This window comes from Brienomyrus brachyistius, chromosome 3 (assembly GCF_023856365.1).
Source record: "Brienomyrus brachyistius isolate T26 chromosome 3, BBRACH_0.4, whole genome shotgun sequence".
NCBI lineage: Eukaryota > Metazoa > Chordata > Actinopteri > Osteoglossiformes > Mormyridae > Brienomyrus > Brienomyrus brachyistius.
The window spans coordinates 15,877,956-15,950,044 of record NC_064535.1 but is presented as its reverse complement, the minus strand read 5'-3'; the positions used below and the strand labels follow the sequence as shown (position 1 = coordinate 15,950,044).

Here is a 72,089-nt window from a genome sequence, read left to right as displayed (position 1 = left end):
GATTCATTGAAAAGAGAGAAGAAAAATAACCTGAATTACTGCACTATATTGTGTAGTAGATGGGTAAAAACCATAAGCTGCTTTGCACGAAAGCAGTTCAAAGAATCCCTCTGTGCTGCGTCATCAAAAACACAAATAAATCCTCCGATTCGAAAATGCAGTATTTTCTATATCCTATTTATGTAAAATGTGATGAGGTTGAATGCATAACCCCAAAGCTGTGATTGAATAACAGCAGAAATTGCAGACGTACGGCATGGGAATATAATTATACACTTTTAGGTAATTTTCCTTTGCTCAGTTTTTATGCACAAAACGCCAAGTCCTCAGCTCTATGTCTTTTTTCAGTTCTACTGATCTGCCCATCCTATGGGGATCCAGCCCATATATTTGACATCCCAAACGAAATGCCCAACACAGGAATATGAACCACTCTTTTCTTTTCTTTTTTAAGTACAATCAGCTCTAACAGCAAGATCCAGACAGTATGACAAACAGCTAGTCAGAAAGTATAAGTGAACGATTCGAGATGCTCTGCAGACAATCATGGATAATCTTTGTTTAATGCCAAGCCTAGGGCACCGGGCTTAGAACAGAATAACACGCCTCAATGATTAATCATTAGCACAATATTCTTGGCACACCTCAGGATAAAAGTATGCAGTGGATCATCGTGGCAGTAAACAGGATTCTCTGCTCTGCAACCGAAACAAAATTCCTGGTAAGCAGTACAGGAGGGCGCTATTGCAGCTCAAATAAGACAGATTATGGTGCACGTGTAATTAAACTGAGCTGCGAGTGTGATATCCAAACAAGGGGAAAAGTGAGCTACAATATAATATATGGAATATACAATAATGATAATGATTAGAAACAAACTGTCTTAAGAATGCGTTACTAAAAAAAATATGCAGACCAGATAAGTTGTAGACTGTCTTAGGGGCAGCGTTTGATCTAGCAATCAACTGTAGCTGTTATTGATTTTTAGGTTTTAACTGCTATTGACGTGCTTAAATGCTCGAATCAGTACAGTTAATTACCATACACTCTCAGCTCCATGTCCATCACAGCTGATATTCTTGTGCAAAAGATTCTCACTTCTGGTCTTGCCGTCTAGACCGCCTCTGGATTCAAATGCATCTCTCACTTTTCTCAGTTTTTGAGGCAGCTGAGAGGGCAGGAACTGGGCACAAGGCAGACTGGCCCACATCGGGGTGGGGGACTTATAAATGTAGAGCTCTCCAGTGAAGCTTTTCCTACACTATAGATGCATGGTGTTTTGGGGTGAGGGTCTAGATGGACCACATGACCAAAGGATGGGAACTCCTAAGCCTGATCTCTACTGTATATGGACTAGTGGAGCCTCCTTGCGTGAGCTGGTTTTATGTCAGAAGAAGCCATGTGCTGAATGGTGGGTTAAGTCACAAGGTCTTGCCTCCCTGTTTGTCATTTTTTCTCATTCAGTGTTAAATCAGAATCAACATGCGCTGAATTTGGATGTACAGACGCTCCCCTACGTTCCGAACGGCCATTCGTAACTTGAAATGTTCGTAAGTCGGTATTCAACATCATTTAAGGGTATACGCAAGTACTAAGAACTAGGATGCTGGGAGCCCGCACACTACGCTGCTGCGCGGTGGGAGTAGCGGGCAGATGTTAAATTAGGTGGAATTGGTGCGCAGAAAAAAAAAATTATGTTGCGGACAGGAAACTGGAGCCCAAGGAACACAATTTGAACTTACAGTCCTCTTCGTTCGTATGTGAAAGTTTGTAAGTTGAAAGTTCATAAGTAGAGGAGCATCTGTATTTAAATGTATTTTAAATGTAAGTCTTAGGCAGTCGAAGGAAATGTTTGGAGTAATTTATCTAAGGAGTAAGGGTACATGTGCTTGGAACAAAAACCACAGTTTAACATTACAACATATGAAAATTAAAAGTAACAACAAAAACTACCATGAATTTCCTCCGTTCTTTAAAAATATACTGATCACTTGTTGGGTGGTTAGATGAACACCACTTCAGTTCCCAAACCTCTCCTCAGGGGCACCCCAGCCATTCCATATATTTGTTGCATTTCACAGTCAGCTCAGTTAATTAATTAATTAAATTAGTTCAGGCAAGTCAACGAGGTGTTGATTCACACAAGGTGGGGTACTGGTCAAGTCAAAAAACACATGGATGTATTGTATGGTTGTTGCAAATACTGGGGTAACTTTAGTAGAAGTGGCTAAGCTGACACACTTCGACAGACATAATATCATTGTTTTACACTGACATGAAGATCAGTTAAGCATTTAAGCATCATTTTCTTAGACTCCCTAAGACATTTTCTCAGTACTGTACATGATGAGTATATACAGTACAGTGTAGCAGTGCTGTGGAATGTCAATCGGATGTTTATGACCCATTCCGCCGAATCTGCACCATTTCCTTCCCCAGGAAATTACATGTGTAAATGTGCACAAAAAATAACTGTAAAATACATTTTTATTATTAAGCATTTTAACAATGACTGAGGAGGTCAATCTCAATGTTCTATCCTGATACCTAAATAAATTCTTAGATGTTATCTGTTTATTTTTAAAATCCAAATTTTTGGTAAATCATTAGAATGTGCTCCATATTCTCATACTCATATAAAGAGTAACAGGACTGGGTGCCAGTAACAGGAGTGAGTAGAGTCCTCTGGTTTATTGATTTATTAGTGTGAATATTAGTCAGTGTAATACTATTCACCTTTTTTAAGTTTTACAGTTGAAACTACTGAAGTTGGATTTAAGATCAGTTTCACAATGTGGATACCATACTTACGGGGTGCCAATCCACCACTAAGTGCTGCAGAAAAGCAGCGATGTTATTGTGCTCGATGTGATGCTGACCCAGAGAGAAGAGAAAGATATTTAGAGGAGGAATGAGAAAAATACAGGGAGGACCTAGAATCAGGCAGGAAGAAAAGGATCAATGACCTAAGTGAGAGAGAAAAGCGCAGACGATGCAAAAAGTGGAGGGAAACATACCAAAGAATCAAGGACAGGAAAGAAGGTCTGCACCTCATCACCCCTCCACACAGTCCGCAGCTATGACCAGCAAAAGCTGTAGATCCACAACCAAGCACTTCCAAGTGTAGTTTATGAAACGGGTCAAGTGTCAAAGAAAATGTGCAAGGGAGGCAATAGGGCATGTGTGTCTGTTTGTTGCAATGTAACAAAATGTTGTGCATAGGGTTGCAAACCTTGAAGGCAGAAACCAGATTCAAATAGTCAATTAAATGGTGTTAGCTTGCTTTCATTTAACATCTCTGCTAGGTAGCCATTGTATAAATACATTTTAGTTACAGTTATTTTTTGCTGGTTAAACTTTAATGCCATAGATCAAATATATTGAGCCCACTATTCTGATCCAAACTTGACTGGATGTAGTGAGTGGACTCAGATGCAGTATTGCGGCTGTAGTGAGCAGGATTACAGAATTGATCTGTGCAGGGGAGGAATTAAACTACATATAAGTTTCCTGTTAAAGGCTAACCTGCAACTCTGCAAATTTCTAGTTTATTCCAGTTAATTCCCATGGAAAGTTTCCAACTTTGAATTTTGCAACCTTAGTTGTGCAACAACCAAATTTTAGAATGTACTTAGAAAGTAGCTAATAGAAATACACTTGGTTGCATTACAGTATGAAATTCTGCTTATCAAGTCACAGAGATAATGTAACAGTGCATTTTAGCAACTGCAATGTGTTATTGAATGTGATGCACATGTGTGTTTTAGGTCAGTTAGTCTGGTCCGCAAAGGGACAGACATTCCTAATGCCGCAGAGCTGTATGCTGTGTTGCAAAAGGCAGAAACAACAATCATGTTGTTTTTTGTCAGTGTGGAAGCAGTGGAGAAAACAGTTTTGGAGATGCCCAATGATGTGCCACCAATTCCATCCACCATGCATCAGGCAGTGACCTTTGCCCAAGGACAACTGACATACAGGGACGTCAGCTGCTTGTACACAAGAAAACAAAACCTAACCTGTGACTGCTTTAATGCAAGGCATTTCAGGTTCAGTCATGAACAGACGGCTCCCACAGCCATAGAAGTCCAGTCCTGAAGTTGTTGGCAAATGGTGTATGGTGAAGTACGAGGGTGACCTATACCCTGGCATCATCATGGATACAAGTGAAACACATGTTGAGGTCCGTCGCTTGCACAAAACTGGGGTCAACAGGTTTTTCTGCCCAGCACGTGAAGACAAGCTTTGGTACCTTTTTGAGGATGTTTTGTGAATCATCCCATCCCTGAGGCCAATCACATGTCGCTATATGGAAATCAAAAAAGAGCTCTGGGCCACACTAGAGAAGATCTCTTAGAAAAGGCCAGACAAGTTTGTTTTCACGCACACACACACACACGCACGTACATGTGCGTACCTATCCTTATGGGGCCCGCTCATTCACTTCTATGGGAAAAATGGTAATTCTAACTATGACAACCTTAACCCCCCCCCCCAGCCCTAAACATTAACCACAAGTAACCAAGCAAAATACAAGTTTTTGCATTTTTAATTTCTTCATAGCAGTCACTGATTTTTATAAAATAGAGTTTTCCCTTATGGGAACCAGGAAACCGGTCCCCATAATGGAAAAAAAACAGATATTTATCACGTTATCCATAAGGATAAGTATAGCTGCTTGCATACACACTCACACACACACACACACACAAGCACATGTCTCTGTTACGGAGTGTTCATTCCTGTTACCCAGTGTTCATTCCTGTTACCCAGTGTTCATTCTTGTTACTTGATTATTTTTCTTAAAACAAATAAAGATAAACCACTTTTTTCCAATTATGTTTGATCCATAATTTATCAAATTGTTTAATAAATTACATGATAAAAAATTTATCAATTTCAGTTTTGGGTCTTGAAAATATAAAAATCATCTTTTAGAAAAATACAACATGGATGCATATATAGTGATTTTTTTGTCATAAATATCGATTATTTGAACATGTAGTCAACCATTTCTTTAAAATAAACACGTTCTTCAGGGAAAATCAAAGGAATTAGTTGAAATGCTTTTAAACATGCCTTTTAAATGTCACATGACTTTTGGTAACTGGACTGAGAAAAATGTAACCATCTTCGGCTTAGAAACCTTGTAAAAAATTAAATAAAGCTGATTGACCAATGCATCTATTGAATCGTTAAATATGTGTGTTATTAGATGCAGAGTTGAAAAAAGATACAAAATTAAGTTGAATTTGAAAGAGTTACAACAAGGAAATGGCACGCATTCGGTGGAATGGCCCTTATTCAGGGAGGAATTCCCTGTGCTCTCCCAAAATGCACTGCATATTGTAACAGAGAGCATAGAGTCTCAAACTCACACATTCATACTGGAACTGCCAATCGGATGAAGGGAGTCCATGGAGAGTAGAGACACTGTGTATCCCATAATGACACACTGTGAGAAACCTGTCCTTCTAAGGAGGGGTGGTAATAACTGGGGGGGGAGGGGGATCTCAGCACCTAAGAATACATCCCAGGGCCGGTGGAGCTTTTAAGTGACAGCTTAATAATATGTTGGCAAATGTCACCGTGGAACTTGGAGTCAAACTGATAAAAGCATTATCCACCCCACCCGCGACGCCTTGGCTGAGTCGGGGAACTTTTCATTAGGCACTAATAAAAATGCGATTAGATGTGTCTGCGTGACTCGACTCGCAGCTGCTCACGCATTAGTGGCTCTTCTGTGCCCCAATTAAAAAGCACTTCCCTTCCCCTGAAGTAACTTTCAAAAACTCTCACTCAAAGTCTTTTCTAAAAATTCCGCCGTGGAGGAACTTCCACAACTTTTTAAACTTTTTTTCTAATACTGAAAATTTACCTGGAGACATTTGCAAAGTACTGAGAAGCGAATTTATTGATTCTTTGATCCCATTTTAAAAACTCCCTGGAGGGAATTAATCTATCTTGGGTTTCCTGCATCTCTGCATCCACGTCCCAGGCATCCTCTTGATGCATGCGCAAATGCGAACTGTACAGTCTGCTGCCAATGCGAGAGAGGTTAGCTGCAAGAGAATCCTAAGGGATAAGCAACAATGCATCGGAAAATGTAGATGACCACTGTCTCATTTTTTTTTAAAAAAAAGAAAACAGTACTCAATGTATTTTTACAAAAAGCTAGTTGCATGAAAATGCAATTCGCAATACTCAGACCGCTAAAATGCATCTTCTTGAGAAGCGTGAGATCCTCACCTCATTTTTAGTGAACTACTTGTCTACTTCAATCAGTAAACTGGGGTGGGTATAGGCTACATTAGCATGAATTAATAACGCTCTTCATGACTTCACCTGAAAACAGCAGCCAATACTCCTTTGTATGGCTGTGGGATTCTCCTGTTTGTTGCCTCTCATTGCCCATGTGAAAAAAAAATAAATCTGGCAGGAATGCTGAGAACGTAGTGTAACCTCGTACCTGTCTCCGTGTCAACACTGAGAACACCAGTCTAGGAGTGCTATGGTAAAACCTGTTAAAACTACCACCCACTGTCAAAACAGAGGATGCTCACATGGAAACCTGGAAGGTCTTTTTAAATAACTTTCTTATGCTTAGTCTTCAACACTGGAGGTTTTGCTCCAAATCGGCATTAGTAATTGGAGGGAAAAATAATTTTTACTTAAGTGGTTTGCACTCTGGGTAAGGGGTTTGATTCCTGCCTATCATGTGTAAATAATAACCAATCCTTTATTGATCACCATGGGGAAATTCTTTTGTATGTCTTCCTATATTGGCTCTTTGTAGAGCCAGCTGCCCACAATGGGCACCCAGAAAGTTGGGGACCTTCCTCCAGGATCCACAGAAATGCAGAGGTTGGGTTTGAAAAGGCAACCCTGTGAATGCAAGCACACAGGTTTAGCCCACTGAGCCACACACTGCCTCTTGGTGTGTGTGTGTGTGTGTGTGTGTGTGTGTGTGTGTGTGTGTGTGTGTGTGTGTGTGTGTGTGTGTGTGTGTGTGTGTGTGTGTGTGTGTGTGTGTGTGTGTGTGTGTGTGTGTGTGTGTGTGTGTGTGTGTGTGTGTGTGTGTGTGTGTGTGTGTGTGTGTGTGTGTGTGTGTGTGTGTGTGATTACATGTTCCTTCCATGTTTGTGTGAGTAGGCAGGCTAATCGGTACCTGCATTGCTAATGATGTGACTCTGTGCCCTGAGGTGCACTGCTATCCCATTCAGAGGGTCCCTGGGACAGGCTTCAGGCTCTCTGTGAAGCCCCAGGGAAGTGGGTGGTGTCACATTTTTGCTTTGCTATGGGATTATGAAGAATGGATCGATCTTAATACCAAGCATTGCCACAAATTGGAATCCGTCATCCATTCAACTTCAAGCTGCCTGCCAGACACAGACTTCTGTGCTTTTTATAAGAATTTTCTACATTTCTTTGTCATAATCACAGTTTACTCCTTAACTATATAGAAACTTATTTGTAAATAATAATTCTCCCCCTGACTTCCCGGGCAAGGTGTGCACCAGCGTTGTGCCCTGTGCTACTGGGGATAAGGTCTAGGTCACTCATGACTATGCCCAGGATAAGCAGTCTGATAACAGGTTAAGGTTAGAGTTAGGGTTAGGGTTAAGGTTTGGGTTAGAGTTAGGGTTAGGCTTATTCTCCCACATAATCAGGCTGAACACAGCACTGTGTGACTGACAGCCACATAAGATGAGAACCTGTTTAAGAAGGATTGCTCCCCAAAGGGGATGGGGTGTGTCTGCACATGCTCTGATTGTTCTGCAAGGGTATGGCACGTGTTTGTGCCGGTCTAGAGTTCACATCGAAGCCCGATATTTGTTAGGCTGCCAAGACGTGGGTGGTTTCAGGCTGGGCCCAGATGTGTGGCTGGCAAGGATGGTGGGATTCTGGTGCTATTGACACAATTGTGGTACACAGTACAAGCTGTGTACCTTCTGCACATGGCAATGTACAGGCCTCTCACTCAAAAAGCACTCCCCCACATAAAACCTGAGAAAGCCCCCTCTCTGCACAGGGATACGCTCTCCCCCACATAAAACCTGAGAAACCCCCCCTCTGCACAGGGATGGGCTCTCCCCCACATAAAACCCGAGAAAGCCCCTTCTCTGCACAGGGATGGGCTCTCCCCCACATAAAACCTGAGAAACCCCCCTCTATGCACAGGGATAGGCTCTCCCCCACATAAAACCTGAGAAAGCCCCTTCTCTGCACAGGGATGGGCTCTCCCCCACATAAAACCTGAGAAACCCCCCTCTATGCACAGGGATACGTTCTCCCCCACATAAAACCCGAGAAACCCCCCCCTCTGCACAGGGATGGGCTCTCCCCCACATAAAACCCGAGAAAGCCCCTTCTCTGCACAGGGATGGGCTCTCCCCCACATAAAACCTGAGAAACCCCCCTCTATGCACAGGGATAGGCTCTCCCCCACATAAAACCTGAGAAAGCCCCCTCTCTACACAGGGATAGGCTCTCCCCCACGTAAAACCTGAGAAACCCCCCCCCCCCCCTCTGCACAGGGATGGGCTCTCCTCCACATAAAACCTGAGAAACACACCTCTCTGCACAGGGATAGGCTCTCCCCCACATAAAACCTGAGAAAGCCCCCTCTCTGCACAGGGATACGCTCTCCCCCACATAAAACCCGAGAAACCCCCCTCTCGGCACAGGGAGAGGCTCTCCCCCACATAAAACCTGAGAAACCCCCCCCTCTGCACAAGGATAGGCTCTCCCCCACATAAAACCTGAGAAACCCCCCTCTCTGCACAGGGATATAAAATTGTCCTTTATTTGCACAAGTACTCTGGAACTGCTTACAGTTTTTGCATATTCCGTCTCGCTCTCCTTTCAGACATAAACACACATACAGGTCAAAGCGAAGCATTAGACATTTCATTTACCTGGCGCCATATCCAGGTTAAGGGCCTCGCTCATGTCCCTAATGGAACTATTCTACTGATCACAGAATTCAAACTGATGACTGATGATCATGGCACAGAGTCCAACCCATTGAGCTATATACCACCCCATATCGAAACACATAACAACAAAACACATCCCTTACATGTGCTGTGTGGGTCCTCACTTGGGGGGGGGGGGGGTGGGGCTGTCAGTATGATTGACGTCAGTAAGCAGAGGAAATTGCATAGCCCCTTCCTCGCGGGCAAGAGAGCGCCCTGCCGACATGCGAGGATAAGAAGGTGTCGCGATGGAAATGTCAGTGAGCGACGTGCGGTGACTCTCAGGGAGGCCAGCACTATTATCGATGGAGAGTGAGCGTCTATAATGGCTCAAGGGGATGGAAATGAATGCCCGAATCAGTCCAGGCCTCTACATATGGAAGCACAAAGCCATACGCTCCAGAAAAGTAGGCCATGATTGCAGTTTTGCGATTATACTTTTTCGGAAAAACTTTTCTTTTTCCAGACTAAAGGAAACCTTTTCAACTTTCATGTTCCACTTCCACTTTCTGCTATGAGTCTAAGTCAGATGCAGCTTTGATCACATTGAATCTAGTTAATCTGAAAAAGCCAGGGGGCAAATAAAGCAAAGTAAGGCTGGAAAAATATATATATATTAATTCTTTTCATCCTTTATTTAAATGGGTCATATACTGTGGTTGAGAAATTGGTAGTGAGTTAATGGAAAGGTTTGTCGAGGTAACTAACTACACGTATCAGAATATGACACTTCCAGGCTTGTGGGTGACCTGGACAAAATGAAAGTGTACTGTACCACACTCTGGCTAAGGTGAAGAAGGTATAGAATCATCCCCTTATTTCAGGGAGAGCCAATCTTACCCACAAAGGACCGGTGTGTATGCAAGTTTTTGGGATAACCTTTAGGTCAGCTGTTGAAATCCAGGTGTGAGAACTCTTCAGCCAATCAGCTCTCTATTTAGTAATCTAATTAGGAAGTTGAAGTGAAAACCCACATTCACAACAGGCCTCTCTGGATAAGATTGGCCACCCCTGCCTTATTTAGTCAGGGGCTGGCTCACGATGAACCCACAGCATTTCCTGTGGCAGATGAAAACCTGCATATTCTAGCCTGCTTGACCACTGTCAAACACCCCTGGTCATGCAGGTGTGCAGTGACGTTGGACCTGCCGGGTGCTTTAGGACTATCGACATAAGGCGCCCCTGAGCCCTCCTGAGAATGCAGAATCTCCAGCAAGAAGCCCGACGGTCCACACAAGGCTTTGGCGGATAATACTAAGAAAATTACAGTAGGGTTATCAATCTCAGTCAGTAATAAAATTTGACAGCTTGAGTCTGCATGAATACATTACCTTTATTTAGCAGAGATTTCTGTGGGGGTCAGCAGATACACAGAACACCGAGCGAATCCTCTCATCTTTAAAACTAACAGCTCATGAGACAGAGAAGTTACATTAACGGAAAAAAAAAAAAATCTCCTCAGGCATAAAGAGGATCTGCAGTGGAGCAGCAGTGGAGGAGCAGTGGAGGAACAGCCAGGAGGAAGGCATGTCTCACATGTCCAGATACAGCTCTCATGATAGATTTTTATTTACTTACTCATCTCTAATAATAACCCACCCAGCTGGCAGTTACTCTGGAAAAAAGTCATTAGGTTTAAGACCCATCAGTGTGTATAAATATGCTTCATAATCATTTACAATACACACGAGGTCCATCAAGCAAATTACAAAACATATACTGATAATATTTAACACTGGGTTTATGCAAGCAGTAAGTCCAGGGAAGGAGAGGTTGTACATACACTATATGGACAAAAGTATTGGGACACCTGGCCATTACACCTGCAGGAACTGTTATGGCATCCCATTCTAAATCCATAGGCATCAATATGGAGTTGGTCCTCCCGGATTCAACTGATTCTCTTCTTGGAAAGTTTTCCATAAGATTTTGGAATGTGTCGGAATTCTTGCCCATTCATCGAGAAGAGCATTTATGAGGTCAAGGCTCTGTGCAGGCCAGTCAAGTTCTTCCACATCAAACTCACTCGACCATGTCTTTATGGACCTTGCTTTGTGCACTGGGACACAGTCATGCTTCCCCAACCTGTTCCCACAATGCTGGAAGCATAGAATTGTCCAAAAAAATCTTGATATGCATACCAAGACATGTGCTTCTTATGGGCTAATTAGAAAAGGAACCGCAAACATTAGATTATTATAGTAATGTATGGTGTCCATAAACACATTGAAAGTTACATAAGGGAATGTTTCCACCTTCAGTGACAATGTTCCAGTCCTCAGTGTCATGCCCCGATCGTTCTGATCCTCCTGTGTGCCACGCCCCCTCATTTACCTCATGTGGAATCGCCGTGTTGTCAGCTGTTTCTAATGTATTTAAATGAGTTTCTGTGAGTCATTGAAGTCATTCCATCCTGTTGTTCCGTGTCCCTGAGTGTGTCTTACCTGAATAAACCCCGTGTTCACCTGACTCCCAGGACTCCTGTGCCTGCTTCCCCGCTCCATAAACTGGAGACGTGACACTCAGTAATCTTCGCAAAAACAAAAACAGAAAGGACAGTGAGGAGGTTAGGTCTGTGTCACTTCAGGATTTGAGTATTTTGGTTTGCATTTCACATATTCATGCCAGAACCCGCAGATCGCTGGACGGCTAACACTGTTGCCTCACACATTTAGGCTTTGGATTTGATTCTTACTCCTGGCTTCAATTTCCTCTTCTGTTCCAATAACATGTAGCTGTAAGTGTGTGTCTACAGTGTAATAGGCTGGCATCATACCCAGAATGCATCTCTGCTTCTTGGGATGTGCTCCAGGCCCACTAGACGTAGGCCTTCACTGGATAAATGGCTTTGGAGGATAAATAGATGTAAAAAAAAATTCTCTTCTTTCTGGATTAAATATGGCTATTGATTCCTAATATGGTTTTTAAATAATTAAAAAAAATCATACTAGCTTAGTGGCACCATTACATAGCTAACTATGCTTATTACAGCTGAAAAATTAAAATCAAAATTTGGTTAATGATAGCTAAAGAAACACTTGAATTATAAGAGGCAAACAGGCTTTCTGGTTTCCCAGCATTACTTAGCCGCAGTCCAGTAATAACGGTGTTTGTCTCTTTTCATTCTGTCTGATTAATTACTCTTGATTGAGATGCTGGTTGAAGGGGCTGCTCAGACGGAATCATGGTACGGCAAGTAAAACAGACGAGGCCCCAGTGTGGTCCTCTCAGTCCCCGGGGCAGGGGCAGGGTGGCCTGAAAAGTTGTGCAGGCCGTTAGGACACGCAAAATCCCGTGATGGGCACCTTTGGGTCCAAGTTCCTTGTTTTCCACCTGCAGAGAAGATGAAACAGAAAGGGCTGGGGGTGGAGGGAGCTCACTGAATAGAAATCGAAGGTCGTCATGAAAGAGGGATGGCTGCCAGGGTACGGATACGGAAAGCGCCGGAGGGGAAAACTTTGTATCAAGGTAACTTTTCAAGCTCAGATACACCAGCCCATTTGTAGTCACCCTGGAATGCGCCAAGTAATAGAACAAGCAGGGGGAAATTTCATTTTACTTCACTGTATATTCAAAATGATTTTACCGGTTTTTATCCTGTATGAGATTTACTGGATCAGCATGGCTCAATGGATAGTTTATTATGATGTTTATGAATTCTGCTTCCATGTATATGTGGTTTACATGTTCTCCCCATGATGCATGTTTTTCCCATGTACTCTGGTTTCCTTCCACAGTGCAAAAAAATGTGATTAGGTTGCCTACACCTCAGAAACATTAGGCTGTCCTTGGGGGGGGGGGGGGGTGACCATAATAAAAGCTGGCAACTGGAGGTAGGCGGGCAATTGGGGCAGCAATGGTAAAAGTTGGCGACGGGGGGAAGATCCATCCATCCATTCATTGTCCAAACCGCTTATCCTACTGAGTCATGCGGGGTCCGGAGCCTATCCTGGAATCAATGGGCACGAGGCAGGGAACAACCCAGGATGGGGGGCCAGCTACACTCACACACCATTCACTCACACATGCACACCTATGGGTAATTTAGCAAGTCCAATTAGCCTCAGCATGTGTTTGGACTCTGGAGGGAAACCGGAGCACCCGGAGGAAACCCCACAACAACAAGGGGAGAACATGCAAACTCCACACACGTGACCCAGGCGGAGATTCGAACCCGGGTCCCAGAGGTGTGAGGCAACAGTGCTAAACACTGCACCAGTGGTTGATAGAGAGAATTTCCCCACTGGGATAGATACAGTAAAAGTATCACTTTTCATTCTATGACTAATGCATATATACACTGATATCTTCACGCACCATTAGAGGGGACCCCACGTACCATAATTTGATAACCACTGGCCTGTAGTGTTTAAGTCTGTGGGTGATGAACTGGCTCAATCGGTGTGTTTCACTGCCTTCTGCCCTATGCTGCCTGGGACAGGCTCCAGGCTCGCTGTAGCCCTGTACTTGGTAATTGGTTGGACAATGTATGGATCTACTGGACTAATTAAGTTTCAGTAAGTTTCAATTAAGCTCTGTGATCAATGGTCCAAATACAGGGACCCAGCTGGACCATCGACATGCACCACCGTGCCACCACAGCTTATACACTAGGTTTTAGCAACTGTTTCTTAAAATGTAAAAACAACGACAATTTTAGATGTCTTAGATGCGGCACAATTATTAGGAAGGCCGTACACTGGCAATTAAAATGGCCACATGTATGAAAGGGGATTTTCAACAATAAACCCCAGTCCTACTGTCACCTTAGGTAACCCGGAATCTGTATATAAAAGAAAAAATCAGTACTGTTATCTGAAACTTTCTTCGGCGCACAGTGACTTCAGAAGAAAACCACAAGAAAAAAAGTAAACCAGGTGAGGAAAGAATGTACTAATGAGGACTTTGTGAAATATTCATGAAGGTGATAGACGATAAACACACGTGGTCATGGTAACAACCAACGTTATTAGCTAACAGAAGCACAGACACATAGGGACCGGGCCACTGCTGCATAAGGAATGAGGAGCAGGTGTTTGCAGTGAAGGAGCCCCTCCCCAACACACACACCCCACTGTTCAGGCAATAAAAAAGTAATACCTTCCCCGGCCAGCCATGACATTATTATTATTTTATTGTTTAGCTGACACTTTTATTCAAAGAGTCTTTTCATATTTTTGCTCGGTTACTGTATACAGTGTAATATTTTTTCCTGAAGAAACCCAGGTTAAGTGCAAGCCTCCCCCCCCCCCCCCCCCACCCCCCACACACCCGTGTGATCTTCACTGGGTCCTGCCCTGGTCTTATTCGTGATTCATTTCCAGTGTCTCCCCTTTTTGATTTATGAGTGTCTCCCTGAACTAAGCTGAATAAGTCTAGTGAAAACATTATTTTTGCATCGTAGGGATTTAAGTGACAGGCGACTGACAGCGTTCATTAAAGTGGGTTTACCTGGTAGTCCTGCATGGCGTGCCATTGCCGAACAGGTGCGTGTGTGAGCGTGTGCACACGCTCCTGAGTGTTTATTCTATGGTCGACTTGGAAACACTTCAGGCTTGACGCCTCCAGTTACCTCTCACAGCATCTGCAGTCACGCATATTTTTTGCGGGGGTGCGTGGCTCCATCGCAGGGGATCTTGCCACTGCGCCTCGTCCCCTCACTCATAGTAGCCCCCCCCCCATTAAGCTATGATTTACACACCACTCCATAAATGATTCCTTGCAATTAGACAGCACTGCCAAGACTCCATTCTCAAACAGCTGAACGCCATAAACAGCATTAGGGTGGGCAATCAAATTCAGCGGAGAACATATTTGGACAGTCTGGATTTAATTACAGTCCTGGTGGCTGATTCTGGAAATTCTCTTACTCAAGTTCTGGTCTCAGCCTGCTTACAGAGAAACACCTGTACTTTACACCTCCATAAAAACAGAGATATCACTCTGAAATAATTTGCAAAATAAATTAGTGCATTCGTATATATTCATCCCAGAGGTGAGACGTGTACTAACTCCGTGGTCAGGATCAGCTTCCTGAAGTTTAGTGTATTTTAGTTAACATCCTTATTCTACAGATAAATGTATATAATTTTTTGGTGTTATACCTAAAAATTATCCAAACTCCTCCCTTATATTCCTGCAGTGATTAATGATATTTAGTTATTAATAATATTTAGTTAGTCGGAAATAGATGAATCGGACCTTTCTCCAAGAATTATTGTCATTTTGTATCAGTAAACATTCATTTATAATAAATTGAAGCAGACGACAAACAAACTACAGAAAAATTTGAGTCAGTTGGTCAGGATCCGACCTCAGACACAGCAGTCAGTTTATTTAAAATGCTTTGGCTTTGTTCTTTACATTATACAGTTTTATGCATAATTTGAAATCAGGAAAATATGTTACAATGTCACTCTACACTTCTCTGAGAAACAATGCAAGAAAGCTTCAGATTCTCAAAATACATATTTATTTAGAAGTCAACTAATATTAGCTTAAGAAACAGCTTTGGATTGTGAAAGATGCTGATCTGTATCTCTGGTCTCACTTGTAATGTTTTTTCTTGTGTGCTGTCGTCCAGAACAGCACCAGCCAATGTTCCAATAAGCTGTGCCTAAATCTGGAGCCGGGACCAAACTTTACTGGGGAAAGTGCCTTTCTGCAAAGTTCTCTGCAGGCTTTCAAGCCTCATGTGTAAAATATAAGCATAAATGAAATAATCCCTGCCTTATATAAGGTTGTATACCTCCTACACAAGCACTGAAATACAGGTAGATAACGAAATATCAATTTGACAAATATCAGTTGGCTAACACGCAATGGCACCCCACCCTGAAATGCATGCATGCAGAAACGCACGCACATACGCACGCTACTGCTTTTCAAGTGAGCACGTGTACACATGCGCTCACGCAAACACACACATACACTGGTTTGTAATTATATCTTTGTGGGGACTCTCCTTTCATTTCTATGGGGAAAACTGCTATCACTACAGGATGACCTTTACCCCCACCCAGTCCTAACCTTAAGCATAAGTAACCAAACAAAATACAAGACTTTTGGAATTTTTACTTATTTGATTGCATTCACAGATCTTTGTGGGGACCTGAAAAATGGCCCCCACAATAACAATAACAAGAAAAAAAACGGTTTTTATTACATTGTGACCCCACAATGTAATATAAACTTAATCCACACACACACACACGCACACACAGGGTCTTGGCAGGGAACTGAACTGTGCCAATCACTGTGTCAAACCTGTCCAACAAGACATCCAGTAAACCAACTTAGCACATATTTTCTTCTTCTGACATTAAATGAATATTTAGACAATATGCACATATCATCATTCATCGTTCTACAGATAATAAATAGCTCTGCACGGAATAAAAGATGCGGGCAGGAGGAATGATACCGAGAGAGAGAGACAGAGACATAACATGGGTGGAGTTTGTAGCGCATAAGTGGCAGTGACTGACACTGGAGAGAAGCAGTTCCAGCACGTGTCACACAGCTGAGGGACTGGAAAACAACATGAACACTGTCAAGCAGGTGGGGCTTCTCTTGGTTTTCCTGCTCAATGGGGTTCGCACAACCGAGGAGCCAGAACCAACCTTCCGAACCATGGGTAGGTCCATAGAAATGGGTTTCTGCTTCGGGGCGGACTACATTGTGGTTTACAGATCCAGCTCGGATGGGGACCTGCTGCTGGCCAACTCCTCTGAGCCGCGCAGACATTCGCCCCTGCTGCCCGCTAACATCAGTGACAGAGTCAGCTTCACCACGGACATCGCTGGACTCCTCGGCCTGGAGCTCCACTCCCTCAGACCGCCTGACTCCGGAGTTTACAGACGGGAATGCTGGCAGGATGAGGAGCTCGGCAGACAGGGGAAATATCACCTGATGGTTTGTCTTCGTGAGATAGATCCTCTGGACATCCTACTACTGCCTGGAGGTAATGCCGAGCTGTTTTGCAATCACACCTCGAACAGTCAGAGAAGAACTATCCGCTGGTATCGTGAAACGTACCCCGAATTTACAAGGACTCTATTCTTGGACACGAGTCAATCCATGGAACCTCTTCAAGAGGACCTAAAAGGCCATTTACAGGTGCGTAACAATGGCTCCTCTCTACATATTTCCAGCACTGCGTTGAAATTCAGCAAGAATTTCTATTGTATGCTGCTGGAGGAAGACAACTGCCTCAGCTATCAAAAAATGCAGCTACCACTAATCAATGAACCTGATGTTAGAACAGTGCTCCGCCTGACTGGGGAGGAAGTCATGTTCTCATGTTCCTCTGAATACACCATTCCGGAGCTGCTCTTCTGGGACACTCCATTAGGAATTATTGACTGGGAATCAGGGACTGCGACCAGCAAAATGCCTGAGAGAGACGACCCTGACAGCATACATAAGACATACGAATTTGATAAGGAGAACTATGCTTTTGTTATCCACTTGCTCTCAGAAGAACATTCTGGCCAGTATAAATGCTTCTCCCCCTTGCCTGTCAAGGAATACTCCTTGACTGTTTGCCCTGTGACAGAGCCCATCAGTACCTCCTTCATGCGTGGGGACAAGGCCGTTCTGATCTGCAATCCTGGCCTGAAGGAGCTATACAGAGTTCAGTGGTATCGTAGAAGAGGCCCGGAGATGGATGACCTGCTTCTGGACACAAAGGACCCACAGGTCCCTGAGGAACTGAGAGGCAGGGTGACCATGTCCCCAGTCGATTTTTCGCTTTCACTCTCCAATCTGTCTGCTGAGGACCATGGTGAGTATATGTGCGTAGTCTTGGACGATGGCGACTACCTGTTCAGCTACGATCTAGATGACCTGCCAGACAGCGGTTTCGAAGAGATCTGCATCGCGAGCCAAACACATCACCTGCTGTATGTGGGCGAGGTCACTGCCCGCCATGCTAGCTCCAGCTTGTATGTAGTTTGGGGTGCTTTGGCAGGCTGTGTGCTGCTGGGGGTAGTGGTAGTTGTCCTCCTCGGCTACTGGGTGACTAAGAAGAGGGCCTCTCGACGCCTCAGGGACCCCTCCAAACAGCCAGGGCCCCAGGACTATGACAGGGAGCCAAACGAAGAGATTGCTTGCAATCAAAGGTTGGATCCAACTTTGCACAGCCTTTAACTATGAACCTGCCAGTCAAAAGAACTTTTGAAGACTCTGACATAGCTTTTTGTGGTATATTTTTAGGGGTCCAGTCACCAGAGGTGCTAGATCCCTATTGTTTTTTGCATATGTCTTTGTTCATTTTATGTTGTTTAGTGTGATCATGCTGGTTTGCAGCTTACATTTTCACCTATATGCTGGATGTTGTACTGGAGAAATTTAGTTTAAGTAACTAGCACTAGGTCATATATCAAGGTGAGAGTTTCAGGTGAGAAGTTTGTGCCCTTAACTGCCAAAGCTGCCTGTTATTTTTTGGCTGACTGTGTAAATAAGCAGTATAGATAGTTGATCATTATGCTGGTCAGTGAAGTGGACACATGGCTGCCCTGTGACTGTGCCTGACAGCTCAGGTCTGCGTCTTTACCCTCCCTCCCCCCCATGACCCTCTCCTCATTCCCACACAAGCCCTGGGGAGCCCCAGTCGTCATCGTCGTGATGCCAATCCACTCCTCCATGGTCATCAGATATAGCTGCTGTAGCTGTTTGATCCTGCGGTGCCACTTTAGATTAGTCCCTTGGGCTATATGTGATGCCTTTATTCTAGTGGATAAGTAAACCAGTTAGATTGCTTTACATAGTAAATCACATGAGAAATCATGCATCCTGCGTATTACATTGGAGAAAAGTCAGAGACACCTTGAGTCAGCCGATTTCTCATGCTGACCTGAATGTGACTGGAATGTCGTGTTTGCTTTTCGTTTATAGCAGAGGGGATGTGATTGGTTAGCAGTGGAGGCTGTCCTGCATTAACCTCCTTTCTTTCATGGTCATTTTCCTTTTAATTGTGACCCTGCTCTCTGCATTCATCTGTTATCTTGGTGACTCAGCTGATGATAAACAATAATTAAAACTAACCATATGTAAATCTGAAATGTGTGTCCAGGGAATAACAAAAGAGTATTTTTAATGCATGTGCAACAGTGTATTATGTAATAGTGCCGCCTTATGTAATAACACGACAAAATGTAACAAATTTTCATCGTTGTCACACACCGTGTAACAATGCAACAATGTAAACAATGTATACAATGTAAGTAATGTATACAATGTAAGCAATGTAAATAATGTAAACAATGTAAACGTAACATGCTTTCTCAGCTATGTGCTCACAGGAGCTAAGTTACATCGATTTAATTCTCGTCCAAATCGTTTCATTAAGAACCACAAAGAAAAAGCTGCAGTCAGGTAGTTTTCCAAATGACACACTGAGGACACAAAGCCTTCAGGATCTTGCCACCAGGGTGTGCATCTCAGGAGAAGATTTGACAGGAATTACAGGGGTGGAGAGTAATCTGTAAAAACTCCAATTCAGTATGAAATTAAACCTGACTCACGTTCACGTTCTGGGGTAAAAAAATCATTTCATAATTTCATGAAAATATTTGGGCAAACTGCATACTCAATGAGTCCCTTCATTTTTATGAAATACATGAAAAACGGCAGGATTCATCCTTTTACACGTTTCATCTGCTCAGGTAAAAATGCCTCTTGGCATTCGGCAAAGTCTAGAAAACAATTTCTATGCTCTGGTTCTTGCCTCAAAAAAAAAACCTAAAAAAAACTATAAAATTCAATCTTGTAACTGATTCTCTCATACATATGATCTACAATCTTCGTATTATGATCCATTGGTCAAAGGCCAAAGATTAAAAAATAGAAAATTCATTTAATTTGACGCATCGGCTACATCATTCCAGAAAATGTAGGATCACTCCATTCTGAACGGTGAGAACCCAGAGTATCAGAGATGACAGGGTGAAATAAATAGTTTCATGTCAGTCCTTTTTTTACAGCAAGAACATCACTTAAAAATAGTCTTGCCAAATAGACAGAACTAGTGGATCAAGCACACTGACAGTTGGGGGTTGGGGGGTACTGACTTTTATTTCTGTCAGATAATCCGATAAAACATTTCCGTTCCACTGGGGGTCAGGGGTGTTGGGAAATAACTGCGGTTCATCCTGACTGGTCGCACCTGACAAACAAGCTCAGTTGTCACACTAATGAAATTGGTTAAAACTAACAAACATCTTGTGGTGATCAGCTATGTGTTAATATCAAATAAAAACAAAAATCTTCCCCCTTAACAAAAACATTTAAAGAGCACTTTACGTCAACTACAAAACCGTTACGTAAAAATCCCTGCTGACAAACAGACACAGTTTCCAGAAAAATTTTGGGAGTCTGGATTCCTGCACAATCGTTTCCTAAAAAATGGTCATTAAAATAAATGAAGACAGTCTCATTTAATAAGCAACATTTTGCACGGACTTAGCTTAATTGAACAAACAGTTCAAACAATCAAGATCATTGATGAAAAGAGTGTGTGAACCTCTAGGGTAATGACCTCTGGAGAAGAGGGTAATTGGAGTCAGGTGTTTCAATCATTTCAGATGTAGGTTTGACCTGCCCTTCTGTAGAAAGGAAAACACACAATTCTGCTTACCTGCTATTCACTACAGAATTCGGTTTAAGTGCACTACTGCCCAATCAGATGGGATGTCAGAGGATCTCAGAAGAAAAGTTGTTCATTATGAGTGGAAAAGGTCACAAAAGGATTTCTAAAGGCTCAGACTGCAGGCAGGAAGTTTAGAAAAGGAACAAATTCAGCATTGGTGCTCCCCTCTCTAGGGGTGGGCATCCTACGATCAGGGCTAGGGCATGCTGTATATTCCTCAAACCAGTGACAAAGGACCCTGGGGTGTCTGCTAAGTAAGGCTCCCCAGACCTGTATCACACTTGATATTGCCTGTGTACCTAAGTCTACCTTGACAAGGACACTGAACAACTGTGATGTTCATGGGAAGGTTACCACAGAGAAAACCACTAATCTCCGAAAACCAAACATGTTGTCCATCTTGCTATACTACTGCAACAGTGATCTGTGGACAGGAAAAGATACAAAAAAACCCGACTATTTCATCAATATATGCAGTGTTATAGCTGGAGTGAACAAAAACACTGTATATCAACAGCAAAACATCTCAATTGTGTGGAATGGGTATGATGGTGTGGGGCCGCTTCACTGCCTGAGGGCCTGGACGGCTTGAAATCATAGGAAGAACGATAAATTCCAAGTTGTATGAGGAAATTTTATAGCAGAATGTCAGTGCGTGTATCTGCTGTGGAGGAGTTGGATCGTGCAACATGGCTCATGTAGATGAAATTCCACTTTAGAGTAGCCAGCTTGGAGTGATGCCCTCAATCCCACTCAAATGCTCTAAAGAAGGACATGCAAGTAAAACATCCCTAAAAGATTTATAAACTGAAATAATTTTGTACAGAGGCAGGAAATTGAATATACCTTCTAATCAATGTAGTTCCAATCAGAAACTACAGAAAGCATTTGTGCGAGGTTCTTGCCTATAAATATGCACGTTCTCATACTTTTCCCATGAGAAACCTTGACTGTTTAAATCACTAGTAACACTTTACTTGAGGAGGCACAAGCAATTTAGTAACTCGGTTATTACTTAAGTACAAACCATGAACAAATATAGTGACTGTATGAAATACATCAGTCATTATGATTGATCATGATAAACGAACATGGGATCGGTGTGCAATTAACACTTAGTTTCTGATGAATTCATTAAGAGTGTGCGACCTCACGTAAAGTTTTACCAAATCATTTGTTCAATAAAGGTACAGTAATGTAATCTTTTGTGCGTGATTTCACAAATGAGGCTTTTTATTATTATGCCATAGATGAAGATCAGATGGTATTTGTTTTCATGCAGAAATCCATCCATCCATTTTCCAAACCGCTTATCCTACTGGGTCGCGGGGGGTCCAGAGCCTATCCCAGAAGCAATGGGCATGAGGCAGGGAACAACCCAGGATGGGGGGCCAGCCCATCGCAGGGCACACTCACACACCATTCACGCACACATGCACACCTATGGGCAATTTAGCAACTCCAATTAGCCTCAGCATGTTTTTGGACTGTGGGGGGAAACCGGAGTACCCGGAGGAAACCCCACGATGACATGGGGAGAACATGTAAACTCCACACACATGTGACCCAGGCGGAGACTCGAACCTGGGTCCCAGAGGTGTGAGGCGATAGTGCTAACCAATTAGTAACCAAATTAAAAATAAAAATCACAAACCTTTTCTGACCAGTGCATTTACCATGAATACGTAGCATGGCTTCTAAGTAATGGTGCATGTTCCAGTGTTTCAAGACAGCTCATGCTAAGGAGTTTCGAAATGGCCCCCGCTGAGCTCCGTCCCCCTCCATCTGTCTGTCTGTCAAACTGGAATTTCTTCCCACATCGGCTCCCCACCTACCACTGCTCTGGGACCACACAGATCTCCACAGACCCCACAAATGCAGAAGCTGGGGCCTCTGACTGCTCACCTGCCACTCGGGCCGTGTTCTGCCCGGTAACACGCTGTGACCTGATGCCTTGGGCGCGCCAGCCGTTGCATACATGCTACCTTTATGGTTCAGCTTGAAATCTCAAGCAAGTCATATGAGGCTTGTTCCAAAGAAGAAAAAAAAAGAAACATGATCTACTTTTTAAAATAATCTGATGAAATATGCCTCCTAAATGAGTATATTACACATTATTTACTACTCACCAATGTTACTTCATACTAGGGCTGCAGCTATTAATTATTTTATTAATCGAGTAATCTATCAATTATTCCATTGATTAATTGAGTAATCGGATAGGAAATACTTTTGTGTTATTAAAGAGCAATAGTAACTATTCAAAGGTGGAAAAAGACAGGTCTCTTAAAATGAAAAACTCGTTGATTTACTTTTTAGAGATTTTTAATGGTTAAACTGCACACGTCTGTCAAAAGAACTAAACCCTTCTAGTGCATTTATGTACATAAGTTTCTTCTTTTCTCTCTTAGCTCTTGTGTACCTGGGACTTTCAGGAAACACTAATACATTCCTCGGATCTTTAGTGACCCAGCATATATAGGCTATATTTTAAAGCTAAGCCACAAATAACTGTAACTGTGCAGGCTTCACCGAAGACAAAGACCAGTTTTGAAACACTTTTTACATGTCAAGCACCGGCCCTCCTGCAAGCAGGAAGTTGCTATTTCCGCATGCAGCATGTCAAAACTTAATTCCTTAATTTTTAAGGGCAAAAAAAAAATCATTTAATAAATTAACATAGAAATGTTAAACTTCCAAACAATTTTGAACCTTATGCCATTGAAAATAATGTACAAATATTAATATTGTATAATGTTTCATAAAGGCTGCCATGCAAAATATGCTTTTTGGTTTAATAACATATATAGAAACCACCCAAGTGTCCAGTGCAAGAGTAATAATCCTCCGTGTGAGACAAGGTGATCACTGAGCAGTACGTAGTCGCCTGGATTGAATGAAGTATCAGAGCAAAGAATTTGTGTGGAAGGTTTCTTGTAATAGAGCCATTCGATGTACTTGATGAATCGTATATGTATCTTTTACACAACCAAAAGTGTGGACAAGTCAATATTTGATCTAGGTAAGAGGAACATAATAATCATGTTGTAATAATGATGATAATAATATTAATCAATTTTCCTTACCCTCTTGTCCAGTGCAGGGTCACAGTGAGCCTGGAGCCTATTCCAGCAAACACATGCTGGCGACATTATGGGTGGGACATGTCAGTCCCTCACAGGACACACACACTCACACATGAAACAGTTCAGGTTTTATACGTGATAGATTAGATTAGACTGAATTGGATAGACAAGACTGATTGACAAGATAGACATGACTAGACAGGTAGACAGACAGGTAGATAGATAGATAGATAGATAGATAGATAGATAGATAGATAGATAGATAGATAGATAGATAGATAGATGGATGACTGGATGGATGGATGAACGGATGGAGGGATGAACATATGGACAGATGGATAGATAGCATAGCACAGTCCACCCGCCAGTTACTGCTCACAGTGACCACAAATGATTAACATTAGTACATGACAGCAATGCCCCCACTCACGCGTACCAGTTACACCCCTCCCCCATGACACACAAACTGGACACTGCATCAGTTTCATACGACTGTGGGCCTTGATTACTCGCGCAGTGTGTTACAGAGTGAGCGAGCCAGCGGGAGGTAAAGAAACATCGCAGGGCCAGCTTTGGGTGAGCGCTGGCGTTACCACAGCAACCTGTCTCCAGCACCGCATCTGAAGTCGCCTCAGGTAATGAAACTCAGTTTTACCCTGATTGGACTTTGTTAGAGTTTAGCCAGGAAGATTCAGGAGGTTGATGGGTCCAGGGCATGCGCCCTGTGAGGGGTGAAGTGCAAGGTCAGAGAAGCCAATGGGTGTTAGCATGAGTGCTACCCTGGCAGTGGTTTTATTAGCTGGATGCTACTCTCAGTTTGACTTGTGAGCCCTCACAGTTAAATGCTGTTAGAAGGACTTTGGCCTGCATGTCGCATTCTGTGCTCGTTAATAAAACCCTCTGACTGATTCTCCCTTGCAGCTCTGCCCTCATGTGGCTAACCTTTGGCCCCAGAACCAATTTCAACAATATACTGCGTAATATAATTGCTAAGAAGCTAATCATCAGGAGGGCGTAAGTGTGACTGGAGAGATAAAAAAACGCTAAGATGGACACGCTTCCAGATGCAGGTGTACAAGTTACAACAATCGCCTCTTATGTAACAAAAATATATTTAAATATATGGACATCTCAATTTATTTATATATTTCTTTTTAAAGTGTCTGCGCAACAATACATTACAAAATATTATGCAAAAAGTATTGTAAAAATATATTGCAATATATGGAAAAATACTAAAGGAATTGCCGGTTCAGATACATGTGTCACGATCTGGGGCGAGCAGACAGGCGATCGTGCGGGTCGGCTGGTATGGAGCAGGCAACAAGGCAGATATCGGGGCAAAACTCGGGGTTTATTAGGGACCACGGACTAGGAACAGGGAATACAAGGGATACCATTACCTAACCACAATGACGGACAAGGGAGGCAAACAAGACTAGGACTTAAATAAGACAAGACGGATTAAAGTAATTGGACACAGCTGGAAACGATCAGGGAGGCACTCGTGGGTAATCAGGGGGCGTGGCAAACACGAGGAGCGGACAAGCCGGGTATCACAACATGGAATATTTATTCCATTTTATATTTAACAATACACTTCATAATATATTCATAATTTCCATGTACTATATACTGTGGGAAAATGTATGTGCAATACATGTACACAATTAAAAGGAATATATTACAGACTAATGAGCAATCAATCAACAAAATTCTTTAATTCGGTTTTGAAACATACAAAATTATTTTCTCTATATGTGTAATGGTTATAAAATACAGTTTTTCAAACTCATGTTGTCAAACTTATTACTTTTTTATCTTCAAACGTTGAGCTTTAAACAGGTTTTAAAAGAGGTTCAAACCAAGAAATACAGGACTATGCAAAAGTCTTAGGCAGGCAAAGAAAATGATGTTTAGATTATCCTGGTAAAACTATGATTTTATGCCTGTCAAAGTGTGTCAGCTCAGCCGTTTCAGAACCTCTGCTAAAATCATCCTGGTATTTGCAGCGACCGTCCAGTGCAGCCATGTATTGTTTGACTTGGCCACTAGCACACCTCATACAGCTAGTCAATCTGTCACTGACTTTTTAAACCAATATATGTAATTATTTAATTGAGCTGTTGGTGAAATTTAACAAAATCGTAGAACGACTGAGGTGCCCCTGAGGAGAAGTTTGGGAACTGAAGCGGTGTTCATCTAGCCATCCAAGTAGATATCAGTAACTTTTTAGAAAACAGAAGAAATTATTACTACTGTAGTTTTTATTGTGTTATTCTTAATTTGCACATGTTATAATGTTAAATTGTGTTTTTTGTTCTAAGCCAAAGTACACTTGCTACCCAGATTTAAACATTTCTTTGGACTGCCTAAGACTCATATTTGTCCATGCTCCTTATTTGCTTCACCTGGTGCCTCAACTCACAAATTCTTATGTTGATTGTTTTTCTTATATCTGATATCTTGGCCCCTGGATGGTGGTGTAAAACAGCATCTGTGAAACAGAGCAATAACAAATAATTAGACATTCGCATAACACAGAAGGAAATATAACAATATCCATAATATCTAAATTAAATCATGAGAAAGCAGTCATGCTGTGACTAAAGTTTATAAACACAATTTAAGAACCAGATAATGCCATATTAATGCTGATAAATGGTGCCTTGAGATTTTAGATTTTTTTAGGAGATTTTTGAAGAAATGCAGCCGATTCTAAATCAAGGATGGTTTGGATTTTATCAAATAGGTTGTTAGGGGGAAGGCTGGGCGATATGGCAAAATATTTTATCCTAATATTTTTTTCCTATAAAGCGATATAGATAATTATCGCGATATATTTCAAGTCAATAATTATTTCAAAGCTGTTTTTTTTAATTCCCTAAAAGCTGCCCTTAAACAGTTTCAAAAGGTGAGAAAAGTGACAAATTGAATAAAGGTCACAAATTGTTCATAGGGCTTCACACTTGAAAACGAAAACAGTAGCTTTGCTGCTACGTTTTTTCGTTCTGACTCATTCGTTCCACAAAATTTTATTTGACTAAGGCTGGACAATCCATCCATCCATCCATTTTCCAAACCGCTTATCCTACTGGGTCGCGGGGGGTCCGGAGCCTATCCCGGAAGCAATGGGCATGAGGCAGGGAACAACCCAGGATGGGGGGCCAGCCCATCACAGGGCACACTCACACAACATTCACTCACGCATGCACTCCTATGGGCAATTGAGCAACTCCAATTAGCCTCAGCATGTTTTTGGACTGTGGGGGGAAACCGGAGTACCCGGAGGAAACCCCACGACGACATGGGGAGAACATGCAAACTCTGCACACATGTGACCCAGGCGGAGACTCGAACCCAGGTCCCACAGGTGTGAGGCAACAGTGCTAACCAATGCACCTACCTAAAAATTTAATCAATAAAATATACAAACAAAAATCAACAATAAATAAATCAATAAATGAATTAAAATCAACATCAGTCTACCGGTACGCTATATCTAGAATCATTTAACCTTTACCTTGCGGAAGGCATATCCCTCGTTATATCCGATCGAACCCAGGAGACTCTACTGAGTCAAAACATGACGAATAAGTTAAATGAATCGGAAGTTGCAAATTAGTAGCTAATTTTGCCATTAGTTTGAGCGACATGGGCGAATACACGCAAGGATTTCCAGGACAACGGAATCAGCAACCGCACTGAAAGTGCAGCAGTGATCCATATTTCCTGCTCCAATTAACATATATTTGAAACTTAAAAATGAAAAAGCAAGGTAGAAAATGAAAAGTCAATTTTGAAAATGAAAAGACAAAAGGCTTTTTAATTTTATTTTTTTAAATTTCACATCTGACTCATACATGAGTGGAAAATTCAAATGCAAACGGTGCTACTTCATTTTCATTCTCATTATGGCAGGATTTTCGCACAGACTTTGAGAGAAAGACCACACACCCCTAGTCCCAAACTAAATGGAAAAGTAGAGACGGTATTTTCATTTTATCATTTTCTTGCAGATTTTTTTTCTTTCCAGAAAATACCTCCCATTTATCTGTTTTGTTTAATTATTAATCAGTATCACTTAATGTAGCCAAGAGGAATATTAATTTTATTAAATCTTTTATACTAACCATTAAATCAGAACACTAAATAATTTAATGTGTATAGATAGTTAATATACAGGGACATATATTTCCTTTGCATAATGGTAAAATACAAAAACAGGCATTAAGTTGACTCATGTAAAACTGTAGTACAGCTTTTGTCTTCATTGCAACTGTTTTTTTATATGTATCAATACATTGCCATACAAATTACATTATATTGGAAAATATAAGCGCTAGTCTCCCATATATGGAAATGTACTATTTAATCTATTGTATTATGTTTGCCAATATATTGCCCTATATTTTTGTTTTGTAAGGGACAGTATGAAAGAGTAGGAGACACCAGGACACCAAAATGTTCTCTGTGTTAAGAATTTTAATATTATATATTATAACTGTTGTCACCAAACATTAGATGAGATGCTGCGTGTTGTTTTTTCTTTGCTAAGAAACAACATTTCATCAATGATGATTAAAAATGGACTGCAATCCCTTAGACAAGAGGAAATAACTATAAAACACAGAGCACAGCATAACAAAAGCATTTTGGTGTGTTATGTGTTATGTAATCATGTACATAATCAAACCCGGAAATGGAATCAATGTGAATTTTTGAAATGTACAATACAATATCAGGAGAGATTAATATCAAAGACACTCACAAGTCAAATTAATACCAAGCAGTTGTTTGGGATTATAGAATATTAAATTTCTCCTTATAATAACGAGGAAAACAGTGTTACACCTCCTGAAGGGGCAGAGGTGCGATTTGTGTATGCGTGCCAAGGCATGTTTGGGCAGGTATATGAAAACACCAAGCTTCAGGAGAGCAGTGCTGGGAATCTGTCACTCCTGACCCCTTTTCTGGGCTGGCTGCTTGCTGACATCATGTCTTGTGATATTTGTGACCCCAACATTAGCTCTTGGCTGTGAGAGCTTCATTGCATATTTCTGTCTTTAATCTAGATAAAAACATTTTCAAAAATGTAAACTGCTTCCAGCATCGATGCCTTTTTCTGGAAATCTGCACTGCACTACTTATTTTCTTCAACAAATTCACATTTTTTTCTTACTTAAGTTAGAGGATTTTTCTGTGTGTAAGTTTGGTAAATATTTATATACATGTTTTTGTTATAGTAAGAAGTGAGACCCAGTTCAAAACAATTACATATGTCCATATACACAGAGGCACAGATAGAGGACAATTACAATTAGAATTACAGCTATTATGTTCTCAGAGAGTACAGGAGTCACACTTCAAGGCAGTTAAATCTGCAAGCTGTAACTGTGAAGAGATAGAAAAAAATATCAATATTATGGGAATACTGAGATTCTGCAATTTGAACATCAAATGTGATATGAACATCATGTCCATCTTTAGCCAAGAGACCATCACAGGAATGAGTGAAGAGAACATCAGGGACTAGGGGTGTGTGCTCTTTCTCACAAAGTCAGTTCCAGACTGGGCAGCATGCTACCGAAGTCCAGTTGTTTGCGTATATTTACGAAAACCCAAAATATTCATCAAGAAGGGGAATCCCCCAGCATGGTTCATAGGTTTGGGTATATTACCAAAGCAGAAATTCTACTTTTCTCACATTGGGGATACTCTTACATACTGGGAGTACAGTCCATCCATCCATCCATCCATCCATCCAATTTATCCAGGATCACGGTTAGCTTGGAGCCTAGCCTAGGCCAAGAAGCACTCAGTAAGAGTCTTGCAGTCTGGTGCAAGGCACAGGGATGAGGGGCATAGCAACCAGGGGGAAATGTACCCTCAAATATTTAATTTGGATGAATTCACCCCCCTCACGATAAATAGACCTTTGTATTTAACTGCTTAATTTGTGTTCCAGCCAATGTAAGATTCACTCTTATCCCATTGGCAGGGCACATTCCTCACAGTCACACAATTACACTTCAATTCAATTCAATTTTATTTATATAGCGCTTTTAACAACAGTCATTGTCACAAAGCACTTTCCATTTAACCGGCCAGAACCCCCACCAAGCAAGACTGAGGCGACACCACGGCTCCCAGGTCACACGCATTGAACGTGAGTCACACGCATTTCCACCAGTTCACACACTCGCATGCCACACGCTGAGAAGTAAGGGGTAACGCCAACCAAGGTGTCCCGTTATATGGAATTATTGGACGATGCTCAGGCATACAGAGTGGAGTTTTCCTCCAAGTGCACAGCTGTCCCGAGTTATACAGAGTTAATGGGCACCTACCAGCCAATCAGAAAACAGCATACGTTGATCCTCCTGCAAGCATGTATTACATGGATGCGTATATACACAGATCGCAGACAAGGTGGAAGTGGAAGAGCAAGATCCGATGAATGCGTCAGGCAGGGCTCTCAAGTCTCATGCACCGACCACAAGACACACACTGCCCCCCCCCTCCCCCCCCAACAGACATAATCTCACTTCAAACTTTTGATGAAACTCAAGAGCCCTGATTATACACTAAGGGCAACTTAGAGGTATTACTGTAGATGTGGGAATCTCACTCAAACATGGTAAGAACATGAAAACCCCACATGCACAGAGCTGGGAGCGGGAAACTAACCCACAACCCCAGAGGTGGGAAGCGAATGAGCCATTACACTACCCTGAAATTGGGAAATTAACTTTGGGAGTCAGCCAGCACAATGCACTACCTGGCATTTGCAACCCTGTAACCAGTAAATGCCAGATGCACCCAGTGTAGAAGATGATCGAACAGATACATCCGAGCAGAGCATCATGTTAAAATATTTATAGCTGTTGTTAACTGCCCTGGTTGCGCCCCCACCCCTCACCCTTCCCATGAGCCTTACTCATACACCCCCAGCCCGTTAAAACCTGCGGTCTCTCACATGTACAGCTGACCCGGCTCATTCCTGTGTTACCAGCATACCAGCTTCATTGTTCGATGCAATTTCCATGCGCATTTCCCAGTGCCAAACGTTCGCTGCTCAATCAATATTCACGGACAACCCACGGTGCAGCAGTCCAATAAAATAAGACAAAAAAAACGATTGCTTGCAAACGTGCAGACGTCCTGGGGATTCCCATCTGGTGGAGTGCACAACTGACCCTCCGGTGTTAGCAGCTAATGTCCCCCCTCCCCGTTTATGTGCGTGTGACATTTCCACTTTGCTAACAACACTGACAAAAATGGTCAGTTTTCCTACTGTTAAAAACACTTCGCTCTCAAACACAGATTTGGACTGAAAGAAAGTCTGATACTGTCAGCACAATGAAAGAGGAATCACAGTTTTGGCTCATATCCCCAGCTAATCTCCCCAGAGTGTATAAACATCTCCCTAGAATTCTTTGTCAGTTCAGATCTCTCTTTAGTATGGCTACATTTTTGCATGCACTGACACTATTCTCACTATGATGACTGAGGACATGGAATGTGTCTGTAATCGCATACTTGTTTCCTACAGTACATACTAGATGTAATATAGTATGTACAAATCCTCTGTATGGTCCGCCATACTATATTCAATATCGGTTGCACATACAAGTGCACAACCGACGGACACCGGAGTTGTAACCAGTAACTTGCTCAGAATTTCCCTCAAGATGGCAGAGGAAGTGCAATCTCTATACAAGTTTAAGTAGAAAACAATGCCCAGTTACATGAGTTGATTGGAACATGTATTTTTGTGTTGATAGTTTTTAACAATTTTTAACCTTCACGAGGGGATCAAGCTACATAAACATCTGGTCAATTATTATGCAAAATGGCATATGCAGTTTGTCTGGGTGCATGCATACACACAGTATGTACTACATTAAGAGTCGAGTAGTAGTCTTCTAATGAAATTCAGTACATAGTGTTTAAGTATGCAATTTATAATATAGTAGTGCTTTATTAATGCCTGTGGGGAAATTTTCTTTTCACCTCCCCCATCTTGCTTTCCGTGAGTCACACATCCAGATGGAAGCAAGCTTGTGGGGGCAGAGCACTGGGTCGCCCAACATGCAGAGCCCCTGGAGCTGGGGGGTAAGGGCCTTGCTCAAGGGCCCACGGACATGTGACTGTTCTGCTGGGTCTGGGGCTCAAAGGGACCATCTTCCAATCACAGGCACAGAGGCTTAGCCCACTGAGCCACATACTCACACTCGTTTGGGAGGACCCATATCTATGGTCACGGAGGCATCTGGATAGCATAGCATAGGGGACAAAGTAGGGAAACATCCTAGATGAGATGCCTGTCCATTGCAGGACACATACTCACACACAATCTGACACTATGGGTACAAGTGCCAATTAGCCTAACCGCTCGTCTTTGGCCTGCAGGAGAGAACAAGATAACCCACAGAAAGCCTGTATGGCATCGGGGAAGCATGCAACATTCACCTATGCACAGGGGCCAGTGGAGGTGACTGTCTGCAGTGCAGGTCACTGTGCCAGCCGCACTATATTATGTCGTATTTTAGATGAATTAGTTCACTTACAGAGGTGCACAGAGGCTCACATCTCCAAGGCTGAGGGTTCAAACCCCAAGCCTGCCTGATAAGTCTTGTCTTTTTTCTCTGTGGGTTTCCTCCAGGTTCTCTCTTTTCCCTCTGCTGGGCAAAAACATGCACTTAAGTGAATTTGTGTCCCTAAATTGCCTGTAGTTTATAAGTACCTTATTCCGTCTTGGATGGACTCCAGGCCTCGTGTACTAGAAAAGCAGTAGGAATATGATACCATTCTTACCTTCTAACCTGCCCCATTTCCTCACTATCTGGTGCAGGCATTTCTGTAGGATTTAGGACTTCCTGTTTCCCTTTTAGAACTCATATTCTTTTGGGAAGCAACTCCCGCGAGGTGCAGCGTAACAGGAAAGACCACTTTGGTCACAGGTGGCACAGGCCGTATCGATTTCCGTGACAGATCGTGGGGCTCGACTGCACTGTTTTGAGAAACATGCCAGACTGAGTGCATTTTGTGTGAAAGCAACCGTGAACGACTTTCTGTTTCCAAAAAAAAAAAAAAAAAAAAAAAAGAACGTAAATAATGGCAAACTGGTGCTGCTCCCGCTGTTGATTTCGGGGAGTGCCAGTAACAGGCATTTAGCGGGACTGAAACACCTTATGAACATAAGCAGTAACGCGGTACTGTGGTGCCAAGTGCGACATGAGGGAGTCCGCTTTGTTTCTGCGGCTAACAACCCAGCGCTAATGTTTCTTGTTATCCGCCGTAGCTTGGCGACCAAATGCTTTTCTCCCACGTTCTCTTAGTCAGGCCAAATAGCTGCTAACCCACATATATTTATATAATACATAAATCATGGGGGGGGGGGGGGGGGGGGGTTACTGGCCTTAATATCCATAGTTCCTTACTGAACTTAACAGTATTGCAGTCTGTACGATGCAAGGGTACCAGGATGCTTCAGAGTAGGACAGAAGATGCATCACAAGCATCAGGTTGGAGGGGGGAAGGGTGGTGGATCTGGATGCTAGTGCGGGAATAAATTACAGCCTGGAAGGGAGAAAAGGACAGAATGTTTTTCGGCTTTTCCGCACTGTCCCCGGGCTGGCCTGCAGAGAGGCTGACAATACTTAAAGGCCTTCCAGATTTCGCGGGGCCTGCTCCTGTCCTGATGACAGAGAAGACACATCCCTCATCTGAGGATCAATAGATTCCTTTCCTCCGGTTTATTAAATTCATATCCAGGGTGATGAAGGAGCTGTCTGGCAAAAGGGAAGTCGGAGCCGCCCTCCCCAAGCCTGTGTGGTTATATGCCTTTATAATTCTCCATACATGCCCCCCCCCCCCCCTTCCCCAGGGAGGCCGAAACATGCAGTACAGCCCTCTGAACAGCGAGGTTAATCCTTAACCAGCTGATGGCTGTTGTTGTCAGGACGACGTCTTGACCACGGATGCAACATGACCATGGATAAGGACGGGATACTTGAGATGTGGCTTAGCTTCATAAACCTTATAAATCTGGCATTATGTTTTGAGTATTTAGGACTGTCTTTGTCTTTATTATTATTATTATTGTTGTTGTTGTTGTTGTTGCATCTCCAATTTTGTGTCATGCACTCAGGGCTCATTAAGACCTTAATGGATAAGTACTTAAGGAAGCTGTATGGATGTATGAATGATGATGATGATGAATATAACTGTTTAGAGTTTGGCACTGTAGCCTTGCTTTGTGGGACAGGCTCCAGGTGCACTTTGACCCCGTATTCGATGAGCAGTAATAGAAGATGGATGATTATTCATTTCAGCAAATTGACAGAATACGCAGTGTGATTCTTTGCCACCAGCCCACTGCATTTACAATTCTGCGGGGCTGTCAAAGTTTTTCCACTCTTTTGTTCTCTCTCATCCCGCTTTAAATGTCAATCAGCACAAGCGAGTTCGCTTAGCAATTTAATGTTTTTTGAACGCACATGCATTCAAAAAAAAAAAACTCTCCACCTCTCAGGAGCTGCACAGGGGAGACAGAGACGTGCAGGATGGCTGGACAAATGCCCCATTCAGCGTTACACAATGGAAACCATCTGTGAGTATTTGGCAGCTGGGGAACTTCCAAGTATAGAAATGCGGCTGGCATTGAACGGGTCAGCATATACAGAACATTGTAAGCTTCTCGAGAGGGCTTTAGTCAGAGAAAAATGCCCAATTAAAGGTGCCAAACCGATATTTACGAGCAGTGCGATAAGATGCCAATAGTTACAAATAAGGAAACTTCTAACTTGGTTCAGAGATGCTGATAGACGTCATAAGGCAAAGACGCTTCACAGAAATTAATGCATAAATTAGAACATAAATTAATGCGACACTGCATAAATACAAGAATACTTGCAATGTTTATAGAGCTGAATACGGCCAGAATTGCACTGTTTACTAAATTAACGGGCAGTCACTCAATTCATCCATCCATCCATCCATACATCCATATCGATATAAAGGACACTCTGTGAATATATGTATGGCATCGAACTGAGAATGTAGGAGTCATTCTTCTGGAGCAGAAGGAATAAAAAATAAAGCATAGCACAAAAGTTTAAATTGAGAAGATGAAAAAAATACATAAAGCAGGAAGAAGTAGGGAATAAACATATAAAATGTTATGAATGTGGAAAAAAATAAGGCTAAAACACTAGTGAGAATATGGGTGAATATGAAGTAGCCACAGACCTTCCTGAACATGCTGTAGAAGTTCCTAAACATGAATGAAGCTTTATGAAGCACTTTCCAGCACCAGATTTTAACAAGATCCCCCATTCCTCAGAACCCCCCCCCCCCCCCCCCCGCCCATGGATACTGGGAAACACTGAAATGGACCTAGTCTCCCAGAAAGTTAGATGATCTGTCTCACCACTGTTTCTGCAAGCAGCACATTGACATGATTTGTGACGGCCATTACTCTTGCAGGCATAACAGCACTGAGCTGTGTGTGCGTGTGTGTGTGTGAATGCGTGTATGAAGGATCTGAGTGTGAACAGGGCCAATTACACACCACACAACCCTGGATTTTGGCTCTGGTGGGTGAGTGCAAATTAATCTGGTGGTATTAGCTATGTAAGCACATAGCTGAAGCAGACTAGATATGTGTGTAAGTCACACACACGAGATCAAACCTAACATGTATACCTGAATAAAACAGGAAACAGGAAGCGATATAAAGAGATAGAAAGCATTACACAGCTGTTAAGATACTTTCATATTTGATATGCCAAGTTTCTGTTGTGAAAAGGCATTGTACATGTATTGAAAGCTAAATTAGCTTTATAAGATGATAAATAAACAGCAGTAAACATATCTGTCTAACTCTCAGAACGATCAATGACCCTATTTAAGAATTATACCACAGGACTGATGCAGTATCAGATAGATACATTAAAAACCTAGATTTATAGGTCCTAGAGCCTGAAATTCCCATCGTGTCAGTGAGAGGGAGAGGAAGAGAAAGTGTGTTTGTTACATGTAATCATCAGGATGTTTCTGCATCCATAAGCAAAATCGTTCTTTTTTCATTTGTGTTTCAATTAAACCCTAAAGTTTATTTGATTTCCCTGCATGTTTAAGCCAGAAATAATTACATACATAAGGATAAAATATAAAATATACCATACTCTGTATTATAAAAGTACATCTCCTAAGGGCCAAAATGAGATACATTTGTAATTTCAAACTTCTATCATTATTCTGCAAGAGATGTCCTGTTTTTTCTCTGGACTTGCAGACACCGTTGCTCCGGCCTTCAATTTAATTACCTTAGAGAACAGAATCTACATATAGATTTTATCTTGACTAAATAAACACTTACCGTGTCCTTCTGGCCCTGAGTTTGAGAACAGAGTTGCATTTTTATGCCTTAAACACGGGTCTAGAAATATATAAGAAAAAAAAGCATCCCCAATACCCCCAGTGGCTGGATAGAGAGAATCTGGGGAAACAGAACAGAGGAGGCATCCAAAGGCAATCAGCCGCAGGATGGAAATGCACTGGAGTTAATCGCACACAGCAGTAGCAGAGGAGGAGGTGTGCTGTGATTGCAGGTGATTAGTCTCTAGCTATGACTCTACTTGCCAGGAACGAAGACCTTGATGATAAGACCAAAAGTGATCTCCAGTTAGAGACTCTGGGCTTGGGAATTAGAATGCCAGCAAAAGACATTTTCATTTGGTCTATAAGGACAAGGCGAAAGCAGGGCACACAGAATGAATTCTGGGACAAGGGTTGTGATTGAGGCCAAGTTGTGCGACGTAATTCCAACCTGGGTTATTTCACCCATACAACCATAATCGAAAATATTGCTGCAAGCAGCATTTTATGGGGATTGAGCGGCATGTGTTTTTGTAGCAAATATTGGCTTTCTTTGAACATATGGTATGAAAATCTGCTGACTCACTTGTACTAAGGCATTGACTATGCAACATACACCATATTTGCAGAGGAATCATAGTTTCAGCTTCACCAGTCAAACGATTCGGAAGTGTTTTCAATGTTTCCAACATTGTGGCAGATGAGAAAATTAATTTCATGGAAACATAGCTAATGATGAAACTGGAAGACCTTAGATTGAATGTAATGGATGGTACAATTCTTCAATCGTTGCTTGAACACTATAGCACCCCCTAGTGTCTGATTGATTCCAAAGTTGGAAATGTAGTATTGTGCTGAAATGTCGGCATACTGTATATTATTCTCACTGGCAACTGGTAATCACGTGTAATGCGTGCTAAAACCATTGACTGATGGCAGCCATTTCCTAAAGCAATTATTTGTACAAGAATGGAATATTTAAAACTAACAATGGCACAGTGTGTAAATCTTCAGCTTGATTCGGAACAGTTTGAGAGTGAATGTTGTCAGGCTTCCTCTTGCGGTGATGTCTTCTTAAGTGAAATCCTTATTATTTACGAAACTTTAAAAGGTCTTGGTCCAATTTATGCTTGAAGCATATTTAATGCTGATTGCCCCAGTAGCATTGAACCAGACCCCCTCTGAAGGATTCAGAAAAATACATTGACAGTGGGATATTCAATATGGTGGGAATAACTGGGACTCTGGGAAATTTATCTCCAGGACACAGACCCCATGAATCATGAGCCAAGAAAGTAATGATTTTATTTGATTTATATATTTTTTTAGCTATAATGCCACCAGGTAGCTGATCTGTGCATGTTGTATTACTGGAACTAATGGGGTAGTTTCAGTTATATATGTCCAATAGCCTAGCACTGCTGCCTCACATCTTCAAAGTTAGCATTTACCCCCCTCCCCCCACCTGTACAGTATGTCTGTTCTTCCCATGTTGCATGAATTTCCTGGTACTCCAATTTCCTCCCCCAGTCAAAAAACTTCCATGTGAGTCAGTAGCTCTAAATAGCCCATAGTGTGCAATTATCTGTGTCAGGGTCCTTCTTCCCTATGACAGACCGGCACAACATCCAGGCTGTACCCCTGCCCTGTGCCCTATGCTGCCTGGGACGGGCACCCAGACCCCATACTACCCTGTCCTGGATAAGCGGCTGAAAGACAGAAGCCCAATGGACATTTTATGCAGGAACAACTCAAGCTATAGGTGGAACAGACAGCTGCCCAAGGCGCCCAGATTACCTGTGTTGTAGAGGAAGTGAAATGATCATCAATTTTCTTTGTGGGTGGGGGGGGGGGGGGGGGACTTCCAAGGAAAGTGTTGCCTGGGGCCCTTGAAAAAGTATGGCCATCCCTGCCTTTATGACAAGCAGTTTTTGCTCCTCAGACATTTCTATTGGCTGAACAACAATAACAACAATCGCAGCAAAGGCAATAGGTTTAGCAGATTTGTTTCTTGGGCTGCTAATTAAATCAGCATTTTAAGCCAAAAATGCTAAAGTACATCTTAAAAGCCCTAAATGTACAGTCCTACAGAGAAACATGCATAGACCCACATACATAACCCTATATACTCCACAAACACTTAATGGTGACTTTGTTAGGTACATCTGCGTGTAAATCCACATAACCCGCTCCTCCAAACAGCCAAGAATGTGGCTGCAACCGAATATATAAAGCAAACAGGCATGGTCAGTGGTGTTTGGCTAAGCATCAGAACTGTTAAGAGGTCTGATATGAGTGATTTTAAACGTGGGGTGATTGTTGGTGCCAGATGTAGCAAATTCCAGGATCTGAGAAACAGCCATCCTGGGATTCTTATATACTACAGTGTCTAGAATTTACAGTGAACCGTGTGATAAATAGTAAAAAAAAAGGAATATCCAGATAGCATGAGTTCTGTGGGTGAAAACACATTGTTAATGAGGTGGGTCAGAGGGGAATAGCTAGATTTGTTAAAGTCACCGGTGCAAAAACAACAGCTCAGTATAATGTGCAGAAAGGACATTATACTGAGTTGTCAAGTTGTCAAGCTTTGAAGTGGTTGTGGAAACTAACAGGTTCCGGCATGGTGTTACTTAGGAGTACCTAATATAGCAGCCACTGAGTTTACATACATAATCCTACATACTGCTGTGCTACATTTCAAACTTATTTATTTAAACTTGGCACTGCCATTAAATCCAATTGTATGTTTTAAATACTCATGGTGAATGTTAATTCCTGTCAGTAATTGTTCATTTGTATTTCTCCTTTTTACAAGTGGCATACTCTAAGTTAAATTGCTTACATCTGCAAGCCAACATAAAGTCATATCTGTTATCTTGGGTCCTTATAAATATAGAAAAAAGTCACGCAGAAGACCAGGGTGGTGAAGGAACAACACAGTTCAAATTTACTGAATGGTAATATTTTATATACAGTATTTACATTGCATTAGGTAAATAAACCAGATCGTATCATTAATAACTATGACGCAGAATGTATAAAGAGGTGTATTAAAATAACATGCCTAATTTAACCACATGCTTCATGAGGAGTATATAGTTAAATCTTGACAATTTATGAGTTTCATCCCACATCTCAAGTAAAGAAATAAAAATCATCAGTGTGGCCTAACCCATAACTTAGAAACCCGCTTAATTCTCAAACCCGTGAGTTAAAATGCTTTCTAATACATTTAACAGCTACGCACATTCATACATACCAGAAAAGCTTTCAGTATTAGACTTAATGTATTTCTGAGCTAGATGTTTTTGAGAAATAATTTTGCTAAAATACTCTTTCGGTAAATGCGGCTTCTTGGGAATCTTTAAAAAGCTAACCTGCCAAATGCCCCTCTCGTGTTTTTGAGTGTTTCGGGAGGGAACGTTTTGATTGAGCCATTGGTTTAAAAGACAGCTGAAGCCCAGTATTTTATTTTCACCAAAACCTCCGTCGTAACAGCCGAGTCAGCAGTAGAAAAGGGGCTTAAGACTTCGAGGTTAGTGGACCCGCCGAATTACCTGGGGATCGTGATTGTGCTGATGAGCGGACCGTACTGCAGTTGCTCGCCCTTAACTTGCCTGAGGGATCGGGATCGCTACACCCTGTTGTTCATATTAGGGAGAAAACTCTGATGCGCCTTAACCCTCCCACCTTGAACAGAGCATGGAATCGCGATGCCCTTTTGACATAATCTGTCTTGTCACTTCATTCCAGTAACTTCGCGATCTCTCGCGTTTGTTATGGTCACATGCAACCAAAGGAACCCAGAATCTGTAAGAGTTGAATTTAATACGCCATTACGTTTTCGGCTCGGGTAGGGATAAATGTAACCTGAACGGAAATAATATAATTTTATAAATAATGTTTTACACTCCTTCAAAACAAGGGAGACATTCCAACTGTTGCGACATTTTCTGGAGATTAAGGGGCTCAAATTGTCTGTGTGTGTGTGTGTTTATATTATTGTTTATATTTCTAATGTGTTTCATGTTTATATTACTTTGTGGGGACGAAATGTTCCCCGCAATGCAACAAAAATCATTTTTACGTTTTGGAGACCATTTTTCAGGTCCCCATAATGGTCTGTGAATGCAATCAAAAAAGTAAAAATGTCAAAAGTCTCGTATTTTGTTTCGTTACTTGTGGTTAAGGTTGGGGTCTGGGTAGGGGTTAAGGTCGTCATGTTGTGATTCGAGTTTTACACATAGAAATGAATGGAGAGTCCCCACAAAGATATACCTACAAACCTTTGTGTGTGTCCGTGTGTTGCAGGATATAACTCTGAAATATTCAACTATTTATAATTGAGAAAATGCAGACAAGATTTTTTGTCCTTGTGTGAGCTGCCTACACCAGCGATCGGAGCTCAAATAAAGTGCCGGGCGCCTGGATCGCTTTTATTGCGGCGGGTGACCGCAGTTAGTCTCCGGCTGTCGGTACTGTAAATCGCGGGCAGATGCGCTCGTCTCTTCTTCCTCCGCTGTCCATCAAATCTGCGCCTTCTGTTCTTCCTTATTGGATTACTCAGCCCCCTCCGCTATTGGCCGCAACTCGGCTTGTGCTACCCGGAGGACTATTTAAACTAGACAGCCTAGGAAGCAGCATCCGGATTTGCATTTGCTTCGCCTGACACGTTTTACCTGTTTGTTGATTTAATCATTCATTTTTTTCTTGCGGGGGACAGCTATACATGGTAAGATGTCCAATGCATGCATATTGCCACGAGGTTCGCAAGCTATTGTTATCTCCACGGACAGAGTGTATGTAATTCACTCTATATGCAATCGCGGTGGATTAACCAGCTAGGGGTCTGGTCTATTTCAAACTCTGTGCTCACTCCAGGTTGTGAGCAGTCGTCTGTTTCTGTCAATCCAAATACGGCATATGTATATTAGAAATAGACTAGTTACCAAAATAACGGTATCATGCCTTTTAAATCAGTTCACTATTTGTAGTGGTCTTCTGTGTATAGTAGCCTATGTCGTGCGTGGTTTTATGTGTATTACGATTTCTTACGTCCAGGTACCTCTACGGCTTATTTCCTGTCCATGTGGTTTTCATGAAAGGATGCGCTGTGAAATTTCTGAGCACTTAGTTATTCTAACGTTCACATTTGCTTAGACATTTTGTATGATTTTCATATACGGTGTTTTTTAAGGCATACAAAAGACTTCATAGGCTGTGTGTCGATGTTGCCTTTCGACGCAGGTGTATCGGTTCTGTTTTTCAAAATGAACTTAGTAGATGTTTTTTGTCCTGCGGATTGGCGTATAAAATAATGAATGTGTGCCGGAATGATGCATGCGTGACAGCTATGGAAAGTTGTCAAGTTAGCGAGCGATTACACTGTACAACAAACACTGAAATACTTATTGTCCGTCTCTGTGTCCGAAAATATCGGCATGAGCAATCAGATCGTACTTTATCTTCTTGCAAACTAGTGCACTTTGAAGCCAGCTGTCCTGAACACACAACTGGCTATTATGTGTATGACAGTGAAATTGTCATAGTGGAAAAATGCCCCAAATCAAGGACCTTTTTCTTTATTTTTCCAATTCCAACACCACACGACACAGACGCGTGGCATTTGGTCTGATTTGATCATTTATTCTGTCTCAATATAAATGGCTGTATATCTACGGAGTTGCCGTTCATTTCCACGACGAACTTGCGCGCACACCCAGGGAACTTGCCTCAAATTTGCAAATATTATGCACACAGTAAATGAATATGCTGTTCGCAAACCTAGTTCAGTAATGGTGTTTCAGGCGTGACCCAAGCATCAAACAGGTGCCAACCCCTTCTCATTCAGTACCGGCAGATTATAAGAGGTGGCGGTATGAGAGAAACGTTCCGTACTCTGAAGAGAACACAAAGAGGTACAGCTTAGCTACTTCGAGCACTGGTTCTAGAACAATCTCGGTGACTGCAGCTGAATACTCGCTTTCGATTACTTTCCGTTTAATAACCTCTTAGTGTGTTACAGTATGCACCGTTACCGAGGGGCGGGGTGCGGTGCGGAAGAGCCGCCTTGAGGGGCGGTTTAATTACTTGGTTAATGTATTTGACCCCCAGCATAATGTTGCCTTTTGAAGTGGTGTCTAATTGATTGTTGTCTAATTATGAGCACTGATATTTAAACATTTAACTAAAAATCTTAAAGTTCATAATATATGCAGACAATGATTGCATCCTTCTGTGTGAAACTTTCACTGTGAGTCAAAATAAGACGGGAACAAAGTGGATACTAGTCCGATATTAAAAGGCAGGGCCAGACTGACAGTTTCAACGCACCTTGAGCTCCCGGTGTCCCAGGGTGGGGGTTTAGCCAAATCCCACGTCACCTTGCACTTTCCTCCTCACATATGCGTGTCCACTAGTAACACTTAGTTAAGCAGTGATAGCTATATAGTATTTTTGCAGTTTTTAGACAGCCAGTTTGTTAAGTGTCTAGCTGTACATAATTAGAATTTTGTAACATTCGTCACATACTGATGTACAACATTTAGGCCTCCGCTGTGATTAAAAAACTATTGATGATACCTTACATCTATATCTGTATAGGCCTACGTGCAATCATAGACAATATTATGTAGCTTATTAGAGAGAATAAAACTAAGGACCAAACGGCAATACATTATCAGTTGGAAAGGACATAATGATTGGATTATGCCTGGTTGTCTTCAATTTATCGATCTCGCAGGGTAAATTTTATTTGACCCCGTTTTAAAACTAACTGTGATTTTGTCGGGCTATTATATAGCAGGAAATATGGAAGTTTTAGAATAACCATCAGCTCAAACTCTAGTTTTCGGAAGAAAAGCGATTGTAAGTGCTTAAAATTGCTATAAGTAGGCCTACCAGCAATAAAAAAATCATTCAGCCACCAGCAATGGAACGTGCAGTAGCTTTCTTTTGCATCTGCATTATTAAATTCCTTTTTTGAAGCAAAAATACTTTCACAACATGTTCTTTATGACGTCTCAGTCCAATCTCTCGAGATGTTCAAGAAACACTGAAAAAATCCCCCCATTTCCCCAACCTCCACTCTGTTCTGGTGTTTCGCTACCTGTTCGAATTATTCCTTATAATCGCGTTTTTTTCCTGAGTCTTTTTCCTGGTACAGGCCTGTTATTTTTTCGCATTCGCGTGTTAATTGAGGCCTGTAAATAGCTATTAAGGGATGTTTACGGATGAAGAGAAGTTCAAAAGCACTAGTTCTGGGGAACGGATTATTAAATTGTAAATGGAAGCTACTGTGCATTGGCTTTCGCTCCTACGCATTAAGTGGTTTCTGGATGGATTTAAACAGTAGGATACTGATGGGAGATACGGGGCTGCGAAGCTTACTGCTGCCAATCACCGCCCTTCGCTTAAAGCGCGAAGCAAAGCCGTAACCGGAGGGACTGCAGTTAATGTGCGCGGTGACGGGAGCGCCAGCGATCCCAGCCGCCGCGGGTCGCCTAAGCCTCACAGTGCCCCTAGACAAGCTCTATGCGCTCGAGTTACAAAAATAGAAAAATCGGCGTACAATGGGAATAACAATCATGTTGATCCGTAATCCGGCGTCTATAGCTTTGATAAGTGATATTGTAGGGGGGCATTTCTAAATAAGCTGCACTCTAACTAGACGTTCAGGGCCCCAGAGAGGAGAGAGGAGTCGCAGCGGTGAAACTCCTGAGCTCTTCGACTGTAGCCGTTTTTTAATCATCAAATTACCCAGGATATGAAAAGAAAAAAAAAAAGGATTAAAAAAGTTGGGTCGGTTTCAGTTGCCAGTATAGTCAGATGAAGTGGCCAAGAACATTTGTATTTAAAACTGTTATACAGTTTTTTATTTTTACTTATTGTTTTATATTTGCATGTTGTCCAGTTTAAAGCCAAAATAACAGGATGACTGTATCATAATGGAAGATATGCTCTGTTTGGTGTCTCTGGTGAACTTCCCTGTGACCGCCTCTCTCTCTCTCGGTCCTCGGTCGCAGAGCTGAGGATGTAGGGCCGGCAGGCAGCCAGGATGGAGTGCTCCTGGAAGACAGTGCTGTTGCTGGTGTGCGCATCACTCGGGGTGCAGTACACGGCCATCCGCTCACTGAGGGGCTCCATCGCCGAGCCCTGCGGTGGGGCGGACCGCTGCCAACTCCGCCGGCCCAAAGGTAGGCTGCAGTCCTGCCCTGGATGTGTGTGCGTGTGTGGGAGGGTGGCTGGCCCCCACGTACTCCATGGAGGGGCGCTTTGCAGACTCACGCCCACGTACCCTGATCTTAAGCTCACACATGCAGACCCTCCCACCTGCTTCTGTTGAAATAATTGTTTTGTGAGGTTGTGTGTGTATAAGTAAACCTGTCTGCATGTCTCTGCTTGGTGTCTGAGTGTGGGTTATTTATATATTACATTGTGTCCCCACAACGTGATGACGACCTGTTATTTTGATGTTTTGGGGACCATTCTATAAAAATCTGTGGATGCAACCAAAAAATGTAAAAAATATTTAAATTGGTTAATTATGGTTAAGATTAGGGCTGGGTTAGGGGTTGTTGTAGTTGGGATTAGGGTCACGCCCATAAAAATTAATGAATGATATGAATACAAACCTGTGGGTGTATATATATATATATATATATATGTGTGTGTGTGTGTGTGTGTGTGAGAGAGAGAGAGAGAGATGTTGTACATATTACGTTGTGGGGACCAAATGTCAGTACAATGTGATAAAAACCTGTTATTTTGACCTTGTGGGGACATTTTTTCGATCCCCAGAAGGAGAAACTTAATTTTATAATAATATGTGAATGCAATAAAAAAATGTCTTATATTTTGTTTGGTTAGGCCTGGATAGAGATTAAGGTTGTCATAGTCAGGAATGAATGGAGAATCCCCACAAAGATATAGATATCTAATAGGTATGTGTGTGCCTGTGTGTGTGAGTGAGGCCGATCTCACCACACGATGAACATGAAGGCTGAAGGGAAAGCTGCCAAGACTTCAGACTGAAAGGCCACCTCCATATTACTCTGAATTAGCACAAATACTCGAAAGAATTGCTTGCTGTACGGCTGTGCGCGGGCCCTCGCTTTTTGTTCATGTCGTGTTCATCTTAATATTAATAAACGGCCACAGACAGAGAAGCTGGACGGCAGCACTTCAGAAGATCAGTTCACACAAAAGCAAAATGCTGTGCAGCTACACTTGCTGATCTGTCTATTTTAATGGATACAGATAATTACTCTGTTTTTGGAAATAGACATGTGGTCCAGAGTGTGAATGGGGCAGTTGATGATCAGGTGAGGGGACACAGAGATACAAAGTGATCATGCTATAAATTTGTAAAAATCCTTTTTTTTTTTTTTTTTCTTGTAAACAGCAGCTTGTTTTCATACTGGGACATTTTCGTTTAATTAGGGCTTTGCGTTTTTTTTATTAATTGAGAATATATATTTTCAATATGACCAGTAGAGGGCAGACACCTGCCAGCCCTTCTTCCTTTGGTGCCAAGGGAAATTAGTTTTGGCATTAGATGGTTTTTCCACAATAAATGGCCTGAATTCCATTATATGAGTAATTGTTAGCTGTAAAATACAAAAGCACATAATACGGTGGCCATTTTAATGTGTTATATTTTATATATTAGTAATGCAAAAGATTTTTAAATGGTGGCTGCCGTTAATCATGCAATTTAACTCCTGTAATGGCAATAATAATTTACGATAGCAATATTTCATCTCTGTACTTTTGCAGGCATGGTCACTTTTTGATTATTAAAGATGACTCCAGCCTTTTCATTTATCATGTATAACGAAGCCCCAGCCTCTAATTAATTTGACTATGGCACTTAGCCTTCTGTGTCCTAAGAAGCAGCATCATGCATCCTTTGTTACTTTAGAGGGATTTCATGTTTCCGCCTTCGTCGTCCTGTAGCACGTTTTTACCGACAGATGAATCTCGTGCGGTTCGACTAAATTTCTTCAGGGTTTAATTAGGGAAGACTGGCAAACTGGTAAACACGAGTGTGAAATTTGCAGTTATATTCGTAGGAGGAGATGAAATATCACACTTTTATTTTATAACAGATCAGCACTTCGTCCGTTTCCATAGACTAGCTGCACGCAGCTTCTTCTGCTAACTGCCCCTTGATGCAATCTATTGATTTCCATTTAGAACACAGCAGGAAAACAGCTTACAGTTACTTATTAAAGAAATTATGCAGTTTTATCGGATGATTAATCCATTTGATTTGAAATAAAAAAAATAGCTGTTTTTGTTACAAATTCATTTAAACGATACATCGTTGTGGAAGAACATGTAGTTGTACATATGCGAGCTATTGTTGATGCTTGTTTACAAAATTTAGTTCATAAAACAATGCTTGTTTTGTTTGTAGTTTACATAATTTACATACTTTATTACAAATAGAAAACAAAATATAAATACAAGAATCATTTATTTTTATATTTTCATTGACAATAGCTCATTATATTATGTGCTATGATGCTGAGATTTACTCAAGCATAGAGCAGGCAGTCTTGTGTTCAGGGGCTGTGTTAATATAACCCTGGTGCAATTCTCAGCTACCAAACATAATTGCTGAATTTAATTTCTTGTACATTCAATTTTCATAATTTTCCAGAAGGCTTGTAATGCAATTCCACATATATCCCAGAATTCATACCTCATAATGAACGCCAGAGATTATAAAAGTGGTGCGTCCAAAAAAATTAAAAAGAAATTAAAAAATGATATCCTTTGGCAGTGTGCATATTTATTGGTGTTTATTAAGGTTTTCTTATACTATGTTTGGCTTTGTTGACAATCTTTGATTAGAAGCTTGTTTTCTTTTCGCAAGGATGAAGCAGGCATGACACCTCACCTCTGTCTTCCATCTCTTTTGCTTGCAGAGTACCGATGGAGGTCCCTTTGTGATGGGAGGCCTCCGTCTGAGGGGAGCTTCTCCTCTCTCTCCTCCTCCCGGAAGCATATCCTCCTCTTTGCTACCACCCGCAGCGGGTCCTCTTTCACAGGACAGCTATTCAACCAGCACCCCAGTATCTTCTACGTGTTTGAGCCCCTCTACCACGTCCAGCAGGTCTTCACCAATTCCAGCAGTAGGCTGCGCCGTGGCTTGGATCCTCGGGCTCTACTAGGCGCCTACCGCGACCTGCTCCTCAACATGTACACCTGCGACCTCCACTTCCTTGAGAACTACATCCGGCCTGAACCTCAGGACCACCTGACGGGCTCCTTCTTCAGGCGGGCCTCCAGCAGTGCCCTGTGCTCGCCCCCCGTGTGCCTCGAGAGCGGCGGGGCCCCAGGAGAGCCCGACGAGGCCTGGTGCCCCCGGCGATGCCGGACACTCAACCTCACACTGGCCTCCCAGGCCTGCCTGGCTCGGGGTCACGTGGCTATCAAGACGGTACGCATCCCCGAGGTGCAGGACTTGCGCACACTGTCCGAAGACCCCCGCCTGCACCTGAGGATCGTGCACCTCGTGCGTGACCCCCGGGGCATCCTGGCTTCCCGCATGGGTGCCTTCGGTGACCAGTTCCGGGCCTGGAAAATCTGGAACGCCACTGGGAGGCAGCCGCGCTACGTGGACCTAACGCAGATCACGCGTACTTGCCAGGATCTAGCAGACTCCGCCCAGACGGGCCTCAGGCAGCCACCCTGGCTTAGGGGGAAGTACCTACTGGTGCGCTACGAGGACTTGGCCCTTCACCCTGAGGAGAAGGCGGAGGAGATCTACCGATTTGTCGGTTTGGAGATGGACCAGAAGGTGCGAGCCTGGATTTTACAGAACACCAGGCGCAGCGCCTCGCCCACAGAGGGGAACTATAAGTACTCCACCACTAGGGACTCCAGAGCCACTGCGGAAAGCTGGAGACTGCGGCTCGCCTATGACATCGTGGGTGTGGTGCAGACTCTCTGCAACCGCACTCTGTCTTTACTGGGCTATAAGCCAGTTCACTCCCTAGCGGACCTGAGGAACCTGTCCTACAGTCTGGTCGAGCCGAGAAGCTTCCTCCCACTATTATGACAGCTGGGAGGAGAACGCAGCATTACGGAGGAAGACAGAGGACTTTGGCACGGCTGTGTTTAATTCAGCAAGGTAGCCTCAAATTAGTTTTGTTTTACTTTTTGTATCTTGTATTTATATATAAATTGTACCATGATTTTAATAAAATACCTCATTTCATCAGTCAACACTGAAATACCTTCGGATTTTACTTACCTTAATATATTTAACATTGCAAAAACCTTCTAATCATCAACCAGTTTAGCTCGCTATGATATTTGATTCATTCTTTCTGAATTAACTCCATTCTTAAGATTTGTTATTATCATTTATAGCTCTGGCATCCCATCCAAGGTGTATCCCAGCCTTGCGACCTGTTCTGCCTGGGATGGGATCCAGGCGCACTGGGACCCTGAATAGGAGAAGCTGTTAACATGGTGATAACATGGTGCCGTACAATGAAATCCTTACTCGAGTGCTTCAGGGAGACCATAGTGACAAATAAATGCAAGACAAGAAGTACTGCGGTTCATTATAGATACCAAAAAGTAACACATAACAGAATCTCACACGCTGTACACAAAGAAACACTTAGAACTTAGAGATGCGCAATGGAGGTTGAACCAAGAGAGTAACGTGCCCGGCCAGTGATTGTTAAAGCATTTGGTGTACAGTTAGGCTGTATTGAGGAACCTAATTTCCTGCAGGGTATAACTGGAAAAAATATAGAATAGATTATACTGAATGTCTTCATGAAATAAACCCAGGATGAAATGCAGGAACGTCTTATGTATTCAGGTTGGATGCCAAACTTCGTGTCCTTCAGGTTTGCACAGAGACAGCTGCCTTATTTCCTTCGCCGAGTCCAGTGCCGGGCTACGGCTTGCGAAAAGTGTATACAAATTACTGCATCAAGAAAAAAGCCGGTGCAATTTGAGAGGCTCGCCGAGGGGAAATTACATTTATTATATCAAATGAAGTCTGGTCGTTGCTGCCCGAGCCCTGAGATTGCGGGAACGTCTGCCAAAATGTCTTTGAAGTCATACGTAGTCCGCAGGGCCCCCTTCATTACCAAGAAAGTCTCATGTAGACATAGAACAATAAAAAATATTTTAAATAGTCCCGTACCTGAGCAGTATTTTAAATTACCCGCAATATTATAAAAAACATGTTATTCAGAAAGCATCTCGCAGTAACTTTTCCATCTGCCTTGCATTCGCGACGTTCGCCTGAACCTTCCTACAAATACAAACTTGTTTCAAAACTGATGGGCTTTAAATTTAAGGAATTCATTTTGGCGCGATGCGTTAAGAAGGCACAGAGGGAAGTGTCTCCATGATCGAGGACCGAAGCTAGGGAGCGACGGCAGGTGCCTCTTCACTTTCATCCTCCAGCCATTCGCGGCTGACAGGCAAGGAGACCAAAGCTGACATTTCTGAATACAGCCGATAGACGGCAGTTGACATTTTCACCTGCTCCCACATAAGCAAGAACATACAGATTCAGCGTAAACAAATAAGACTTGAAATAACAGTAGATAACTCTTCTAAATCCATATCAAGTTATTATTGCTATATTATTTCAGGCTAATTGCGTCATGATCCTAGAATGATCACTATACAATAGTAAATAAATTCTCCTATTCCAAGACGTAGCTTGGAAACCGAATGATCTAAGTTTTTTTTTTGTCCATCAGCAGTTCTCAAATTATTTATGTTTGCTACTTTTCCCCACTGAATTTATCTTTCCTTTTATTTGTGCTCTGTGGAATTTCAAATAAGCACTCTGTGTCAGATTCATCTTTGTAAACAATTTCAAAATTTCTGCAGTACTGGAAAACATCCATTAGCACAGAAATAAAATTATACTTCAAAAATCCTTATCCTCTTCAGTTGTGGTGGCCTTCGTATGAAGGACTGGAATACATCACATTTTATACATTTGTTACCATTACCATGCTGGTTTAGCAAAAATACTCTTCTTTTTTCCACTATTCTACAGTAATACACTGCATTGATTCCATCTAGTTTTGTGCAAAAAATTCATTGATTACTGCCAGTCAGGAATGTAATGTGAAAGATCCATAAAGAGTTTTAATTTATTATTATTAATTATTATTATTGTTGTTGTTGCTGTTATTTCAACACAAACTGAAACAACATTTAAATACATGCAGGTTGTTCATATGATTGTCCATGTGCTACCATCCATGTTTAATACATAAATCAATACAGCAAATATCATAGTTAAAGGGGGACAACACTGACAACTCACAAGAACTTAGCCATCCATAACACGTCTAACATCTATATTTCATTTCAATTAATTTTCACCGAAAGCATACTGTAACTGTAAGAAATGCACTGCTACCACATCACATATAGATAAACTACAGACAAGTGTCCAGTTAAACCGGCAATCCAATGAATCAAAACACTACGATGAACAGAACTGGCAGGATTTCGCTTTTTATGACTTTCAGGTAAACAGCCTTGTGTTGTTTTATCCTGCGTGGTACAGCTGGGCCTGTGCTGGTTGACGAGAGAAGGCAATGTTCAGAATCCTGATTTACGAGTGTGTCCCTGCTTCGCTATGGGGATTTCTCTTAAATATAGCTGTATTTTTTTTGTTTAACTCATTGGTTTTATGGACTCTCACTCTTGATGACCTCTGTCTAGAAACCTGGTAGATTTAATCACTAACTCATTGAAGGTATAGGTCCTCATTAGTTTCAACAGTTTACTAGTGGTTTGGCTATAGCATTGTCAGGACTAGCAATTCAGCAAAGACTTTATAAAAGTGCCACTGAGTGAACTGAGCCAATTAGCAGATTAGACAACTGGCAAAGCCCAAATCTCTACTGTCAATGCAAGCACAGAAACAAGTTCCTCATCTCGGGGTTTCGTGCTGGGAGATTAATTTTCAACCACTTGTTGGCACCTGGTTGCCCTTTGTTTGGCCAGCCTCTCACACCAGCTAGGCTTCAGGCCTAGAAAGTAAGAGGGGGTTACATTATACTTAACCAGAGTGTAATCCAGCCAGCTTTGGTGTATGTGTGTGAGATGCTGTGATGAGCTATTTTTCCATCCACATTGTGTCTCTGCACTGTGCTGCCTGAGGCGAGCTCTAGGCCCCACCCCTTGTGACCCCAGTCTTCACTCTCACTTGTATGTGTGCCTATATATCAAAGGAGAAGCATTCTAATCTACCTGTGCTCATACTTTACCAATGGCAAATAAAGCATCCTTTCAGAACGAATGAGCTCAGATTCACACTTTTGTTCCACTGCAGTGCCCATTGCTAAGTCACGGGAGCGGGGGTCACCAACCTTTTTGAAACTGAGAGCTACTTCACGGGTACTGAGCCATACTACCAATGAACTAGAATAGAACAGAGTTTACCTAATCTTACCTAAACTTCATGTATAATAAACATGTTTTAAATGCTTTTTTTTTTTTTAAAGATATTGTCATTTTCAAATGTGATTAAAGAAGAATAGCAACAAGATAAAATTAAATTTTAGACGCTGCCCACTGATGAGTTGTGCTATTTATAGAACAGGTCCACGGGCAACTCATGTGGTCCTTGGGAGCATCCATGTTGGTTACCCCTGCACTAGAGGCTCTGTTTCTATATATTCATTTATAGATTTCGTCTTTGCTTCAATGGCCAAATACTGTATATATTTTTCAGTTTCTGGAACTCAGATATATTTACGTTAATGGACCCAGGACCCTGCCACTATTCATTTTTGTATTTCACACAGGAGAGGAGACTGGGATCCTAGACAAGGATGTGCCTGCCTATCCCCTTGCTGAAGGAGCTCCTTATTGTTCTTCATGGAGGTGTCTGGGTTTGTGGACTATGGACCCAAATCACTTTCACCATTTAGCCGCCTTGCTACACGATAAACTAATTATGGGCCTGACCGAATGACAGCTGGTACCTTTGAATTCTCATGAATGTCCTGAAATCCCACACAACACTAAAGTAGCTATGACCGATGTGTCTTCCTTAGATCTCCTTAGTGTCTGCACAGATTAGGAGCTATGAAAAGTCTGCAGTGGGGAATTTTTAGCAGAATATTAGTCATGTAACTATTTTTATTTTTTATAGCCACATTGATTCCTCTGTGAAATCCACCCCATCACATTGCGGTTTATAATTATATCTCTTGTCGTAAAATAATCTTAAAAACCGGAGAGAAGGTTTGATTTCCGTCAGGACTGTCTGAAGAAATGTGACTCGGGTGCACGAGAAATGTGCTAGAGATCACGCTGAAAATGATCCATCTCCTTGACTGATCGGTCTCTCCTTGGCTGTGCATTGATGTTTGCCACTCCCCGCAAAACCCCCCTGTACTGCAAAACCCCCCGAACTGACTGCAAGAGACTTTTCCAGCAGTCTGGGATATTAACAGAAAAAAAAATGCTTTCAATAAAGAGGATTTAGGGAGGGGAAAATGCCTCTACGCTATTCCGCCAGGCTATACAAACCGGCAATAAAGAACAGTTTATGACACTTTTATAATAGTGTTTCATGGGCATTTCTATCTTGCTTGGACATATAAAACTGCGAGACGCCTGACTCAGCCGGGAGCTAATCGCCCATCTCTTCACCTGGAAGACGGGCCTTTTCTCCTTCTTAAAGTCAGTGACAAATATTGCCTTATTGAGGTCAGCTTGTGACAGAATTCCCCAGAAGAGCTTTCAGGCTGTAAATTATTGCAGGGACAGCTTAAGGTGAACACTGGAGACCACACAGTCTCGCCGAAGAGAAGTACATATTTCTGTAGCCATAAACATTTTTTCGTGGATGTATTAGATGTAATCTGAAAGAAAACCGGCACTTTTGCAACATATAAAACAATTCCATCTGAATGTGATGGATCCCAGGACTCTTAAAACGCGTCACACACAGGTTGGAGTTATCAAAATGTATGTATATCCATCAGATGGGTGTTTTTAAGCCCAAAACAAACACCTACTCTGCAGAAGTGTCAAAGGCTGATTGGTATTATGGGATTGGGAGTCATGCTGAGCGGCTCCCATGCTCTGGATGACGCCAACACAAATAGGTCTGGTTCACCATGGGCTACTAACATGCTGTCACCACTCGCTGTTGTGCAGGTCCATATTATGATTTGTGTCCAAAACCATTTGGTGGTTAGACTGAAATTCACTTAACAGTACATGAATCAAGGGATGGGGGTTAGCAGTTTTTGCCAGTAAGGAGATCGCAAACCTTGTCTAAAATTCTGCAATACAGCCTCAGCAAAAATGGTATAATCAAGATGAGGCTAATGTCTCGGGGAAAAAGTGAAAGTGAAGATTGGGGTCACAAGGGGTGGGGCCTAGAGCTCACCTCAAGCAGCACAGGGCAGAGACACTGTGGATGGAATACTAGCTCATCACAGCGTCTCTCTCTCTCTCTCTCCCACACACACACACACACACACACACACACACACACGCACACACACACACACACGTCTGTATTCATATATCTATTGGGACTTTCCATTAATTTCTGTGGGCATAACCCTTATCCTAACTATTACATCCTTAACCCCTACCCAGCCCTAACCTTAACCATAAGTAACTAAACAAAATACACAAATTTTTACATTTTTTGTTTTTAGATTGCAGTCATATATTTTTTTTTTAAATAAAACTGAGTTTCCCCTTTTGGGAACCAAAAAATGGTCCCCACAACGTCAAAATAACAGGTTTTTTTTATCACACTGAGTGAGGAGAACCTGGAGAAAACCACACAGCATGTTATAAACAGATATATATATTATAAATACCTAATGTAATGATGGTTATACTAATAATAGTTGTAGTCTTGAACATTTAGTGGGTTGTATTTTTGACTCACACCTCCAGCACTGGGGGGTTCGAATCTTTGAGTGCGTGTGGTTTGTTCTCCCCTCATATCAGGGTTTCATGCCACAGTGTACGGACATGTAATTAGGCAAATTGGCACAGCCGTCTCTATCCAGCCCCTGTGCTGCCTAGGACAGTGATGACCCTCACCAGGAAAGTAGCTGGAAGAAGGATGTGATTCGGCATCCAAAACTGTATCATTATTTATTTTATGGTTCTCTCAGCAGTTTGCTGCTCTAACCATTACACCGCTATATGACTCTTCTGTCACTTTTGCTCTGGGATGCAGCAAATGGGGATGGAGTTTTGGTCAACAAATCAATTGGTCTGTTTGCTGTAAAGAGTAGATGCCGAATGAATAAGCTGGTCTGACAGCAGCTCTGGGAGCCTCGACACTCTCGGCCACTGACTCCCGCTGTATTTTATAGACTCCGACTGAAATGTCAGCGATGACTCTTACGAAAGGCTGATTTGCGTGATGCCGTATGACCCTGTATCAGCACAAAACGCATTCCGGGTCGTACAGATATTCTGATCCACAGAATGAAGCGTGGCTAAAAAAGATGTACATTTATCCTGTCTGGGCTGCATCCCTTGTGACAGGTTATGTCCTTCACCGTTAGGATAGCTGGACCAGCAGGGTTGCTACAGATAATTTAAGTCTTCCTGTAGCTTCAAAGTCTGCAGCTGGTCCACATTCGTGATTCCATGGAAATACTTGGCAAGTTGGTTCACCCATGGTAACTAACAGGAGAGGTACTGTGGGATGATATGCTCTGATGAAGAACCTCGGTATCGATCATAAAGACCAAGGGGGAGCGTTTGAGAATCGTGGCCATTTTCGCCGCCAACTAGCACATTGTTTATTCTCCTTTATTAAGGCTGCAGCTTTTATTTTTCCTTATGGCAGCGTAATAATCTACCGTTAGATAAACTATCCAAAGAAACGTTCAATATAACAATGCATAACACATTATAAAGCCATTTAAATAATTACACCAGGCAAAACATGAACCGGGTCATTAGACCTCAGCTGTGACTAGATAAAATGAGAATGATTGTCAAGCATTTATAATATAAATTAACTCGTGCAGGCTTATATGAGCTATACTTATCACAGACTGTGTAAACAGCCTGACCCACTGTGCACACCAAGAATGCAATGCGCAGGTCAATAGCCAGCTTATCAGTTTTAAAACTCAATTAAAGCGACAGCAACAGAAACCGCGAGAGCTTCATTCATTACTGCTTAATTACCGAAAGAGCCAGAACGTGTCAACATTTGATCGCTGCCCCTAATTACCTCCACTCTGACCGTCGACAATCGCAACAAGCGACTACAATGTGCAAATAAATCTCACTTTGCTTGCGAGGGGATGTTTTACATGAGGTTACGGAGGATTTAGCAACACCACCCTCATCATGAGCATGATTAGCCGTGAGGCTTAAATGGGATCTTGGCCCAGGAAAATAAAGAAGTATTTCCCCAGAAAGAAAATTCTTGAAAAGATAGCTTCATTGAGAGCTCAGAAATCTATTATTTTCTAGCACAGCATACTTGTAATCTGAATCCAAGGGAAAACTGTTCCAGGGCATTGGAATTTATACTTGTCTGAGGAAGAAGACAGCACTCTAGTGATGTCCGGCAATTCCGTTGTCGTGTGATGTGATTTCTGGCACCTTGTCATCCAATCAGAATAAGTTATTTTGTGGACTCTCCCATGCAGATTTGAGTGAGATCTGCTGTGACAATGGCATTCATTGTTGGTCACCCCGTCCTGCAAAAACAGCTTTTTAAAATTTTTTTTGGCATTTGTATGATCCTCAGTATGGCAGCCACTTAAGTCTGACCAGTAACTTCCAGGACACGGAGCAGTCTATAGCCTTTGTACCTACTACATGAACTCAGGTAGCACATGATCCATTCCTTTTTCTGTACCCATTTGTCCTATGCAAGGTCACAGGGGTCCGGAAACTATCAAACTATCACTCAAAGCTACAAGCACAAGGCAGAGAATAACCTAGAATGGGGTGCCATCCCTTAGCAGAGCACACACACACGCACACACACACACACACACGCACACACACACACACACACACACACACACACACACACACACACACACACACACACACACAGGTTTGTAATTATATCTTTGTGGGGACTCTCCATTCATTTCTATGGGGAAAACTATAATCCCAACATGAAGACCTTAACCCCCACCCAGCCCTAACTTTAACCACAAGTAGTCCCCACAATGTAATATAAACCTAATCCACACACACACTGTATTTATATCTTTTCTGGGACAGTGCATTAATTTCTATGGGAAAACACCCTAATCCCAACAATGACGACCTTAACCCCCACCCAGCCCTAACTTTAACCATAAGCAACCAAAGAAAAGACAAGACGGTTATTTTACTTTTCTGATTGCATTCACAGATTATACATTTTATTTAAAAAAAATGATAAAATTCTCATTGTGAGACCAAAAAAAAACAACCCCACAAGGTCAAAATAAGATCTGCATAATGCAACATGTACAGAGAGTAGAGAAAAGAATCACCCTCTTAGAAATGTTCCCATTTTGTTGCTTTGCAGCTTGAAATGAAGACACACACACACACACAAATTATCCAGCTATATTTACTCAAGGTAACTTATAACAGCTGAGTGAAATATAAAATTGCAAAAGTTCAGAAAAAATAAAAAGCAAAAAAAGGAGTCACTGAGATCATTTTGTCCCATCCATTTTTGATCACCGGTGATCATCCACCCTACGAAAAAAAAAACTTGTAAACTCAATCAGGTGTAACTAATCACCTTCTCGATTGCACACAAAGTTAATTGGCTTCCACCCGTGATCAACTGTAATCATTCTGATGAGTTCAGCATAAGAACAGCTATTCCTAGAACATTCATGTGCTTGTAAGTGCAACTGAAAGCAAACAATCAACTATGGGTGGCAAGGCACTGTCAAAAGATCTCCGGGATAAAGTTGGCGACAGGCACAAGTTAGGAGATGGATACAATAAATTTCAAAGGCTTTGTCAATCCCTAGGAGCACAGTAAAGTCTATAATCAAGAAGTGGAAAGTGGATCAGATCGTCCCTCCACACGGAATGGAGGAGCATGGAGGAAACTGGACAAATTCTCCACAAATCTGACTTGCATGGGAGGGTTGCAAGAAAAAAGCCACTCCTCAAGAAAGGCCACATTAGGTCTCGATTGAGCTTTGCCAAAATGTCAGATCAAACCAAAACTGAATTATCTGGTCTCAACACCAAATGGTATATCTGGTGTAAAGCCAATACATCTTACCTTCCAAAGAACACCATACCTACAGTAAAACATGGAGGTGGTAGAATCATATTGAGGGGGCGTTTCTCTGCAGCAGGGACTGGGCACTTGTAAATATAGAAGGAAAAATGGATGGGACAAAATACCGTCAAGTTCTTGAGGAAAACCAACTGCCCTCTGCCAGAAATTTGTCAATGGAAGAAGGTTCACCTTCCAACATGACAATGACTCAAATTGCACAGCATAGTTAACCATACAGTGGTTGAAGGAGAAAAAGGTGAATCTCCTTGCATGATCTAGTCAGAGCCCAGACTTAGGGTGCTTTTCCACCACACCAGGTACCATACTTTTGGTACTTCAAGGTGTTGGTTTTCCACTGGTACCAGTACTGAATGACATCACAGCAGGAGTGGAGTACAGTGGAGTATTTTGTATTGAATAAAAAAAATTGTATTTTATATTATATTACAGGGCTGGACAATGTGCAATATTAATACCGACATCGCATGTTATGCACATGCAATTCTTACATTGCTAGTCAGCTAGATTAAAATCAGGCTTTTTATTGCTTTCAATTTTGAATGGACATTATAGCGCAGGCAGTTTAAGTTACACAAAAACATCTTTACTCTGTCATAAAAAAAAACTTAGCTAGCTTTGCAATTTTAATTATTATTCCTTTTACATATCATGTAATACAGTAATTGTTGAGAAATCAGTTTAAAGTTTACCGCCGCTGCGTTCTCCAAGATAATCATTTTACAATCAAATCACTCCCACACATGTTTGTGAAAAATGTATAACCTCCTTTTGGCTTTATAAATACCCCAACATGTGCTGTTCCATCCATCCATCCATTTTCCAAACCGCTTATCCTACTGGGTCGCGGGGGGGTACGGAGCCTATCCCGGAAGCAATGGGCACGAGGCAGGGAACAACCCAGGATGGGGGGCCAGCCCATCGCAGGGCACACTCACACACCATTCACTCGCACACGCACACCTACGGGCAATTTGGCAACTGTGCTGTTCTATATATTAAATAAAATACTTTTAAAATTTTTTCTCGTGTGATCCTGATGTTTTTGTTTTATCCGTTCTACTGACCAGATCGCAATTATTATTGTTTTTTTTTACTTCATTTATTGTTTTCTGAGTTTTTTCAAGATTGCGATTGTATTGTTTCAGACGCAGGCTGTTTACATAACCAATTGAAAAAGAAAGCGTTTCAAGTCCCACCACAAAGTACCAAAAAAGTACCACATCTGGTTTGGCGCTTTTAGTACCGTAACTCTTGGAACTGGTTCTTGACCAGAAGTCAATTGAGAAATGAAAGTAGCAGAAGTTCCATTCCAAAAGTACGGTACTTGGTGCAGTGGAGAAGCGCCCTTAAACCCTACAGAACATCTATGGAATGACTTGAAGACTATAGTCCACCAACAGTCACCATCCAATTTGACTGAGCTTGAACAAAAAACAGCTTTTGCGCAAAGTTGATAGAGACACAACCCAACAGACTCATGGCTACAATCAAAGCAAAAGGTGGTCCAACAAAGTAATGACACGGGGGGGTTAGGGTTAGGGTTGGGGGGGGGGGGGGGGGGGGACGATCCTTTAACCATCTCAGTGATCCAGGTTTTTTCATTTTTTATTTTTACATCTTTCACTTGGCATTGCATTAGGTTGCATTAAGTAAATACAGCTGGAAAAATATTTTGTGTGTGTGTGTGTATTCATTTCAGACTGCAAAGCAATAAAATGTGAATATTTCGAAGGGGGTGATTGTTTTTCTATACCCACTGTACATGACCACACCTATGACAATTTGGAGACTCCAGTTCACCTTAGCATGTTTTTGAACAGTGAGCAGAAATGGGAGAATCTGAAGGGAACCCCGCAATCTCCACACACATGGAGCTGAACCAGTGGCTCAAACCCTGGTGTCCAAGGTGGGGGGCAGCGGTGCTGAGCACCCTGCTGCAGTGCTGCTCCATAGACCAAGATGAACAGCATAAAAAATAACAATTCTGTAGTAATATCAGCACCAGATTCATAGTGGGCGTGGCGATTGGAGGGGTTGGTATTACTAATTAAGCTTGCTGTCTCTTATTTGAGGGCAAAGGCAGACTGTGTCCTGCTGCATTTGTCCATATAAAGACAGTTTAGTGAATCGGCCATAATATCAGCCTGAAAGATGGTAATGCAGTCAAAACAACACCTGTTCCCAATTTGCATATCATTAAAGTGCCTCAAAATATAAGAACAACAGTAAAAGACACAGAAAAGATTACCTCCTCACCAGCCGCACGGCAATAGAGTTTCCAGGACATTCTGTAAGTAGGGCCAAGTTAACGATGGTTGTTTTCCTGATCACAAACATGAGCCGACATCAAATTCTCTAGTAAGATCTGTCACCATGAAGCTGCTAAGGACATTAATTTAACTTGCGGAATAATGTTCAGTGAAAAAAAAAATCCACAGAAAATGATTGTTGCATTATGGGAGATTGATTAAAAGACCCAGGTACCGGCGAGAGTTGTTATAGGCCTGTGATGCATATATTAGGGTGCTTGGATCATGATCACACTAGTGCAATAGGGAGCAGCTTTTTCCATTTGTGAGAAATTGTAGGAAAAGATATCTTTGTTGTGTTTGCCTCGGGCGCTCAATGACAACATGCTCAGGCAAAAATAATAGGGGAGACATTCAATGACAAATACACCCCTCACTAGGACCTGCAGTATTTTCTAGGTGCTTGAGATGACCGAAAACTCTTCCCTCCAAACCCAGGTCTGTCTGTCACTCAGACCAGTTGACCGCCACCACTGATGCCAGACCTCCATACAGCTTCACCAAGGTGTAGCACTAACATAACCAAGCACAGTAACTGGGGCTCACATATCACTTACAAATAGCTCACTTGATCATTCTTTTTTTATATATAAGAACGAGAAAGAATTTTTTAATAAATGAAACAACGTGAGGTTTCTATAAAATCGGAAGAAAGAATGAAATGTTGGTTTAATCAGATATTCTAATTAAATGATTGAAATTCATGTCATATCCAAACAATAAGATGCTATAATTATGGAGGGTATTCATCATACCGTAATGAGAAGGTCTCCTTTCTTGGGAATAAGGGCTTCATGGAAATCCATATTCATAATTTTACTGCACACAAAACAACATCCAGCTCCGCATGTGATAACTGTCATAACCCGCAAGCCTTAAATGGAAAGCCCTCGATACTTTCATATAATCCAATTTTCTGTCATCTTTGAATTATTTTTTCCAGTATTTCCATCTGTACGTAAACAGCTGTATAATGGGACTCTGAAATTATATCTAAATCAGCATAATGAGACAGGCTGTATTTCAGTATTTGAAAATAAGAGATCAGCTATCTAATCCTTGATGATATGATTACAATGAATTGCAAATACATGTAAATGTGTTTTAGGTGAACCTTCAGAGATTTGTTTGAAAAGTTGATGAATAGGTCATCTGTCACAGTGTTCAGAGTGTTTACAAAAAGATGTACTGCTTACGTTCAGTTAGATGCTATCATGAAAAAAGAAATTCTGTCATCAGTGTATCTGTGAATGAACTCATACTGTCTTTCAGTTTTATAGCACTTTCTTTCCTTCCCATCATTTTGAAGCTGTCATTATTTATTTATAGGGTCTGGGAATGTATTCAGCATTCAGCAGAATCTTTAGGTTTTTCACTTGTTATTGTGAATTTTCCAATTTCTCCATGTATATTGACCAAAATAATAAGATTCCGGAGTGGTAAATCTGTGTTTACAGCTCTTGCTATCTGTTACTTAAGAGCCAGATGGTGGTGTTTTAATAGCTAATACACTTTGAGATAAACCAAAATATTTCCAACTAACCCGTCTCTATCCAGCAGCTTCATCTAACTGTCCTCCGTCCGTTACATGAAGAATAATGACTGACCTCAGGCCATTCGCAGGCTGATGATTACCTTTGATTTGTTGATAGATCTCAATGAAAGCAGTTTCTTACTGGAGAAGAAATTGGGTGTCTTGGAGGCCCTAGAAGAATCCAGGAAAGTACTTCTTCCAGGTCCGTCAACAATCTAATTAAGTACAATAAGGGAAAGGTTTTTTCTTCTTCTACCACAGGTCAAGGTAGATCAGAGCTGTCAGCAGTTTCACAGTGCATTCTGGGCGGCGTTAAGCTCTCAGAGTAATTCATACATAATTCAGAAAATTGGAAGGGAGAAAAACAAAGAAAACGAGGTGCTATAGGAGAAAGGAACAAAAGTGTGTTTACACCCCAACCCATCTAACTGCCAATGGCCTTATGAAATTCGTTTCTTACTGTAACTTAAAAGTCACTACCCAGAAAGTGATCAGAAGGTAGCCTGTTCTCATTCCCTGATCCCTGCCTAGCTACGTCTGTATTTTTATGCCTGATTGACAGTGAATCCCTAATCCCACAGCTTTTTAATTGAAAATGCCACGTGTTAAAATAAAGACAATATTTCTGTAAAACTAGGCTTGATTTTTATTCCCCATTTAATCACATTGCGGTATTATTGTCTGTACTGTACTAGTGCCAACCTCCAGCACTGCGCTCTTTATACTTGCACAAACCTCTGCATTTATCACCTATCTTGTGTTTACACCTCTCTCTTACATATTTCATGTCTTGTATCCCGAACTGTTAATTGTCTCTTGTCATGCTGTCTCCAACTGCAGCAAGGTGTACCAACACAAATTCGCACTGATCTTGGTTGTGTGACAATAAAGTTTCCGATTCTGATCATAAATAAGAACAGAATATAAATATTTTAGCTGCCCAGGTGGAATATCAAAATGTATCATTTTTAATAGTGAATTAACTGGTGCCCTCCTGTGAAGTGCCTGCATTGTTATAGGAAACAAACCCTAGAAAAGCATTCTCTGAACAGTATGAGTCCTGAATGTAAATGTATGTATCTCATTCCTCCTGTTTCCTGTCCTACCTTCTGCTGTGTGTCATATTAACATGTGACAGAGCTTTGTTACTAATAATAAATGTTAAGTTTATGTATCATATCAGAAAGGAACACAAAGCTTTGTAACACATACTGTACTGTGGAAAGTGTTAGTCGCATGGTAGTCATAAAAACACACATAAAAATAAACAAACTATACAAATTGAAATAATATCTCCATTTCTCATTTGCATCATTCTAAAATTAAATATATTGTATAGCTTGGCACGCCATCCTGAGTTATTCCCTGTCATGCACCCATAGCTTCTGAGATGGACTCTGGACCATCCAACCTGCATTGGACAAGCTGGTATGAAAAATGGCTGGCTGGCTGGATTGATGGATGGATGGATAGAAGCATTTAAACAAAAATGTAATAAAGTATATGAAGCTAACAAGAACAATATTACTGTTCTATGGTCAGTCAATATGAAACCTTGATCACAGTTAAAAGAATGTTGGTTATGTTTTGTTAAGGCTTAACAATGAAAATTACTACTAATACATATAATATTACTTAACTTGTGCACTCCTTACTTTGTTAAAATATGTTAATAATATGTTATCAAATATTATATAAATATAGTTTGATGATACGCATGCATCTCACTTCCAACTGATTATCCAATACAGGATGCAGATAGGCCTGTTGCCCACCCCAGCCAGTGTGAAGACGTCACTCTTTCATGCACATGCATACACAGTATGGACAACCTTCAGATCCTAACTTGCCTAACTGTATATCTTCAGATTAGGGGAGGAACCTGGAATATTCTGCGGAGACAAGAGGGAAAACGTTCAACCACACACACACCATGCCACCATGCTGACGTACCATGGGATCCTTCAAGTAGTTATTTCTTTCAAAGAACTTCTAGCAAATTCTGTTACTGTTATTGTCTGCCCTGTTAAAGTGTTGCACATTTTACAGCAGGCGCCTTCTTGATCAAACTCCTTGCTAGCCTGAGGGTAGGTTTCACTTGAATTAGTTTCCACACATCTTCTGAGGTAACCTGAGCCAGTAGGTAGCTGCACTTTCTTTACCAGAGCCCGATGAATCACTGTTTGTTTATATGCCTGTTTCAAATCTTACTTGTGTTTTTCTCTTTCTAGACCATGTCGGAAACTGATTCTTTGCAGGATCTTGAAAGTAAGTTGTTCACTAAAAAGAGGAGCATACTGAGGTGGAATAATTCTTTCTTGATAATGCGTTTTGCTTTTCTTAGTATTGTCTGAGTTTCCTTTGTCTACCTCTATCATTGTTCCAGAATACGACTGTCTATGAAGTGAGGTATGATTCTTGGTACTTGGTAATGATTGTAGTGGCCCTTGATACTGGGCTGTCCATTGTTGTCAACTGCAGTTCTTTTATTCTCTTAAGGAACTTCCTGGCTAAGCTTACTGGAAATCCAGGGCCTCAGCCATCAACTGACAGGCGGGCTAAGAATGGCAGAGCTTCTGGAAGAAGGGTGAAAACCTGGTTGCTTCGTGCCTGGCACAGGTGCATAGATGTAGTAGAAACTTTCATGTCCTTGACAGGTTCTCAAGCTTGGGGTTAGGATTGGGTCATCGTGAAGACACTGTCTTTTTTTGGAATATAGGTAACTCTTAAATAAAAAGAAAATGCTTTCTTTGATGATGAACATCAGTGCACTGGCGTGATTGGCTATCCAGGAGTCATCCATTGTCATGATATGATCTTCTTCTCTCCTTAAAAGTTGTGATTTTCTAACTAATTTGCAATAGATAGCAAGACAGTATGTCAGTATCAACATTGGTGTTGTTAAGTTCTTACCAGATGACTTCTGATGTTTTCTAGAGCACATAGTCCTCATTAGCCTATTGTGTTTAGTTTGGCTGCTCACATGACGTTTGGTGTTTGTTTATTTTAAGTTATATATGGAATGTTTACAAGAATTCATCAAACATTGCAAACCGCCCACATCAAGGCCGTTTTTTGACAGAATGAATTTTTTATTTTTTTTACTAGCATAAGGTATCTTGAACCACATGTGGAGACTCAGAACATCCCACTCTGCTGACGATGAAAGAGCATCTACAAGACCTTGCTCAGACGTATCCATGTGAGATATAAAAGGGGATGCAACACTGAGTCAAAACAAATATACAAAAGCTGCAAAAAATTTTGTATTCAGTATTTTGTGTTCCCCTCTCCATTCACTTCTTTCTTTTTTCTGGTGACATGATTTGTTGCCTTATATACAATTTATATAAATGTTTAGGTTGGTGATTCATGGGAATTCAAGTTTGATAGGAATGTTTGTGGTCACTGTGGTTCTCCAAATGACCTTATTGTTGTCTCTCAGAAGGTGAAACTACCCGCAAGTCTTTAAGATCAATCCAAATCCGGCAGTTTTCCTTGTGTTGAGGCAGACATGCAGATGATTCTCGATAATTCTCAGCCAGCGGGATGGGAGTTAGTGGGCGGTTGCTGACACCAATCTAAAGTTGCCTTTGGGGATGTTCTCCTGACAGCCCAACTCTATAATATCACCTTCTGCAGAAGGTCAAAATATGCTCACATGAATGTGTCAAAAAATGCTTCCAGCCTCACAGAATAGAGTCAGGGGCCAGAGCAGAGCACTTGTAGTGATGAATGGGGAGAACATTCAAAGTATATTTCTGGTGTTTCTGGAGGACATCTAGGGTCTTGCTTTCTGTTCTGCTCAGTTACAAATAAGCAGATCATAATGTTTTACAGTTTCAAGCTCAACCTTAAATTGTTCAGTCTTGGTACAATTTAAGGTTTGACTCCCTAGTTTGTGGGTAAAATCATCCTCATCTACTAGAGACATAAACAATGAAATATCAACCACAGCTCCACTTCACTGACCAAGTTCATTTCCAAAGGCAGAGTCTTTATGTAACTGGTGGAGGCAACAAGATGGTGTTAACTATGGAAAAGTGAACAGATTGTGCACAGGGTGATGGCATTTTTTGAAAATATGAATGTGTGACAAATGTGAAATAGCACATAACACTTACGAGATGGAGAAACAAATGTAAAAATGTATTTCAGATACATTGTTAACAGATGTATAATTAGATGGTAGTGCAGTGGGTAGCACTGTGACCTCACACCTCCAGAGTTGTGGGCTCACTCCCTACCCCTTGCTTTCTGTGTCCATGGGATCAGCGTGTTCTCCCCATATTTGGACAGGTTTTTTCATGTAGTACAAAAGCACGCACTGGGAATCAAGTATACAAGTATGTGCCCTGTAATGACCTGGCACCCTGTGCATTGGTTCTTCAAAGAGCAAAACGTCCCTGGAAGAAGGCTAGAGCGCGTAAAGAGGAGAACAGCAGGTGGCTGACAGAGGCTCCAGGGTCACTGTCATACTGTCCAGGCTATGTGGTGTGGAAAATGGATGGATAAATAATTAGTGTTTTGTCTCGCAGCCATCTTCTCTTGGATAGCTGCTTTCTTATCCAACAGGGTCGTGCTATTCTAGTACCAATTCTTTTCACCCCAGGAAGCAAAGACCACTAGATAGTACATATCATGGATGGGACAGCGGTCTATTTCATGTTATTCTGACATTTATTAAAGGCAATTTAAACACTAATTTACTTTAATGGCCATTTTTTATTTTTTTATTTTATGGAAGCAAAATGACACAAACATAGTGAGAACAACTGCATATAGACTCAAGCCTGAACAAAGGAACCGAACATGCATTTAAACAAATGGAGAATATCTTGGGTTTTATGGTAATTATCTCATTTTTCCATTAATTATGTCAGAGCCCTATGGTTTCTCATGTCATTAAGCCTGTAACAAACCAGCAATAAAGTGCTGTAAAGGCAGCATGTAAACCTAGTCCTGCTATCATTTACAGTAGCCTGCCAGTGTCACTCACTTCATGTATATTTTCTTGCAGAGAGAAAACATTTGTACTCAGTAGGGAAATTTAGCAAGTCTGTAATAAACTTCTTGGAAAAAACTGTAGCACAGTGACTCAGGATGCTGAATGACACCTCCTGGCTCATCGTGTAGAGTTTGAATGCACTTTCAGACCCTGTACTAGATAAATGACTGTTACAAGATAAATGACAACAAAATAAACAATAAAACACAATTTTATGCTTGTATTTAGTACTTAAAATAAGGAATTAAATTGAAATGCAATAAATACATTGCAGATAAAATGCAGACTTATTTATCAGAATGGAGTTATTAATATGCTTTTCTTCAAAAAAAAGTCTAACCAATCTGACAGCGATTCAACCAAGGCCCCTGTCTTTTCGTATTCGTTAGTCAACCAAATGGAATTAAATTACACGTCTTCCCATGCGGCAACATGGAACCATCCAAAACTGACAGCCTGAAAGTTTGGTGGAGGAAGAATGAGCTAATTAATAACGTCTCGCCGGTCTTGGAGAGGAACTGTTTTTCGATCTGAATAGCAATGGCCCATTCATGAGATAATAATGGGGTCACTGCAGTAGGATCCAATCAAAAATAAATCAGATGAATGATTAAAAACAGGACTACAAAGTAGCTTTATGCAAGATAGACAGAATCACAGAATACACCTAAAAAAGGGCATTTATAAATATTCTATTTCAAACACTATATATTTATATATGTCGAATGGCCTTTTCTTGTTTGGAAGTGGTCTTATGCAAGTTACTGGTTGCCAGCTGTTACGAAATTGTGGCATCATGTTCATGTACGCATGTAAAAAAAAGTCTGATATTCAGAGGAAAACTATCTAAATGTTCAAATACTGCTATACACTATAAATACACTATATATGTATACACTATATATATATATATATATATATATATATATATATATATATACACTATATTTATTTATTTGAAGATTTTTTTCTATTTACAAATTTTGATTTGGGATTTTTTTAAAAACAGTATCCCCAGACTGTTCCCACAAATTTGGGAGCATGAAATTGTCCAAAATGGCTTCGAATGCTGTGGCATTAAGAGTTCTTCTCACTGGAACTAAGGGGCCAAGCCCAACCCCTGAAAAACAACCCCACACCATAATCCCCCCTCCGACAAACTTTACGCTTGGCACAATGCAGTCAGGCAAGTACCATTCTCCTGGCAACTGCCAAACCCAGATGCGTCCATCGGACTTCCAGACAGAGAAGCGTGATTCGTCAATCCAAAGAACATGTCTCCACTGTTCAAGAGTCCAGTGGCGGCATGCTTTACATCACTGCATCCAGCACTTTGGATTGCACATGGATGCAGCTGCTCGGCCATGGAAACTCATTCCACAGTGTTCTTGAGCTAATCTGAAGGCCACATGGAGTTTGAAGGTCTGTAGCTATTGACTCTGCAGACAGCTGCTGACTTCTGCACACTGTGCGCCTCAGCATGCGTTGTCCCCGCCCTGTGATTTGACGTGGCTGACGACTTAGTGGTTGAGTTGCAATTGTTCCCAATTGCTTCCACTTTGTTATAATACCACTAACATTTGACCATGGAATATTTAGTAGCGAGGAAATTTCATGAATGGACTTATTACACAGGTGGCATCCTATCACGGTAACATGCTTGAATTCACTGAGCTCCTGAGAGCGACCCATTCTCCCACTGGGGGCTTTGGGCGGGTATGCTGTAAAACGTTTTGAGAAATGTAATGTTGTGAAAATCCACAATACAAATAAAATTTAATTGAGTTATAGGTAGTAGTAGGTAACTTAATGCTAGCTTGATGCCATCCATCCATTTTCCATAACCGCTTTGTCCTAAGAATGGTCACAGGGATTCCACCGGCACCACAGTGGGCTCAATTCACCACCGCCAGAGCGAAGATTATTAAAAGGGCAAACCGCATTAAAAAGCTGCACATGCAAGCCTTAGTTTATTTATTTGAAGATTTTTTTTTATTAACTTATTTTGATTTGGGATTTTTTTTTTAAAAGTATCTTATTCATTTTCAGTTGCACTGGTAAGAAGAGGACACATTTTGCACAGTTTAGAAAGATAAATAAAGGAATATGTTTAAATACATTTGTCTGTAGCTCATTCTGTAAAAAAAATCGTGAGAAAATCGTATCGTGAGCTCAGAATCGTGAATCAAATTGTGAGTTGAGTGTATCGTCACATCCCTAGTAGCGAACCCAAATAAATACCACAAATGATAAGAGGTAAGTAGGATATAGCTGGAGCTAATACATGAGGGCAGGAATAAGAGGTGTGGCAGACACCCCCCCAAAAAAATAAATAAATAAATAAATAAATAAATAAAAACACATGGACATGCTGGAAAGGGGACCCGGGGATGGAACTGGAGGGCATACATGGACAGTGAGGAGGCTAGGCAGGGCAAGATAGGATGAGGCACCAGTTAAACAGTACAATAGGACAGAAGACCAGAAACAAGAAGACACCAGGAGCACAAAACAGACCAGAACCAGACCCAGTATGGCAGGGGGGAAACAAGAACAGAACACAGGCCTGGACTGGACCAATGGCAGGATGGGGTGTAGTCTTCTCAGGGAACAGACAAGGGACCAAAGACAGACAACAGAGTTCAGCGGTGTACTGGGACTAAGAGAGACGGAGAGACACAGCAATTGACAAAACATGGCGGACAGGACAAGAGGCCACAGGGACAGAAAAGGGAAAAAAGAAGAAATACAGGGGGAGAACCAAACAGGGAACAACAGCAACCAGACAGAACACTAAGCACTACAAGGGGCATTGACATAGGCCCAGGGGGTCCAATGGACACCGTGCGACAAATGTGGTAAGGCTTTCTGAACCTATCCATCGGTGAGGGGGAAGGTCCATGGGGAGCAGGAACAGGAGGGCAATGAGAAACATACAAGGTGGGAAAACAGGAAGAGGGACAGGGTTAAGGGGCCCTGAGGTAGCTGGAGCGCAGGAGAGCCCCGGGGGTGTTTCTCCCCTGTTTACAGTAGGGTAGAGGTCTAGGTGGACCGATCCAGGCAAATCTGGGCCTGGGAGATGGACCCACACACCGCGTCTCTATTTCCCCCTTTGGGATTCGGAGACCTGGCTGGTCCCTCATTCAGACCTACGCTTGCATTGCTGACCATGTCAGGGAACATGTGCCAGTAGGCGTGACCGTGGGACAGGGACAGGTGTCCATGTAATGGGGCCAAGAAAAAGGCCTAGAAGGTCCCATTCCTAGTCCGCAAGTGGTTCATCCTCTGGGTTCATCTCTTCTGGGCTGGCAACAACTGGGGACCCAAACGTCAGTTTTGCTGGTGACGTGGGCAACAGGTGCCAGTCTGGTGGAGGTAGGGAAGTTAGTAAACTGCCTGGTGGTGACAGAGAGGTCTGGCATTGGTCTGGCAACCACAGGCAGGCAACAGGGCCAAGGTCTGGACACCTTCCAGAGGCAAAGCCAGATTTGTCTGGTGGGCCCCTCCAGAGCCCTTCCTGCCAGAGATTTCAATGATAGCAATGCTGCTGAAGCAAGACCTGTACAAATCTGTAATGCTAACTGTGTTTCCGGTTGAGTGAATGCTGACGTGTCAGTCTGTCACTGCTCTCTGTTTGTTTTTTGTTATTTGTGTTTATTGATTTGTTAAAAAATTGCTATTCTTGTTGTCTTACAAAGATAAAGACGATTTGTGCTATTCCACAAATCATTTGGTTTATTTCCATTTTTAACATGAGCTTTCGTTGCCCCAGTCCACCAGCTGAACTTCATATGAATAAGTCTCCACTTTCTTGCTAAAGTTGTGTACTTCCAGGGTTTGTGTGGGAAAGCTATTCGGTACTGCTTTTCTTCACATTTCACTGAGTTCTTTCAGTTTCACGGTCCGGCTAACGCTGTCAAAAGAAAAAAAAATGGTCGAGTGTATGAATGGGGAAACCACGATGCACCTCTTAGGACTATATTTGTGCAATACTCCCATCATATGAGATGCCTCCTGTCTACACTGCATCACAGTTGTTGCAGTGGAACTGTAAGCTGCAGGGTCGACTGCCGTCGGATGTTTACAAACATCTTGCTGATTCGGGAATGGCTCATCAGCCTTGATAATGCATCGCGGACCTCACTGCAGATGCACTCTCATTGCTAGCGCTAAGGGAGACATCCCTATGGTCCTGTGAATGATAGGGCCAACGTTGTTGTCTATGTCAGAGTGGCGGAAATAACCTCCTGTTGAGACGTTTACCAAAAAAAGACTTTTCTGACCCTGTCCTGCTAAAACATGACTGTTATTCGAGGTAGCATTGTTAAACGCAAGATCAGTGACAAATAAAAGGTTTTTCTTAAATGATTTCTTTTTAACCCAAAACTACACTTTCTTATCATTACTGAGACATGGTTCAATGCTAGTGAATTAAGTCCTCTTCTGAGCTCACTTCTGGTGGCTGCAGGTTGCCAGGGTGGGGGGTTTGCTGTATTTTTAAAGACTCTTTTAGATGTTGTCTTTTAATTGTTGATGCGTAGTTCAAAGTTCAAGTTTTTAAGGTCAAACTCCTGTGATGGGCCGGCCCCTCATTCTGGGTTGTTCCCCGCCTCGATCCTGTAGCTTCCGGGGGTGCGTTTCCCAAATAATGACGGAAGTTAGCATTAACGATGCATTGTACTATGGTAGCTCAAACTAACCAACATCTGAAGTACAACTGTTTCCCAAAACCGTCGTACCACAGTAGTTTGAATGACATTAGTTCGTTGGGACTACCGTAGTTCGAACTAGAATGGTTCCAGCGATGATTGGTCTGACTAACGGCGAGTTGTGCGCGAAAACTAACAAACTTTATAATATCAATGGTCTAACCTTCACAGGCGGTCGTGTACAAAAACTCGTGAATGGTGTAATATATAAATATATAATAATCATATATATATATATATATATATATATATCTAGATAGATATATGTCATAAATTTTGTGTCAGTCACATAACACCAATAATATGAAAAACTCAGAAATAGCAATAGCGGCAAAATGATGAGATGCTTCTTGTAGTGGTAAAGAGAAGAACTTTTAGCTGTGACACTGCATTTTGTGAAAGACGCTCCATCTGTAATTACGTTGATTTCAGTTCATTGTGTTTCAATCACACTACGAACACTTACAAATTCCTGGACCGACATTGTCGCTTACAGAATGTTAGCGGCTGACTGGAATAGACAGGTGCGTGTAATATCCAAACATCACAGGCGTCATTTCCCCAGTACAAAGGCAAGGATTCGTATATGACCAATGTAGTGTCATTCTACTCTTCCATTACGGCACTGACACCTGTCAGTGAATAAGGAGTACCTCATCAAAGTTCTGTACTCTTTTCTAAGGCGACTGCTGTCCCTCTGAAGTTATGTGTGTAATGAAGAAACTGCACAACACCCAATGGTCTGCATAGGGCTACAAATACACACATGTGCACATACAAGGGATAATGATTTAATATTATTATTTTTGGGTTTTATTCTTTTATTTTAATTTTATTAATGTTTTTTTTGTTATTTCTCTATTTTTTTACTATATGTGGCGAAGTGTACCATATGGCAGAATGACCACTGGGTACAACATCCTTTACCAAGCAATGCACACTAACTGCATATGCTAATTCTCCCTATTGCTCACTAAAGACAGTTACAGTACTTATGACCAGAGACTCACACAACAATTACGTTTCAAACATTTTCAGACAACTTCACAATATATGTGATCGTAGAGCTAAATTATTCCTTATTACTGTAGGTATTAAAGATTATTACATGCCATACTTACATGATGACTGCACCCTTCTTC

General features: G+C 41.7%; 1 protein-coding gene and 1 long non-coding RNA gene across 5 annotated transcripts; one reads left to right on the top strand and one right to left on the bottom strand.

The window, feature by feature from the left end:
- Positions 1 to 26,152: 26,152 nt before the first annotated feature.
- Positions 26,153 to 32,626, bottom strand: LOC125739220 (uncharacterized). Its single transcript, XR_007397093.1, has 3 exons — positions 32,532 to 32,626; positions 32,285 to 32,398; positions 26,153 to 26,208 (listed from the first exon to the last, which is right to left on the bottom strand). It is a non-coding gene; the product is annotated as an uncharacterized LOC125739220 (long non-coding RNA).
- Positions 32,627 to 39,597: 6,971 nt separating this feature from the next.
- si:ch73-62b13.1 (Carbohydrate sulfotransferase 1-like) lies at positions 39,598 to 52,223 on the top strand. 4 transcript variants are annotated; one of them, XR_007397205.1, is made up of 4 exons: positions 40,603 to 40,833; positions 44,126 to 44,296; positions 47,036 to 48,243; positions 51,917 to 52,223. XR_007397205.1 is itself a non-coding variant. In XM_049009757.1 (3 exons), the coding sequence occupies exons 2-3, from the start codon at positions 44,158 to 44,160 to the stop codon at positions 48,169 to 48,171; spliced, it is 1,275 nt and encodes a 424-aa protein (XP_048865714.1). In that variant the 5' UTR covers positions 39,598 to 39,636; positions 44,126 to 44,157; the 3' UTR covers positions 48,172 to 48,333. The 4 variants fall into 4 exon arrangements, 2 of the variants coding, with proteins under 2 accessions (XP_048865714.1, XP_048865713.1); XR_007397204.1 differs by lacking the exon at positions 51,917 to 52,223 and adding an exon at positions 48,486 to 51,528; XM_049009757.1 differs by lacking the exons at positions 40,603 to 40,833; positions 51,917 to 52,223 and adding an exon at positions 39,598 to 39,636 and having other exon boundaries at positions 47,036 to 48,333.
- The last annotated feature ends 19,866 nt before the right edge of the window (positions 52,224 to 72,089 follow it).

Coding starts and splice junctions, on each gene's coding strand:
- si:ch73-62b13.1 (XM_049009757.1), top strand. CDS start 44,158: ATGGAGTGCTCCTGGAAGACAGTGCTGTTGCTGGTGTGCGCATCACTC. Junction 44,297..47,035: donor CCAACTCCGCCGGCCCAAAG/GTAGGCTGCAGT, acceptor TTTTGCTTGCAG/AGTACCGATGGAGGTCCCTT.